Raw genomic sequence first — 70,464 nt, 5'->3', positions numbered from 1 at the left:
AGGTCTTCTGACTTCAAATCCAGTGCTCTGTCTATGCAGCTACTTCTGTGCCTAGCAAGGATGGTGGTGAGGAGAGCTGGCAGCAGCCTGAGTACCCAGGTACCCTGGCCATCCACTGGGCATTGAAGAAAGGGCTTGATCAGTAGATTGAGTGTCCTCTCCTCTATCCCTTACCAACCGGCCCCATCCCATCTTCTAAAGCAGTCATTTCTATTCCAAGTCGTCCAGGTAACTCAGCCAGGGATCAAGTCCACGTGGTTCTTGGGTTGATTTGAGTCCTGTACTTAGAGGAGGGTAGGTAACTGCTCCTTCTCAGGAGCTCAGGGAGAAACTGGACCCTCGGCCCCACAGCCCAAAAAAGGGAATGACCTTCCTAGTGAAGGAGGCAGTGAAGGTGTAGATGGGCTCTTGGGTGGCAGCATTGGTGAAGGTCACCCAGCCCACCTCATAGTCAAGAGACACCCGCACCTGCCGGGGCTGCTCCTTCAGGGTCAGCCGTGTGGGAAAGGAGCCCAGAGCCGAGACGAAGCCCCAGGCCAGTCTCACAGCCCACACGCCCTCCTCTGGCCGCAGTCGAAGCTCTCCCTTCCGCTGCACATCCTCACTCACCACGCCCACGGTGCAACTGCCCCCGTGTGCCAGGTCTATACTGACCACCCACGTGTGTCTCCCCCCTGTGATGCCAGTGTGGGCCAGAACACAGGTGGCCCGGTCAAAACGCTGGGGATTGTCTGGCGAGTTCTGCCATTTGTAGGAGAACTGAGCCCGCTGGCGGTCCTCGGACAAGAGGAGCTTGGGGTGGGAAGTCTGAGGGTCTAGAGAAATGTGAGCTGTGGGGATAACCAAAAGGGACAGATGTCAGCAGACATGCCATCACCTCCGAGGAAGGCCTAGAAACTCCCCCTGGGCCCCACCTGTTAGTGTTATTATTACCAAAAACAGGTCTAGTGCCTACATGGACCAACAGTGTGGCATCACCTGGGAACTTGTTTGATATACACTCTCAGAATCTGCATCCTAACAAGATGCCCAGGTGATTCGTGCACGTGTAAAGCCTGAAAAGCCTGCCTCAGAGGATGTGAAAGCTCTCGTTTAGTTCCATGTGGTCCTTGGGAAAGCTCTTCTGCTCATCGTAAATTGGTTAGTTTCCACAGCTGTGTGTGCCAGCTCGGCTCTCCTGGGGCCAATACACCACATTCTCCCCTCCTCCTGTCTCTATCCCGGAGTGCAGAGACATTTCTCCCTTCAGTCCAAACTTCATGATTCCTCCCTGCTTTCCTCCCAGGGCACTGGTGACTCATTTATAGTCTTCCCTCTTGGCAGGCTCTCTGGCTCACGCCTGGGTTATTCACTCTGCCTCAGTAATTCTGAAACTGTCAGAGTCTGAGGACCACTTTCTAACACCAAAAGCTGCTGCAGAGCTTTGCATTTTGTTACTTTTAGTATTCATAAATTGAGAAGCTTCCATAAATTTAGGCCCATCCATGGGTTAGAGAACCCCCTCCAACAACTCTGTGACTCCCAGGTTCTTAGGCTGGTTGATTGAGAAACGACAGCCTTGAAGGGGTCCCTTCTGTTCATTTCTTTCCCACCCACAGGCCACCCTCCTTCTGTCATCTGTGAAATGACATCTGAGAGGAAGCAGGGGTTCTTCACAGTTCTAAAGATGTGATTATGAACCCAGATCAAAGTCCCCTTTATGCAGAAAGCATTCCCAAATGGACCTTATCCCATTCTGTGTTAATCTTTCTATCTACTCAGCATGTGCAGCTCAGGATGTGAGCTTTGTACCACGAATGTAGTATGTGTATGTGCTTGTCCTTTCTTCATGGTTCTCCTGAGAGCCTTACAAAGAATGTGACACACACCCACACATATATACACACACGTATTCTATACAAGCACATATGTGCATATGTAATATCTATGATGTGCATATGTATGCATGGGTGTATATTATGACTATTGTAGTGCCCAGATAGAATCCTGCAAAATTGTCTCTCCTTTTCAAGGACTTCTCATTCTCTCCCATCCTGACATAGGCTGCTTACCTGGCTCATAGTCCAACTCAAAGTGTAGTTTTTCTGTAAAGAAAATAAACCAGGATGAGATTTTATTAGTTTTACAAAACCATCAGACACTTAATGACGAGGAAACTGAGGCCCAGAAGAGGGAAGCGACAACAAGAAGAATGGAAGCTGGAATCCTCTAGGCCAGTGGTTCCAAGCTTGCATCAGAATCATCTGGAGCACTTTTGCTAAAACACGCCTGTTTCAGATTCAGGTGCTCTGGGGTGAAGCTGAACATCTGTATTTGTAACAAGTTCCTGGGCAATGCTGCTGCTGCTGGGAACCCCACTGCCCCAGCCCTGAGCAAACAGGGACCATGTCTGCCTTGCTCACCTCTGTACCCGCAGAGCCCAGGACATAGTAAATGCTGAAGAAATATCAGCTTAATGAATAGAGAAATGGGTTCATTTATTTATTATTCCACTTGGAAATAATTTTGGGGAGAGTCAAAGGTCAGTCTTTGATTAGAGTAAAATTTCTCTCACTGCCAGGCCACTGGAAGTATTTGCAGGAAATGGACTTATGGGAAAAGTCCTTCTAGGGTGACATCACTGTGGGTGAGTCATTTAAAAATTGGTGTCATCATTCATTCTGTCACAGTTAGTGAGGAGGTGGTTGGCAGAGAGCCATATTCCATATCCCATTCCTGACTCTCGTTCCAAACCCTCTCCCGCCCCTTACCACCACTCCCTGTTCCGGAAAAGGAAATGGAGCACAGTCCCCACAGGACTGTCCAACTCTGAGAGCCAGACTTACAGAAGGAAAGTGAGAAGGAGGGAGGGACGGGCCAGCTACCACAGGGTCAAGATAAATACTGTGGCTGGCTATTAATTAACAATGCTCATCATCAAAAACTTATCACGTATTACAAATGTTGCTGTGGGATTTTTAAATTTATTAAGAATGATATACTGTTAATCATTATCTTTCATATTTCTTTTTTTTTTTTTTTTTTTTTTTTTTTGAGACGGAGTCTGGCTCTGTCGTCCAGGCTGGAGTACAGTGGCCGGATCTCAGCTCACTGCAAGCTCCGCCTCCCGGGTTTACGCCATTCTCCTGCCTCAGCCTCCCGAGTAGCTGGGACTGCAGGCGCCCGCCACCTCGCCCGGCTAGTTTTTGTATTTTTTGGTAGAGACGGGGTTTCACCGTGTTAGCCAGGATGGTCTCGATCTCCTGACCTCGTGATTCGCCCGTCTCGGCCTCCCAAAGTGCTGGGATTACAGGCTTTATCTTTCATATTTCTTAATGACTACTGATCAGATTTGTTGAATTATTTTAAGATCAGTTTAACTTTTTCACCAGAAATATTCACCTTTATTCTCTTTCTTCATCGTCACAGTATCCTAATAAGCAGATTTTATAAAAATCTGCAAATAAGAAAATCAAGGCACAGGAACGAATAAACCTTGCTAAAGTCACACCTTTCAGCAGTGGAGCGTGGAGTCCACTCCTAAACCCGGGCTTCATGGCCACCTGTGCTCTGTGGAGGCCTGGGATTCTCTTACCCAGAAACATCTTCATCTCCCTCTGTAGTGGGAGGGCCTGCTGGGGAAAGTCCCGAATCCTCTGGCCCAGCTCTGGGGACACAGCCACTGGTTTCCGGCACTTTCTGGTTTCACATCTAGGGGCACAGAAATGATTGGGTCTGGGAATTATCATCCTTAATAATGTCTCCAGACTCAGCCGGTCATCTTCTAAAATGGCATGAAGGTGCTAGTTCCCGCAGGCAGACATACTTCCTATGGATGAATCCCACTGCCCATTTTTGGGCATCTATGGGTATACCTGAGAAGGCATTTGGGTATATAGAGGTTTATACATAAATTTACATTCTTAAATGAGAATGTTATATACTTGTGTGGCAATAACTAGGCATGCGGTACATGCGTGTATATTTATATGGAAAAAGAAAAGAGAGAAATTATATTGCTTACCTTATTAGAGTGCTTCTGATATCCTAGGAGAAAGAGAAACCAGGGATTCAGTTTCCAGCTTCTCCTTTCCATTTTTTCTTTTTTAAATTTTTATTTTATTTATTTATTTTTTGTTTGTTTGTTTGAGAAAGGGTCTCACTCTGGTGCCCAGGCTGGAATACAGTGGCGTGATCACAGCTCACTGCAGCCTCAACCTCCTGGGCTCAAGGGATCCTCCCACCTCAGCATCCTGAGTAGCTGGGACTACAAGGGTGTGCACCATGCCTGGCTAATTTTTTTTTTTTTTTTGGGGGGTAGAGATGGGATTTTGTTATGTTGCCCAGGTACCTCCCACTTTTCTTATGACTGGAAAATACAAAATACATTTCTAGCCCTGAACAGGAAAAGGATACCAGATGTGTAGAGTCACAGAGCATTAGGACTCACCCACCTCTGGGGATCAGAGCCCAAAGCCTTTATTTTTTAGATACAGATGATGAGGTGACCTTCCCCTGCTCATTAGAGGCAAAGTAAGTCTCATACCAAGGTCTCCTGTTTCTCAGTCCTGAGGGCATCCTTCTAAGTCATGCTGCCTATCCAATACCTTATGGGGACCCCAATATCTCTCCTCCAGTGTGAGGAAGTGAAATAGACCAGCACAAACTTCCTGACTGGTGGATGGTGACATGTAGGCTATAGAGAATGGTTTGCAATGTACTTAATACTTTTCAAAGTGCTACTTTCACTTCCATCTCACTGTTGGATCCTCACAAAAGCCCTGTGAAATATTTAAGGGAAGTATCCTCCTTTTTTGGCAGATGGTGGGATGGAGAGGTGGAGACCAAAGAGCAAAAAGTGACCAGGGAACACTTGGAAAAGCATGAACCAGAATTGAGACCTTCTGGTCCTCTGACCTACCTCCCATCTGGGATACGGAGATGTGTGAGTCAGGGAGACATGACTTAGGCAAGGCAAAGATACAAGAGTCACAGGACAGCACAGGTGGGGCAGGGTTCAGGTTCAGGCCTCACCGTCAGGAGCTCCCTTGCTGGCCTCTCATTCTTCTCCTCCAGTTCTTCAATAAGAGTACTAAACCGGCAGATCTCTCCAGCAACCAGGAAATCAAATTCATCCTGTTGCTTCAAGATGTCTCCATCCAGGCTCTCCAGTTGTGCTAAGAGGATGCTCTGCTGTTCCTCTAGAAACTTCCTCAGGTGTGCGAACTCAGAAATCACCTGTTGTCTCTTGGTGGACACCTGAGTCTGAGGGGGCAGGAGGAGAGCCCAAGAGAAAGTTTGCTTCCTCCTTCTCCCTCTGCTCCTCTTCCTCCTACCCTGTCCCCAGGTAGATCTGGAACTGTATCATGGTTTCCTCTTCACCTGTCATCCCATTTCAGGGAGCAAGACTCACAGTGCTGTCTCAGCACCATCTGCTGCAGCTTCTAAAAGAGGGTAGGACTTACAGGAGGTGTAGGAGGAGGTGGTGGGGACACCCTACCTCCTGTCTTGTATGAAAAGCACACTATGTGCGCAGCCCTGAGCTACTTTACAGTCACAGTCTCATTTAATACTTACAGTAATTCAATGAGATCATGATGATTTTTACTCTCCATTTTACAGATAAGTAAACTGAAGTTAGAGAGTTGCTTGAGGTCATAGAGTTAGTGTCAGAGTCAGGATTTAAACTCATAATAACTTCAAAGCCCTATAATCTATGTTGCCTCAGTTTCAGGAAGACATTGGACCTTGAGGAAGGGGAGGAACCTGGGGAAGGGGTGATGACTTACCAGGAGGACTTGCATCCTTTTATTTTCTCTTGACTGGATTTCTTGAATCTCCTCTCTCTCTTTTCTTAGACATTTAAGACACTTATGTATTTGTTCCTGGGGAGAAGGAACATAAAATACTCAAGATGGATATTTATTTGTTCAGGGTTGTCTTGTCATCTGAGCCTCTGCCTCCAGGAATGAAGTGGCCCCAGGAGAGGAGTCTCTTCCTTAGCTGACAATCCCCGAGCCTCCACCACCCTGACAGCTTAGTCCCTTTAGGTCTGTTCCTCTTGATTTGTCTCCACGACTTTGGGTCAGGACTTTCCCCTTTCTCCTGTGCCACTAGAGGCTGTGACTTGGTTTTCGCACTTGAGTCTTTCTTCAGGTTAAACATTCTATTGTGTTTTGCTTCGGGTAAGTGGTATCTGGGGTCTGTCCTGAGTTTGATATGCCCTGCACTGAAATCATTCCAGTTTCCAACACATCCCAAAGGAACATGTGTAAATAATAACCCTCCCTTGTTACTGGAATCAATTATCTGTGTATGACTCCAAAGGGGAGAAGAAACTTGGGTAATGTAAAAATAATTGATAAATTGTTTTCAAAATTATTTGCTCCAGAATAGAGTTAGGAACAGGTACACATACATTATAAATATGTGTGTTCAAAGACATATTAGAAATCTCACTATCAGTTGCTAATTAACTAATTAAGACATCCACACACAGACTTGTACTAAAACACAATTCATAAACATAATGCATAAACAACTAAAACTAGCACACACTCATTTAATGACAGATAAAATGGCATGCCACATATATTTACCCAACCTGAATATATGTAAACATGAATTTTTCACAAACAGGAGCTCTCAGTTACACTCACACACTCAAATACATACATACTCAGACTCCCACACAAACACACCAGGCACACATGCAAATGTTAACATGCAAACATGTTAACATGCAAACATCTAAACATGCAAACGTTAACACATATACACACTGTTTGTACAATCATTCCCTCAGATACAAACTTCAGACACACCTGATCCATGGCACAGACATACACACTCATGTTCTGGTCACTCATTCATTCAACAAGTATTTGTTGAACTCCCATTATCTGTTGGCCACAAGTGAATACAGAACACACTCAAAAAAACATAAAACATAAACATAATTTTCCATGCCTGGGTCTATTGCCTGGGTGATCATGTAAGTCAGGAGAAAGAATTTGGCCTCCGGGTGGCCTAAATAATCCACAACTCTGCTGTTTCTGTTAGTGCTGTCCAGTCCACCCTGGGATCCCCCAGTTCCCCCTTCCTACCCTATAGGGAGCCGCCGCATCCTCTAGGAAGCGCATAGTGTGGGCAGCATGCTCTCCAGCCTCCCGGCACATCACGCACAACTGCATCTCATCATCCTCACAGAAGAAGTAGATCTTCTCTCCGTGCTCCTGGCAGGCATCCTCCTCTCCCAAACCCAGTGTGGACACCAGCTGGAGGCGCTCGATGTTCTCCACCACGTTAGCCAGCTGCCAGTTGGGCCGGAAGCTCCCAGGACGGAAGGGTTCTTTGCAGAGTGGGCAAGTAGGGGACTCCTCCAGGTCTGGGCCTGGGATCTCACAGTAGCGAGTAAGGCAGCCCCGGCAGAAGTTGTGGCCGCAGTCGATAGTGACCGGCTCCCTCAGGGTACCCTGGCAGATGGGGCAGTTGACTTCATCTGCCAGGCTGGTCACAGAGGCAGCAGAGGCCATGCTGCTATGGCTTCCTCAAGGCCACCCTCTCCGCTTGGCCACGGGGGAAGGGCTGGGCCACACACTCACACACCCACATGTGCACATGGCTGGACACAGGTACATATTAAATATGCACCAGCACCCATATCGTCACACACTTGCATATCTGGCAGCCAGGATTCTATTCTCCTGCCAACAGCAGAGATGGGAAATAGCAGAGGAGAGGAAGGAAGAGGGGCTCACAGCATTTCAGAGGTGATCTTAGATGACCATAACCAGGGGCTGGCCATTCCTTTCCGTCCATCTAAATACACTCACAGTAGAAGGAAAGTGGTGATATGTCAGCTGTCCACTGTCAAAAGAAATATTCTTTTGGGGGCAGGTGGGAGACTGGGTCACAGAGTGGAGATGCCACTCCAGCCTTCCTGCAATATGGCCAGCTGTCTCCAAAGAGATTGGAGGTATCAGCCAGCCCAGGGCTTGCCCATCAGCAAGCAGGAGAGTGTGAGGCTCAGATAAGGTCCTTGTGCCAGGGTGTACACTGCACCAGCAACTGAAATGGTGATGCCTCAACTGGCCTGCCGCAAGCCTCGAAAGAGGCTGGAATATTCCCTATGCTGGGGAGGAGAAAGAAAACTAGCAATGGCCAGAATTTATTTACAATGACGGTACATCTTACACTGATATAAGCAATTTAAAAGTATGATCTTATTTTTGTGTCTGCTCTGCAACATCAGTGCTATTAGGATCTCCATTTTATAAATGAGAAAGCTGAGGCCCAGCCAGGTTATTCAGCTTGCCCAAGGCACACAAGTAAGAAGGTGAGTGACCATAAATAATTTGCTGTCAGATCTATGTCTTCCAAGCAATGCCATTCAACATAAATGCAATGTGAGCCACATATGCAATTTAAAATTTCCTAGGAGCCATATAAAAATAGTCTAAACAGGTGAAAGTAATTTTAATGATTTTTTTATTTGGTCCTATATTTCCAAAATATTATCATTTCAATATGTGATCCTTATAAAAAGTTATTAATAAGACATTTTACATTTTTTAATTTGTGCAAAGCCTTTGAAATCCAGTGTGTTGGCCAGGCGCGGTGACTCATGCCTGTAATCCCAGCACTTTGGGAGGCCGAGGTGGGTGGATCACAAGGTTAGGAGATCGAGACCATCCTGGCTAACATGGTGAAACCCTGTCTCTATTAAAAATACCAAAAAAAATTAGCCGGGCGTAGTGGCGGGCACCTGTAGTCCCAGCTACTCGGGAAGCTGAGGCAGGAGAATAGTGTGAACCCGGGAGGCAGAGCTTACAGTGAGTCGAGATCGCACCAATGCACTCCAGCCTAGACAACAGAGCGAGACTCCATCTCAAAAAAAAGAAAAAGAAAAAGAAAAAAAAATCCAGTGTGTATTTTATATATACAGCACGCCGCCATTCAGACCGGCCACATTTCAGTGCTCAGTAGACACATGTGACTGGTGGCTCCTGTGTTGGACAAATTGGCTCCTGGGCTGCACTTGTGGCAGGAAAAGCAGAGATCGGGTGGGAAGGGGAGGAGATGAAGTGATTAGAGTAAAAAGGGAGCAACCACAAGGGGCTAGGCTGATCACCCAGTGGGAGAATGGGGGAAGGCCTGGTTTTATCCACAGATGTGAGTATGTGGATGAAGGAACGTGGCAGCTGATCTTGGTCCTGGCGTCGGGTGTGGGAGGAGCATAGGGCTTTACTCCAGGAGACTGGGATCGTCCCTGACATGATACTTTCTAGCCCTGTGACCTCTGGAAAGTCACTTTACATTTGGAAAGTCAGTTTACATTTCTTTCTCTGTAAAAATGAAGGTAATAAAGTTTGCCTAGAGGGTTATTAAAATTGAATGTAGTAATATAAAAATACTAAACCCTAGATAAATGTGGCTGAAACTGTTTATCTTTTTGACTAATCATTTTCTAACGTGTATCAACATAAATCATTTGCATTACGGTTTCTTGCCTTCTCCCTGCTACAGTAAAAAATAAATAAATAAATAAATAAGATCGTCCAGTGTTACCCGAACCCCTGCGGGGACTGTTGTGCCAGGTAGTGGGGGATTTGGGACCGTAGGAGGGGTCACCATGGGCAGATGTGGCGAGGGAGGAAAGCGGAAAAGAGGGGTTCCGATGAGCAATCCTTACACCCGACCCGCAGTGTCGAAACAGCGTCCCGCCCACACACTTCCCATAGAATCTCCCGACGTCCACACCTCTCACTCCAGCCTGGACTTTGATGCTGTGGGCACGCCTCAAAGCTAGAAGTTTATGGCACCCACCTGCTCAATCTGACAGGAATCGTCTGCTCCCCAGTTCTCCCCAGCCACTGTGGTCTAGAGATTCCAGGAAACCCCGGTTCCCTGTGACCTCATGGTGTGCTCTGTTCTCCACCCTAGGGACCAGAAGGAGCCAGGAGTAAAGAATTGGTTTACTTGGCCGCCACTGGGAAATTCTGGGTAATTCAAGACGCCCTGGAATTTGGACCCACTCCGCTGATAGGTGGTGGCCAGGGTTCTAGGGAGCACAGGAGGCGGAGCCGGGTGGCTTCCCTGTGCTGGCATTCCTGTCTCTCTCTCTCTCTCTCTGCATTGCAGCCCTTTCACTCTGCGATTCGTGTAAGTGTGACTCGATTTCAGGGAAAGGGAATTCGCGTGGTCTGAGAAGGAGGCCGGAGTGGACGGGCTGGGGAAGGCACCGTGATGCCCTCAACCCCGTCCCTGAAGGTGGTCCACGAGCTGCCCGCCTGTACCCTCTGTGTGGGGCCGCTGGAGGATGCGGTGACCGCTCCCTGTGGGCACACCTTCTGCCGGCTCTGCCTCCCCACGCTCTCCCAGATGGGGGCCCAGTCCTCGGGCAAGATCCTGCTCTGCCCGCTCTGCCAAGAGGAGGAGCAGGCAGAGACTCCCATGGCCCCTGTGCCCCTGGGCCCGCTGGGAGAGACTTACTGCGAGGAGCACGGGGAGAAGATCTACTTCTTCTGCGAGAACGACGCCGAGTTTCTCTGTGTGTTCTGCAGAGAAGGTCCCACCCACCAGGCGCACACCGTGGGATTCCTGGACGAAGCCATTCAGCCCTACCGGGTAAGAAGTGTCACTTTACCTAGGGCCGTTTGGGGCAGGATGATGTCCTGTTATGATGGGAGGAAATCGGGTGGGGATCTGGATGAAAGACCTGGCTTCCACATCAGGGAACCCTAAGGTTATAGGGACTTTCGAGGCATTCCCAGACTGAAGGCAGATAGGCTCCACCTTGGATGTGTGCTAGTTCCTGGTCTGGGGGAAACTTCAGCTCCAGCTCTCAGAGGACCCCTCAGAGATGGAGTGCAAAGAACTGTAGCCTTGGCTTCACTCACTATGGAAAGAAAGCTGCAGTGCAAGTGGAATCTTCTGCAGATTATGGGCAGGGTGAATTTGTTCTCCCAGGATCCAGACTGGAAATGGGATTTCTAGGGCCCTGACTGCCAGGGCGCAGAGGGGAGGGAGGAGTTGGGGAACCTGCTAGCACTACTCTCCTTCTTGAGAAAGGGAGGGCGGCAGTCGTCCAGAATTGTGAGAATTTTCCATCTGATCTTGGGGCACTTTTCCGTCAGCCTCTCAGATCTCTCTCTTGTCAACCAGTCACCAGGTCTGGAAGTGGTTTCCTTAGAAACATCTCCCAAATCTTTAATTCTGCCTTATCCTGTCAGCCAGGTTCTCCCTATCTCTTGCCCAGACTTTGCAGTCTCAACTGCATTCCCTGTCTCCATTCCCACCCTTTCCAGTCACCTTTCAATCTGCTGGGAGACAGATCCTCCTAAAACACAAAGTCACTCCTCTGCTCAAAATCCTCCCATGTATCCCTAGTGCCCAAAGAAAGTCCAATGTCTTTAGCAAGACATTCAAGACCCTTTGTAGTCGAGATCCTTCCTCCCCATCCAGCCTCATCGCTCAGCCACCCTCCTCAAGGCACCATATGTCTAGCCAGACTGAGCTCCATTTGCTGTTATTTTCCCGAACTGTCTTATTCATTCCTGCTTCCAGTACTTTTTGAACATAGTCTCTTCCTCCTAGAATACTCTTCTCACTTTCTTCCACCTCTCTCTTTTTAAGTATACAATTCAGGGGCACTAAGTCTTCTTCTTTTATAAAAAAAAAAAAAATTATTATGTTTTAAGTTCTGGGATACATGTGCAGAACATGCAGGTTCGTTACACAGGTATACATGGGCCATGGTGGTTTGCCGTACCCATCAACCCATCATCTACATTAGATATTTCTCCTAATGCTATCCTTCCTCTAGCCCCCCATGACCTGACAGGCCCTGATGTGTGATGTTACCCTCCCTGTGTCCATGTGCTCTCATTGTTCAACTCCCACTTACAAGTGAGAACATGTGGTGTTTGGTTTTCTATTCTTGTGTTAGTTTGTTGAGAATGATGGTTTCCAGCTTCATTCATGTCCCTGCAAAGGACATGAACTCATCCTTTTTTATGGCTGCATAGTATTCCATGGTGTATATGTGCCACGTTTTCTTTATCCAGTCTATCATTGACGGGCATTTGGGTTGGTTCCAAGTCTTTGCTATTGTGAACAGTGCTGCAATAAACATACGTATGCATGTGTCTTTATAGCAGCATGATTTATAATCCTTTGGGTATATACCCAGTAATGGGATTGCTGGATCAAATGGCATTTCTGGTCCTAGATCCTTGAGGAGTCGCTACACTGTCTTCCACAATGGTTGAACTAATTTACACTCCCACCAACAGTGTAAAAGCATTTCTATTTCTCCACTTCGTCTCCAGAATTTGTTGTTTCCTGACTTTTTAATGATCGCCATTCTAACTGACATGAGATGGTATTTGATTGTGGTTTTGATTTACATTTCTCTAATGACCAGTGATGATGAGCTTTTTTTGTGTGTTTGTTGGCCGCATAAATGTCTTCTTTTGAGAAGTATCTGTTCATATCCTTCACCCACTTTTTGATGGGGTTGTTTGTTTTTTTCTTGCAAATTTGTTTAAGTTCTTTGTAGATTCTAGATATTAGCCATTTGTCAGATGGATAGATTGCAATTTTTTTTCTCCCATTCTGTAGGCTGCCTGTTCACTCTGATGATAGTTTTTTTGCTGTGCAGAAGCTCTTTAGTTTAGATCCCATTTGTCAATTTTGGCTTTTGTTGCCATTGCTTTTGGTGTTTTAGTCATGAAGTCTTTGCCCATGCCTACGTCCTGAATGGTATTGCCTAGGTTTTCTTCTAGGGTTTTTATGGTTTTAGGTCTTACATTTAAGTCTTTAATCCATCTTGAGTTAATTTTTATATCAGGTGTAAGGAAGGAGTCCAGTTGCAGTTTTCTGCATATAGCTAGCCAGTTTTCGCAACACAATTTATTAAACAGGGAATCCTTTCCCCATTGCTTGTTTTTGTCAGGTTTGTCAAAGATTAGATGGTTGTAGATGTGTGGAGTTATTTCTGAGGCCCCTATTCTGTTCCATTGGTCTATATGTCTATTTTGGTACCAGTACCATGCTGTTTTGGTTATTGTAGCCTTGTAGTATAGTTTGAAGTCAGGTAGCATGATGCCTCCAGCTTGTTCTTTTTGCTTAGGATTGTCTTGGCTATGTGGGCTCTTTTTTGGTTCCATATGAAATATAAAGTAGTTTTTTCTAATTCTGTGAAGAAAGTCAATGGTAGCTTAATGGGGATAGCATTGAATCTATAAATTACTTTGGGCAGTATGGCCATTTTCACAATATTGATTCTTCCTATCCATGAACATGGAATGTTTTTTCCATTTGTTTGTGTCCTCTCTGATTTCCTTGAGCAGTGGTTTGTAGTTCTCCTTGAAGAGGTCCTTCACATCTGTGGGCACTAAGTCCTTTTCTCTCCCTGTCTATTCAACTGGAAATTTATCTTATCTTTCAAGGTGCACTGTAAATGTTTTCTGCTTTCCAAACCTTCCCTTAGGCCTACAGGCAGAGCTGTCCTCTGTGTTCCCATCTTACTGTGTGTACCTCTGGACTACTGCATTTGTCTGTCTGTATTTTAGCCACTCGACACTGACTTCTTCCTGAGATGGTGATCTCTCTTTAGGTACAAGGACTGGGCCTTTTCCACCTTTGAATCCCTCAGCACTTAACAGTGTGCCCAGGATGCGATAGTTAATAATTGTGAGTTGAATTATTAATTCAGTCACCTCTATCCACCCATTCTTCTCTCCATAGGATCGTCTCAGGAGTCGACTGGAAGCTCTGAGCATGGAGAGAGATGAGATTGAGGATGTAAAGTGTCGAGAAGACCAGAAGCTTCAAGTGCTGCTGGTACAGGCCACTTCACTGGCTACCTTTTCCTTTGAAGGTTTTCTTAAGAGACTCTGGGGAAACCTGTTGGCTGGTATCTGTTTCCCGGCAAACTGTTCTCATTCACCTTCCTGTGGCTGCACAAAGGCATTTGGGATCTCAGACCATGGGCACTAGAAGTGGTTCTGATGTCTTGCAATCCAAGATCCATCTTATATATCACATTTTACAGAGCAGAAAACTGAGGTCCAGAAAAGCAATGCTCCCAAGGCCACATAGCAAAGTGCAATTTCATAATGAACCTGGATTTCTTGACCCTTAATTCATTGTTCTTTCCATCTTTGTCTGTCTGCCTGAACACACCACCTTCAGATGGGAAGCTTGGGGTCAGAAGGTGTATATTAGTGTCTGGATTCTAGTCCTGACCACAGGCTGACCTTGAGGACAGTAGGCTGATGGTGTGGCTACATCTGGGTCCCTCATGCCTCTTTTTTCATGCTATAAAGTTATGGAGGAATCATAGTGTGGGGATTTCTAGTACCTTGACCAAGGAGAGAGTGTGGGGACAAAACAACTTCTCCACTATCCCTCAGCTCTCATCAAAGTATGCCCTGTAGTTGGTGATTTCCATGGCTAAAACCAAAATTACACACTCTCCCACTAAGTTGTGTTGACTCGTATCACAACTTCCTTTTGCCTCTAAGAAATGACTACAGTCTTCCCCCCTAACTTTAAGAAGGTATAGTAGGGTTAAGATGGTATTGTAGTTGTGGAAATATTTTTGAAAACTTCAACATAATTCTGAGAGCATAATGTAGTATTATTATTAGAATCTCTAGCTAAGACAGTAGCACAGTCCTCATCACTTGTAAGTTCATCCTGAGACCTATCTACTTCTAGGTGTATTAGTAAATAGAATAAGTTTTGGAACTAGTTACTCTCTATCCCTGTTAATCAAGAACAAATATATAGATGATCATCCTAGAAGCTATCTCTGAGCCCCCTCCTAACCATGTCTACTTTTTATCCCTTGCAGACTCAGATTGAAAACAAGAAGCATCAGGTGGAAGCAGCTTTTGAGAGGCTGCAGCAGGAGCTGGAGCAACAGCGGTGTCTCCTGCTGGCCAGGCTGCGGGAGCTGGAACAGCAGATTTGGAAGGAGAGGGATGAATATATCACAAAGGTCTCTGAGGAAGTCACCCGGCTTGGAGCCCAGGTCAAGGAGCTGGAGGAGAAGTGTCAGCAGCCAGCAAGTGAGCTTCTACAAGTGAGAGACACCTTATTACTTCATGTGATAGGAGAGGGACTCCATGGGGAAGGGGGTGGGCACCATGCTGTGGGCTGGAGAGAGGCAGGAAAGGGAAGTGGAGAGAGGTTAAGGGAGTGCAGACCCAGAGGGGCTGGAGAATTGCCCAAGTCATACACTGTGGTCATGTTAAGGGCTTTAGGGTCAGACAGTCTTGGATTTGAATGTTGGCTCTTCCAATCATGTGACTTGACTGAGTCTCTTAACTTCTCTAAGCATGGGGACAACAATAGCACCTCCCTCATAAAGTTGTTGCAGAATTATAAGAAACAATCCATATAAAATGCTTGGCATGGTTACTGGTACACAGAAAGAACTCAATAACTGGTGTCTGCTGTGGTTATGAATATGTGATCTGCTGTGGTTATGAATATGTGAATATCAGGTCCAGCTAATAACTGAAGACAGGCCCCTGCTCTCCACCACCTCCTAATCATTGCAGACACAACCCACCCCCACAATAAGGCTGAAACAGGGAAACCAGCACAAATGAACTGACTACAGAGACCCAAATTTGTAAGAAAACATGGTATTAAAGAACAATCTAATGAGTAGGTAATTAAACAGGACAACTCTCTGCAGAAGGAGAGTTTTGAGCTCATATTTTAAGGAAAAAAGGATGTACAGAATCCCTGACAGGAAGGACTTATGGAAACTAAAGGTATGTTCTTGTCTTTCTTTTGTAGGACGTCAGAGTCAACCAGAGCAGGTAGGGCCCACTCCCCAGTCCTGTCTCCTTTTACTCAACATCAAGATTGAAGGCGAAGGGGCAGGGTCACTTACTGCCACCCACTTACTTCCCCTCTTCCAGGAAAGAAAAAGCACTCTGGCAGACACACTGTCTCATTCAACTATCCACAAACAGTCCAAACTCACTAAAGATTTGCGTTCTAAAGGTTCATTTTTAAATTGGTTGGTATTGGGGACACATTTTTCCCCTAGAAGTGAAGTTATAAATAATAATCATGTTTTTAGGTTGATCCAGAAACATTTATTTAACCTATGAAATTATTAGTACTTAAGTCAGTATCTAACACCATTTAAAATGTAATTCAAAGGAGGAATACTTTCTGTAGACTGTGAGAAGCATGGAAACCGGGAATACCAGCCTGTTCTTTCATTCATTCATTTTTTACACACATCTCTGGTTTCCTTCAGGATTTTCTAATGCTACTGTAAAAGGACAACCACCAGGAGCCAGAGGCATTGTAAACGCATGGCCTTTTCCTTCCCTGTCTGCTATAAGCATTAGCAGTCTGCACTGAGATGAGGAGAGGTGTAGTGACTAGGGAACACTTGTCACGTGCTTTGTGCCTATTTACATGCAGGGAAGATAAACCCAGGGTCCATGAATCAGGAAGTGTCTCCAAACATGCTTTTCAAAGAGCATTAGAGGTTTAGATCTAGAAGGGCTTGGGGATCTTCCAGGCTGATGAAGAAACTCAGACCCCGGGGGGTGAAGAGGTAACACAGCAAGTGTCTAATGAGGACTGAGCTGGGACCAGAATCAGGAGTTTTTTTCATTGCAATATGTATTTTCGTTTATCCTTTTTTTTCTTCCCTTCTAGCCTCTTTTCCTTTACAAATAGCAGCATACACAAGGGTAGTTTAAGGCTGTTTCCAAATGGTACCCTGTTGCCCTCTAGAGGTCAAAAGGGGTAATGATCTCTGTCCCTCGGCCCCGACAGACCCAAACATTCTCCTAAAGGGGCCTACCTCCAATTCTTGAGAAGTAATTATCATTGGTTCCTCAGGTTTAACTGAAATGCCTACTACTTTAGTAACTACACATTTCCAGCAAAAGTAAAGAAACGATACTCAATCTGATTATTCACCACAGACGCCAAGATCATTCTTTAGTCTGATTTTAGCCTCACTTGGTCTCACCCAAACATTTGTTTTTGGAATGTGGACCTAACTGGTTACCAAACCTGTCTGCAGGTGTGAGATGAAGACTTTTGTGAGTCCTGAGGCCATCTCTCCTGACCTTGTCAAGAAGATCCGCGATTTCCACAGGAAAATACTCACCCTCCCAGAGATGATGAGGATGTTCTCAGGTAAAGGGGAAGGGGCCGCAGTTTTCCCCAGTCCCTTTAGCTGCCCTCCTGCCTTCCACCCATCTCCATCCTTCTCTGCCCTCGAAACCCGGCTCAAGACATCTTCCCTCCCCAGAGCCTTCCCTTAGTGATCTCAGTTAATTCAGGGGCACCATTCCCAGAGCATCTCCTCCACTCCCTAAGGACAGGTGCGGGACTGAGATTCCAGGAGGGTGAGGACCACTTCTCCTCCACTAGACCACAGCAGAAGCCAAGGCTTCTGTCCTCATCTTCACATTGTACTCAAGACACCTTGCCCCTGGGGGTGCCTATAAGAAGTAATAAGTCACAGATCTCTTTTTCTATTTCTGCTTCCCACAGAAAACTTGGCGCATCACCTGGAAATAGATTCAGGTAAACAGCTTGGGACTTGGGGAGTCATTCTTCCATTCACCCATTCAATCCATGGCAGCAAACAGAGCAATAAAATGCATTAATTCTGGAGCCTCATTGCTTGAGTTCTCTGAGACACTGGGCAAGTTATTAAGCCTCTGTCCCGCAATATTTTCTTCATCAGTAAAATGAAAAAAAAAAAGGTACTATACCTGTCCCATAAGTAGCTGTGAGGACTAAATGAATTAATACATGCAGATAGCTTAGTGTATTACCTGACTCATAGTAAGTGCTCAATTAATGTCATCTACTTGTATAGATGTTACTCGTTGAAAAATACTTATCAAGTCTTAGTTTTTTGAGCAGCATTTGTGCTGGACTCTTTATTGATTTGAACAAATGTGCAATTAAAAAAATCACATTTATTTTTAAATTGGTGCTTAATTTCGAAATTGTTTCCATAAGCATCACCTCACTCACTCTGGTATAGATCAGTGCTTTTCAAACTTAACATGCAGAAAGTTCTCCTAGGGATCCTGTTAAAATACAGATTCTGACTTAGTAGGGTGGGATCGGGCCCAATATTCTGCATTTCTAACAAGCTCCCAGGCGATGGGGATGCTGCTGGTCCCTCCCTGTGCACTTTGAGAAGCAAATCCTTACAGCACCACTGGCTGATTAGGTAGAAGGGCGGTTCAGAGCCCAATGGCAGGCTGCCCAAGTCCAGTATTCCTTCTGCCTCCCACGCGCCTGGCCTGCTCTAGGAACATCTGTGGTTGCTGCCCGCTGTTGATGTCTGCGCTCTCCTCCCTCTAGGGGTCATCACTCTGGACCCTCAGACCGCCAGCCGGAGCCTGGTTCTCTCGGAAGACAGGAAGTCAGTGAGGTACACCCGGCAGAAGAAGAACCTGCCAGACAGCCCCCTGCGCTTCGACGGCCTCCCGGCGGTGCTGGGCTTCCCGGGTTTCTCCTCGGGGCGCCACCGCTGGCAGGTTGACCTGCAGCTCGGCGACGGCGGCGGCTGCACGGTGGGGGTGGCCGGGGAGGGGGTGAGGAGGAAGGGGGAGATGGGCCTTAGCGCCGAGGACGGCGTCTGGGCCGTGATCATCTCGCACCAGCAGTGCTGGGCCAGCACCTCCCCGGGCACCGACCTGCCGCTAAGCGAGATCCCGCGCTATGTGGGCGTCGCCCTGGACTACGAGGCCGGACAGGTGACCCTCCTCAACGCCCAGACCCAGGAGCCCATCTTCACCTTCGCTGCCTCTTTCTCCGGCAAAGTCTTTCCTTTCTTTGCCGTCTGGAAAAAGGGTTCCTGCCTTACCCTGAAAGGCTGAAGTGGGGCGCGCGAAGGGCGGCGAAGCGGAGACAGCGGCTCCCTGGGATCCAGCTCCGCCCCTGGCCAGCGCGCGGCCCGCGTGAGGCGAAAGGACAGGGGCTTGAGTCTCTAACAGCGGTTGTTTATACTTTATTTATCTTAGGCCCTCAGCTCCCTGACTTCCTGAGCCTCTCTGTGACGCTCCGGCCTTCTCTGCACCTCCGAGTGCAGAACCACAGGCGGGCTCAGCTGTGCCTAGGGCAACAGCCAACCTAGGAGCCAGCGGGCTTTCGGGGAAAAAGCAGAAAAAGAGATCTAAAATAAAATGTTTAAACTGTTTCAAAATAATCATCGTGGGAAATCCAGGGTGTTGCTGGACTTGCACTAATTTATACAGTTCACTTCGTACTTTGACACACACCTGAAGATGCCTCCACCTTTGCACGGCTTAGGGCCTCTTCATCAGCTCTGGGTGGACCCCAGGGCCCCTTCTTTTCCTTCCCCTTCTGGTCATTTCTCTAGACTTGTAGAGAGTGCCCTAAGAAAGTGTGACTCACAGACCTCTGGATTCCATATGCCCAATTAGTGCTGATGGGACTGAAGGAAAGGCTTAAATCCAATGGAAGCTGCCTGTGTTGGCAATTTAGGGCGGAGATGGCTGGAGGGAGTAGAAGCAGAGAGGAAGGGTGATGATCCCTCTGTGACCAAGACACAATCCTGTCCCTTCTTTTAGTCAGGACACCCCTGATGACAGACTATGGGACAATCACCAGGCCCCACTGTTTAATAAAATGAGGCTTTTGCTCAGGTCTAACCTCTCAAATATTTGTCATTATTGCAGTTATTATGTGGACACAGAAACAGACCACAGGTAAAAATAACTTTACAAAGCAAAGTATGAATCACTATACAAGTGATGGTTTCCCCAACCCCTACCCTTTCTCCTCTCAAGTTGAATACTCACATTCTCATCCTTCCACCCCAACCTCTGAAAAAAACCTGCCTTCAACTCCAATCCAGATTCCCTGTACTGTAAGACAATACTCTATGTACAAGAACACTTTAGTGTCAGCACGGTGGCTCACGCCAGTAATCCCAGCACTTTGGAAGGCTGAGGCGGGTGGATCACTTAAGGTCAGGAGTTCGATACCAGCCTGGACAACATGGTGAAACCCTGTCTCTACTAAAAATATAAAAATTAGCTGGGCATGATGGCAGGCGCCTGTAATCCCAGCTACTCAGGAGGCTGAGGCGGGAGAATCACTTAAACCAGGGAGAAAGAGGTTGCAGTAAGCTAATGTCGAGCCACTGCATTCCAGCCCAAGTGACAGAGTGAGACTCCATCTCAAAAACAAACAAACAAACAAACAAAACAGGCTGGGTGTTGTGGTCATGCCAGTATGCCGAGGCAGGTGGATCACCTGAGATCAGGAGTTCGAGACCAGCCTGGCCAACAGGTGAAACCCCATCTCTACTAAATATACAAAAATTAGCTGGGTGTGGTGGCGGACACCTGTGATCCCAGCTACTTGGAAGGCTGAGGCAGGGGAATCACTTGAACCCGGAGGCAGAAGTTGCAGTGAGCTGAGATTGCACCACTGCACCCCAGCCTGGGTGACAGAGTAAGACTCCGTCTCCAAGAAACAAACAAACAAACAAACAAACAAAACAAAGAACATCTTCATTATTGCGTGAGCCCTGCTCCTAAAGCATGGGTCAGATGTTTCAAAGGCACTCAAAGAGTTTGGACCATATGTGAATTTTATTTAAAAATTGTAACATGGCCGAGCACAGTGGCTCACTCCTGTAATCCCAGCACTTTGGGAGACCAAAGTGGGTGGATCACGAGGTCAGGAAATCAAGACCATCCTGGCTAATACGGCGAAACCCCGTCTCTACTACCAAATACAAAAAAGTTAGCCGGACACTGTGGCAGGCACCTGTAGTCCCAGCTACTCAGGAGGCTGAGGCAGGAGAATGGTGGGAAGTCAGGAGGCGGAGCTTGCAGTGAGCAGAGATCGCACCACTGCACTCCAGCCTGGGAGACAAAGCAAGATTCCGTCTCAAAATAAATAAATAAATAAATAATAAAAATAAAATAAAAATAAAAATTGTAACATGAATCATTGTGATGTAAATAATTAACCCTAACTTGACTGTTGGACAAATAGAGGTTCTTGATATAAAAGAAACCAGACAATGTGGGGTTTCTTCTGCCCCCTCAATGTGGTGAGCAGAGCCATCCTTGTCCGACCTAAGTGGCTTGGTAGTCCAACCTAGTAGTAGTAGTAGTAGTAGTAGTAGTAGTAGTAGTAGTAGTAGTAGTATTGCCCAGTGCTTATTATAAAAGTTGTATATGCTCATGGTTAAGAAAATTCAAACATTTTCAAAGTGTACAGATAAAAACCTCTTTCCCCACCCACTCAACTCTTCCCCTTGCCACTCCCCATAGTTAATCATTGATATCAATTTTTTGTATATCCTGCAAGCTTTGAATACACATATACATTGTTTTCTTTTTTTTTTTTTACATAAATTAGATTATGCCATAAATACTCTTTGCAACCCCTCCAAAAAAAAACTATGTGCGACACATGCTAATTGTAACATTGGTCAAACATTACACAAGGCTATAAAGTTAAAACAAATTTGTTTTAATTATATCTTCATTTGAACCTTACAACAAGCCTGTGAAATACATAAGACCTATTTTGTTTTTCTCATTTGGTGGTTGAGAAAACTGGCACACAGTAAATGAACTTGTCTAACAAGTTTCACAGCTGGTCCTTGTGACCTGCTGAAGTAGAATCTACCCGTCCTGGAGCTCAGCGCAGTCACCTTTCCACCACACTCAGACATCTAAAACAGACACATCCCAAAGGGGCTTTGTTTCATTTGTTACCCACTGAATTCATGTTTTAGACAGACAGGGCATTTTTGGTTCCGTATGAAACAGAAAAAAAAAAAAAGAAGAAGAACCGATGAACCATAAGCACACTGTATTTCCAAGTCTCTGGTACTTCTAATTTTTGAGTGGTCCAGATAATTTAAAAGTGTGGATATGCACATTTGGAGGCTCTGTGCCTATATTAATAAATTGTTCTGCATAAGAAAGGAAAGAGAAATTTAGAAGCCAAAAGAAATTTGGGAGTGGCTAAGACCTCAGGGTGAGGACTGGGAGCTGCCTGAAGGAAAAGCAGAGGAAATGGATTCATTTGGTGGTCCAGCTGGAGCCGCAGGAGGGCTGTGTTCTTGTGTTTGTGATGTAAAACTGTCCTCTATCTCCCCTACAGGATCCTCCACACAACCTATCTTGCCCCTAATGCTTTTTGTAAGTGTTCCTGTTCCAGGTGCTGAGTTCTGTCCACTACTGGGCAGGAGGAAAAGAGACCCCACGAAAGAACTGCTGGGCTGCTGGACTATGTGAGGAGCAGCTACACTGAGGTGCCTCAGAGAACCAGAGGGGTAAGGACCAAGGTGGGACCTATAAGGGAATCTCTCTGGAGCCCAGGGACCGTGATGACAGTGAGCTGGTTGTAATGGGAACTAGAGCCAACACAGATGCATTGTCTCTCTGGTCAGCTTACTTCGCTCTGGATGTGGGGTCCGTTCTCCTGTCTATAAGGAAGCTTCCTGACTCTACTCATGGCCTTTATTTTCTCTTTCATTTTCAGTTCTTTCCTTCTTTCAGACTTCCAGTGTAGAGCATTGACTCAATCATACCTCTCGGTTCTTGGAACATGATCATCATCAGTTCATGCAAGGTCTTATTGTTTTATTTGTATTTTCTCCTCTCTCTCCAATTTTTATTCCCATTCTCCTCACTCCCGTAGGCAGTTACTCGCTAATGTTTTTCTTTTTTAAAAAAAATTTTCGGCCGGGCGCGGTGGCTCAAGCCTGTAATCCCAGCACTTTGGGAGGCCGAGACGGGCGGATCACGAGGTCACGAGATCAAGACCATCCTGGCTAACACTGTGAAACCCCGTCTCTACTAAAAAATACAAAAAAAACTAGCGGGGCGTGGTGCCGGGCGCCTGTAGTCCCAGCTACTCCGGAGGCTGAGGCAGGAGAATGGCGTAAACCCGGGAGGCGGAGCTTGCAGTGAGCCGAGATCTGGCCACTGCACTCCAGCCTGGGCGACAGAGCGAGACTCCGTCTCAAAAAAAAAAAAATTTTTTTTCAACTTTTAAGTTTAGGGATACATGTGCAAGATGTGCAGGTTTGTTACACAGGTAAATGTGTGCCATTGTAGTCAGCTACACAGATCATCCTATCACCCTGGAATTAAGCCCAGCACCCATTAGCTATTCTTCCTGATCCTCTCCCTCCTCCCACCCCTGCCTTCCAACAGGGCCCAGTGTGTGTTGCTCCCCACCACCTCCCGTCATGTGTTCATGTGTTCTCATTATTTAGATCCTACTTATAAGTGAAAACATGCTGTACTTGGTTTTCTGTTCCTACTTTAGTTTGCTAAGGATAATGGCCTTCAGTTCCATTCATGTCCCTGCAAAGGACATGATCTCATTCCTTTTTATGGCTGTATAGTATTCCATGGTATATGTATACCACATTTCTTTATCCAGTCTATCATTGACGGGCATTTAGTTTGACTTCATGTCTTTGCTATTGTGAATACTACCGCAATGAACATACACATGCATGTGTCTTTATAGAGAACGATTTCTATTCCTTTGGGTATATACCCAGTAATGAGATTGCTGGGCTGAATGGTATATCTGCCTCTAGGTCTTTGAGGAATCGCCACACAGTCTTCCACAATGGTTGAACTAATTTACACTCACACCAACAGTGTCAAAGCATTCCTTTTTCTTCACAACCTTGCCAGCATCTGTTGCTTTTTGACTTTTTAATAATAGCCATTTTGACTGGTGCGAGATAGTATCTCATTGTGGTTTTGATTTGATTTTCACCTATAACCATCTGATACTTGACAAACCTGACGAAAACAAGCAATGGAGAAAGAATTCCCCAAGCACTAAATAAAACCTAGTTGGGAGCAGAACAATTCTCTCTTACCTATTCTTTTTCTTATGTGTGATCGGCACAAGTATAGCCCAGCAGTCTGAGACAAAGACAACCAAGGTAGCAGAGCTCATACTCAGAATAACAGACGAAGGAAGGAGTGGGGCCAAGGATGGACTCTTGGTCAAGGCCAACTTTCCCTGCATCTCTAGGGCTAGGTGTCCCTAGAATGCAAAGAGAAGTGCAGCTTCATTGTCTGGGTACCAGAGTAGGGAATTAAAAAAAAGAAAGGTGTATTCAAATTCACAGAGAAACAAAAAACACTAATGAAAATTGCAGGGCAGATTGCCTTTAATTAAGGATTGTGGGGCTATCACCAGTGAATATTATTTGTAAATGTCCTGCTCCCCACTACACTCTTGTGTCTAGAAGACAGGAGCTAATTATTCTTATTATGACAATAAAGCCATTGCCACCAGAATCATCTCCTCACAGAAGCCTCTTTGTGGAGGAGTTCTGAGACTGGGGGAGTGCCCCTAAGAACCATGCAGAATTAACAGTAAATGCAAACAAGTTAAGATGCCCAGCTGTGTGAATGTGAAGGCTTCTTGTAGTCTTGACTCTGCCAATGACTTTGACCTTGAGAAAATTATCTCACTTCCTCAGGGCCTAAACAGCACTGAGGATCCCTTCTAACTCTGAGATTTGTGACTTAAACCCTAACCTCAAGGAGCTATTCATCTAAGGGAGGGAAGGTGCTGCTTATACCCTCTAGGTATCACCTTGTTACTCATATGACTGGGGGTCAATTTTATATACTTTCTTACAGTTCTCATGGGAAAGAAACGACCTCCCACCTCTGTGCCCAGCAGTGAAAGCATGGGCTCTAGAAACAGGAAGTCCCTGGTTCAAATCCCAACATGTTTTAGTTGTGTGACCTTAGGGAGGTTTACTTAACTCTCTGAGCTTCCAGACTCTTGGTCTGAAAAGTGGGAACAAGTGCCTACCTGAGGACTGTTATAAAGACTAAAAGAGATAATGTATGTAAAAGCGCTTGGTGCATTGCCTGGCACAGCATAAGCAGTTAGTGAAGAGGATGTGCTGGAAAGAACCTCAAAGTTGATAAGATCCAGACTTTTGCCTTTAGGCAAATATCTAATGGTGTCCATTTTACAGAGAGAGCAATTAAAACATAGAAAGTTTAAATAATGAGGAAAATGAATTATTTCCTCCAATAAATGAGAGCTAGGAGAAAAGGCAATCTCTCTTTTTTTTTTTAAGATTATTGCAAAACTAGCAATTAAGAGTTCCCAGGTGCTAGGTGTTCCTCCAAGGCCTCCTTCTCTCATACTAGGGCATGTCTCAGGATCACGTGATCTTCCTTGTTATGAAATCCTCTGGGGCAGGTTCACAGAGCCACTGCAGAGTTGCTGCAGGGGTTTTGAGGGTTTGTATATTGTATATTGAATTAAATTTACAGTTGAGCATAACTCATCACAAGCTTCACCACATTGTAAGCTCACCACCATGTTAACACCTTGTTTCTGCCAGTGGTACTATGAGTTAAGTGGTAGGTTAAAATTTGTTTGCAGTTTTGCAAAAAAATATAGGTAAGTACTGGTGACATGCTCAAGGAATTTTTTAATTTTTTAAAGAAAAAAAGAACCTTTTTTTTTTTTTTAACTATACAAAAATTCTGAGTGGCTGTGAGAGTTAAGGCTGCAGTGAGCAAGTGTGATTTTCTCTTACTCCAGACTCCATGCCTCAGGAATTAAGCTGACCGTCCTTGAACGGTCAGTGCATGAAGCCTTGGACCAATAATAGGCATGGAGTTACAACTGAGGTTGGCATAAATTCAGGACCTTGTGAGGACTGCATAGTCAGAGAAAGGGTAGGTTAGGGGAGATCACTCAGTCACAGGGAGACAGGAAGGAAGCTTTCCCTGAGAATCCTTCTGAGAAACAGGATCCCTCGCCTAGGGCATGCACAGAATTTTGGTATGTGGTGTAGAAACTCCCCATCCCTGCCCAAGCCAAACAATAAACATAAAATTGTATTGGACTGGTAGTATTGCACCTGGGTTTGCTGGCAGGAGCACTGCATGGAATGTCCTCAGAAAGCCCTGCTGAAGGTGAGCTCAAAATAAATTATTAAAAACACATAAAGAAATGACCCCCTCTCCATCAGAAGACATAAATTTGGAGGAGTACAACCCCTAAAACCCCAACTATAGAATACTGTAAAAGAGACTAACATTTTTGAATGATTAAATAACTGAGATGTTAAAAAAATAATAATAATAACATGAAAATCTAGTGTAAAGAATCAACAAGAACTTCTACACATAAAAATATGGCGAATGAAACAAAATCTTATTGACTTGGCTAAAGAGCAAAGTAAAGCAGCTGCAGAGAGAGTTTTTGAACTCTGAAGAAATGAACCAAAATGCAGCACAGAGAAGGAAAATAGAAGAAAAGTTAGGAGATTTGGACAAATGGAATGTGAAGCTCCAAAATATGACTTATATGAGTTATGGGAGAAAAAAAGAAAGGAAATTGGGTGGAACAATAATTTAAGTGATTCTGCTATGGTCTGAATGTTTGTGTCCCCCAAAAGTTTATATGTTGAACTAATCCTCAATGTGATGGTATTGTCAGAGGCATTTGAACCAAAGCGACTCCATCTTGAGTAAGGGCTAGGAAAATGAGGCTGGGACTTGCTGGGCTGCATTTCCAGAAAGTTAGGTGTTCCTACCTCTAGATGTTTATGGTTAAGGGAACAGATTGATAATGTTTACTAAACAGACCCAGACTTGGGAGTGTCCTAATATCCCAATATCTTGAAAAGAAAGGCATTCCTAATTTTGCTTTAGAGATAATAATATTGATTATTGCAAAACTAGCAATTAAGAAAATTAATCCTTTATCACAAACCCTTGTAGCAGAGCACATCTCCCCATTCTCTTTTTTATCCTATATATACAAGCACTGTACCTAGGGTGGACGCGTTTCTCATTTTACTTTCGGGAACACCCTACTCTGCCTGTGGAGTAACTATTCTTTCTCCACTTTATTTTCTAAATCAGCTTGCTTATACTTTGCACTATGGACTCACCCTGAATTCTTTCTTGTGCAAGATCCAAGCACCCTCTCTTGGGATCTGGATTGAGACCCCTTTCCTGTAACAGTATTAGGAGATGAGGCCTTTGGGAGGTGACAAGGTCCTGAGAGCAGAGCCTTCATGAATAGCATTGCTGCCCTTATAAAACAGACTGGAGGGAGCTTGTTTGCCCTTTCCACCATGTGAGGACACAGCAAGAAGGTATCATCTATGAGGAACTGGCCCTCATCAGATATGGAATCTGCTGGTGTCTGGATCTTGGACTTCCCAGCCTCCAGAACTGTGAGAAATAAAGTTCTGTTGTTTATAAGCTATCCAGCTTGTATTGTGCTGTAGTAGCCTGAATGAACTAAGACAGTGATACTGACTGAATTTTCCAGAACTGATAAGAGATACCATCTATAGATTCAAGAAACACAAGTCCTGAATAGGATAAATAATGACAAATCTACATGCCTCCCTGACATCCCCTCACACACACAGAACTGAAGAAAACAAAGACTAAGATAAAAATCTGAAAAGTAGTCTGAGGGAGAAAATGGATTACTCCCAAGGAGCAATTAAACTTTCTTAGGCAGACTTTTGGACAGCAACAAAAGAGGTCAGGAAATAGTCTCTTCAAACTTATAAAAAACAGTAATAATAATAACCATTTAACTAAACATCCGTTCTTGGCAAAACTATAGCTCCAGACAGAAGGGAATGAAATGAAATTACAGAGACAAAAAGGTAGCTGACTACAAACACTTGCTGAGAGACGTGCTAACATTTACCACTCAAGAAGAGGGAAGTAAAATCCAGAAGGACAGGAGGGGATGCAAGAAGCAGTAATAAGCAAATAAATTGGTAAATGCGTGAGTAAAAATAAAGAAGCTTTTTTTTTTTACAGTAAAAAACGTAGTGACAATTAGAGGTATATTAAAACAAGGTTAGGCTTTAAGGACCTTTTCTCCCCACCCTCCCCAACATGTATGTATAACAATTCAGTCTCCTAGGTCCAACAGCTTCGTCCCAGCAGCATCCCATTTCCTCCTTTCTTCCTGCTTCCCCCATCACCCACAACCAATAGTTGGCTTGCTGTCACTGCCACTGCCCAAAAGGAGAGTTTAATGGACAGACTGGCTACAAAGATGTGTGTAGGATGAAGGCAAACCAACAAGAAATGGTGAAGCATTCTTGGGCTAACAAGAGCAACTACCACCCCAGCCCTGAAAGGGGAAGTGAGGAAGCAATATTGAACCCAGAGAGAGCTGTAGCTTCCACAGAAGCTGCAGTGTAAGGCAGGAGAGAGTGGCATCAGCCAACCCACGGCCCCGGAGGGAAGGGGAACAACCAGTCTCTCTCTACTGCAGCCCTATTATCTTCTGCAGATGCCATCTGTTGGCTAAACGGAATCAGAAGCCAGAGGGCAAGAGAGCCTCTACATTCCGTAGAGCTCATCTTTATAGGCACAGAGGGGGAGAGAATCTTGTGTGGCAAACAATATCCAACACATCCCACAGCCCTCCCCATGACCTGCCACCTATTATCCCAATTAATTAGCACTCCTTTTCATCTAAACTCTTTGAATGAGTTGTAATTGCTCTCTCTCCACTTCACCTTTCATCCTTTCCATATTGCCAGATCCATCAGTCACTTCTGCTCTTATGCCCATGATCTCTCCGCAGTATTTGGCACAGTTGACCCGACCACTTCCTCCTTTAAACATCTCCTCTGGGGATCATCCCCTACTTTACTGGGCTTCTTCTATCTAACTGGTTGCTGCTTTTTGTCTTTTTTGGCTCCTCCTCTGCCTGGCCTGTAGATGGAGTGTCCAGGGATCAGTACGGGCCCCAGTCTGATCTTCACACTCACCCCATGGCCCTAAGTGGTACCTATACATTTTGCTACACCTACTTATTTTTTACTTCCGCCCTCTTACAGCCAATTATCTGCCTAACTTCTCCACTTAGATGTCCAGTAGATATGTCAAGTTTAATGTGAGCAAAATGGAACTTTACTTTTACCACCTCTACTTTCAAACCTATTCTTCAGTCATTCTAAATTTTCATATTTTTCTCCCTGATCAAACCCCAAATCTAGTAGGTATCCATTTTTTTCTTCTGACCATCTCCAATCTATTCATTCTAACTAGCAAGCTCTGTTGATTCTACCCTCAAAACCTATTCCAAATATGTTCACCTCTCTCCATCTCTCCTCCTATCACTGTAGTCAAAACCAGCATCATCTCACTTGGTTGACCACAAAAGCCTTGCCACTGAACACCTCTCAGTCCTCTCTCCCTCTGCAATAATTTCTCCAAACAAATACATCTTTTTAAGATTTAGATTATACACTTTTATGGAGTATATGTGACATTTTGTTACATGTATATAATACATAGTGATCAAGTTAGGGTATGTACAGATTCCACATGCATTTTTGTTTTATAGTAACTCTAATCTGCAATCGCTGAATTTATGCCTCCTATCTAACTGTGTTTAACCCGTTTCTCTTCATCCACCCGCTCCCTCTGCCCTGCTCACCCTTCTCAGTTTCTGATTCTCTATCTTTTCACTCTGCCTCCATGTGATCAAATTTTTAAATTCCCACATATAAGTGAGAACATGCGATGTTTGTCTTTTTGTGCCTGGCTTGTTTAATTTAAGATAATGACCTTCAGTTCCATCCATGTTGCTGCAAATGACATTCTTTTCATTTTCATTTTCATTTTCAATTTTTCAAAAAAAAGAAAAATTTCATTCTTTTTTTTTTTGAGACAGAGTCTCACTCTGTCACCCAGGCTGGAGTACAATGGTGCGATCTTGGCTCACTGTAACCTCCGCCTCCCGGGTTCAAGTGATTCTCATGCCTCAGCCTCCTGAGTAGCTGGGATTACAGGCACATGCACCACACCCAGCTAATTTTTGTATTTTTAGTAGAAATAGGGTTTCACCATGTTGGCTAGGATGGTCTCCATCTCCTGACCTCGTGATCCACCCGCCTTGCCCTCCCAAAGTGCTGGGATTACAGGCGTGAGCCACTGTACCTGGCCAATTTTATTCTTTTCAATGGCCAAATATTATTCTACTGTGTATATATAGCATATTTTCTTTATCCATTCATCCACTGATGAACACTTAGGTTAATTCCTTATCTTTGCTATTGTGAGTAGTACTGCAATAAACATGTGAGTGTAGGTATTTCTTTGATATTTTGATTTCATTTCCTTTGCATAGATACCCAGTAGTGGGGTTGCTGGATTGAACGGTAGTTCTATTTTCAGTTTTTTGAGAAATCCCTATACTATTTTTCATAGAGGCTTTACTAGTTTACATTACCACCAACAGTGTATATGAGTTCTCTTTTCTCTGTCTCCTTGCCAACATCTGCGATTTTTTGTCTTTTTTAAATAATAGCCATTCTGACTGGAGTAAGCTATTATCTTGTTGTGGCTTTGATTTGTATTTATCTGGTGACTAGTCATGGTGAACATTTCTTCATATACTTCTTGGCTGTTTGTATGTCTTCTTTTGAGAAATGTCTATTCATGTCTTTTGCACACTTTTTAATGGGATTATGTGTTGTTTACCTGTTGAATTGTTTGATTATCTTGTATATTCTAGATATTAGTCCTCTGTCACATGAATAGTTTGCAAATACTTTCTCCAGTTTTGCAGGTTGTCTGTTCACTCTGTTGATAGTTTCTTTTGCTGTGCAGAAGGTTTTAGTTTAATTAAGTACCATGTGTCTATTTTTGTTGCCTGTGCTTTTTAGGTCTTAGTCATAAATTCTTTGCCTACCCCAACGTCCAGGAGAGTTTTCTCTAGGTTTTCTTCTAGGATTTTTGTAGTTTCAGGTCTTACAGTTAAGTCTTTAATCCATTTTAAGTTAATTTTGTACAAAATGTTTCTCATCATTTTGTATCTTGAGAGATAAGGGTTCATATTCATTCTTCTGCATGTGGCTATCCAAATTTCCTAGCACCATTTATTAAAGAGGCCATCGTTTCCCCAATTTAAGTCCTTGTCAACTTTGTCAGAGATCAGTTGGCTGTAAATATGTGGCTTTATTGCTGGGATCTGTATTCTGTTCCATTGGGCTATGTGTTTATTTTTACACCAATATCATGATGTTTGGGTTACTATAGCCTTGTATTTTTTTTTTTTTTTTTTTTTTTGAGACAGGGTCTTGTTCTGTCACCCAGGCTGGAGTGCAGTGGCATGATCGCAGCTCACTGCAGCCTCCACCTCCTAGCCTCAGACTGATCTGATCCTCTGCCCTCAGCCTCCCAAGTAGCTGGGACCACAGGTGTATGCCACCATGCCTGGCTAATTTTTTGATTTGTTGTAGAAATGAAGTCTTACTATGTAGCCCAGGCTGGTCTCAACTCCTGGGCTCCAGTGATCCTCCCACCTCAACCTACCAAAATACTTACAGGCATGAGCCATGGCACCGGCTGTAATATATTTTGAAGTCATTTAACGTAACGCTTTGTTCTTGGTGCTCAGGATTTCTTTGGCTATTTGGCTTTTTTGGGGAACGGGGGTTGGTCCATATGAATTTTAGGATTATTTTTTTCAAATTCTGTGAAGAATGATGTTGGTATTTTGTTAGGGATTGCATTGAATCTGCAGATTGCTTTGAACAATATGGTCATTTTAGTGACGTTGATATTCCTTCCAATCCATGAGCATAGGGTGTTTTTCCATTTGTGTCGTTTTGAATTTCTCTCAACAGTATTTTGTAGTTTTCTTTGTAAAGATCTTTCACCTCCTTGGTTAAATTCAATCCTAAATTGTTTTTGGTAACAAAAATCTCTAAATGAGATTGCCTTCTTGATTTATTTGTTGACTAGATCATTATTGATGTAAAGAAATGCTACTGATTTTTGCATATTAATTTTGTAGCCTGAAACTGTACTGAATTCATTTACAAGATCTAAGAGTTTTTTGGTGAAATCATACCTTGTGTTTCTTTCTTTTGCCTGGTTCTTATAGCTAGGATTTTTAGTACTACGTTGAATAAGAGTGTTGAGAGTAGACATCCTTGCCTTGTTCCGGTGCTGAGAGGAAAAGCTTTCCGCTTTTCCTCATTCAGCATGTTAGCTATGGGTTTGTCATATATGGCTCATATGATTTTTTGAGGTATGTTCCATCTACGCCTAGTGTGTTGTATGTTTTTATCTTAAAAGGATGTTAAATTTTATCAAATGCTTTTTCTGCATCTATTAAGATGATCATATGGTTTCTGCTCTACATTCTATTGATAATATATATCATGCTTATTTATTTATATTGAACCATCTTTGCATCTCTACTATAAATCCCACTTGATTGTGATGTAGTATTTTTCTATGTGCTGTTGGATTTGGTTTGCTAGTATTTTGTTGAGGATTTTTGTTATCTATGTTCATTAGGGATATTGACCTATAATTTTCTTTGTGTTGGTGTTGTGGTGTATCTGTCTGGCTTTGGTATCAGGGTGATGCCGACCTCATATAACTAGTTAGGGAAAATTCCTTCCTCTTTGACTTGTTTGAACAGTTTCAGGAGGATCGGTATTAGTTCTTCTTTGTATGTTTAGTAGAATTCAGCTGTTAATCCCTCCAGTCCTGGGTTTTTCTTCTTTGAGAGACTTTTAATTACTGATTCAATCTTGCTATTAATTATTGGTCTGCTCAGGTTTTCTATTTCTTTCTGATTCAGTCTTGGTAGGTTGTATGCTTCCAGGAATTTATCCACTTCCTCTAGGTTTTCCAATTTTATCTAGTTGTTTATAACAGTCTCTGATGATCTTTAATATTTCTGTGATGTCAGTTGTAATGTCTCCTTTTTCAATTCTGATTTTGTTCATATGGGTCTTCTGTCTTCTTGGTTAGTCTAGCTAGTAGCTTATCAATTCTGTATATCTTTTCAAAGAACCAATTTTTCATCTCATTGATCCTTTGTATTTCTTTAAGTGCCTTATTTTCTGCTCTGATCTTTATTATTTCTTTTCTTCTGCTAATTTGGGGTTTGGTTTGTTCTTGCTTTTCTAGCTCCTTCAGGTCCATTGTTGGATTGTTAATTTGTAAACTTTCTACTTTTTTAAAATAGGCATTTATTGCTGTAAACTTTCCTCTTAGCACTGCCTTTGCTGAATCCCACAGGTTTTTTTTGTGTTTCCATTTTCATTTGTTTTTAGATTTTTTTTAATTTCCATCTTAATTTTTTTTTCTTTTTTTTAAATGGAGTTTTGCTTTTGTTGCCCAGGCTGGAGTGCAATGGTGTAAACTCAGCTCACTGCAACCTCCGCCTCCTGGGTTCAAGCGGTTCTCCTGCCTCAGCCTCCCACGTAGCTGGGATTACAGGCTCTCGCCAGCACGCCCAGCTAATTTTTTTGTGTTTGTTTTGTTTTGACGGAGTCTGGCTCTGTCGCCCAGGCTGGAGTACAGGGGCTTGATCTCGGCTCACTGCAAGCTCCGCCTCTTGGGTTCACGCCATTCTCCTGCCTCAGACTCCCGAGTAGCTGGGACTACGGGCGCCCGCCAACACGCCCGGCTAATTTTTTTTTTTTTTTTTTTTTTTTGTATTTTTAGTAGAGACAGGTTTTCACAGTATTAGCCAGGATGGTCTCTATCTCCTGGCCTTCCATCTTAATTTCTTCATTGACGCAGTGGTCATTCAGGACCATGTGGTTTAACGTCTGTGTATTTGTATAGTTTGCAAAGTTTTTCTTGGTATTGACTTCTCATTTTATTCTATTGCGGTCTGAGAAAATACTTGATATGATTTCAATTTTTAAAAATTTGTTGAGACTTGTTTTGTCATCTAATATATGGTCTATGTTGGAGAAGGTTCCATGTTCTGATGAAAAGAATGTATATTCTGCAATCGTTGAATAGAATGTTCCGTAAACATTAGGTTCATTTGGTCTAAAGTCCAGTTAAAATCCAATGTTTCTCTGTTGATTTTCTGTCTAGATAATCTGTCTAACGCTGAGAATGAGGTGTTAAAGTCCCCCACTATTATTGTATTCCAATCTGTCTCTCTCTTTAGAGCTAGTAATATTTGCTTTATGAATCTTGGTGCTCTGGTGTTTGGTGTATATATATTTAGAACTGTTGTATCTTCTTGCTGGATTGATCTCTTTATCATTATATAATGACATTTTTGGCCCTTTTTTTTTTTTCACAATTCTTGACTTAAAGTCTGTTGTATCTGATATAAGTATAGCTACTCCTTCCTTCTCACTTTTTGTCTCCATTTGTATGGCATATCTTTTTCCAACCCTTTACTTTGTCTGTATTTGTCTTTACTGGTAAGAAACTTTACTGAGTTTCTTGAAGCAGCTTACAGGTGGATTATCTCTTTAAATAAATCCAGCCATTCTACATCTTTCAAGTGAAGAATTTAGTCCATTTACATTGAAGATTATTATTGATATATGAGATTTTGTTCCTGTCATATTGTTGTTTTCTGATTGTTTTATATATTCTTTGTTCCTTTCTTCTTGATGTTATTGTGGTTTGGTGGATTTCTGTAGAGGCACTATTTCAGTCCTTTCTCTTCTTCCCTTGTGCGATTGCTTTACTAGAGAGTTTTATACTTTTGTGTGTTTTTATGATGGTAAATGTCATCCTATCACTTCCAGGTTTAGGACTCCCTTGAGCATTTCTGGTAGGACTGATCTAGTGATAACAAATTCCCTCAGTATTTGCCTGTCTGGGAAATACTTTATTTCTCTTTCCTTTATAGTTTAATTTGACTGGATCTAATATTCTTGGCTGGCAGTTATTTTCTTTCATCATTTTGAATATACCATCCCATTATCTTTTGTCCTGTAGGATTTCTGCAGAGAAATTCACTGTTAATCTGATGAGTTTTCCTTTTAGGTGACTAGGCACTATTCTGTTGCTGTTTTTAGAATTTGCTCTTTGTTTTTGACTTTAGACAGTCTAATTATAATGTGCTATGGAGAAGACCCTTTGCATTGCATCTGCCTGGGAAACATTGAGCCTCCTATACCTGCATGTCCAAATCCCTTGCTAGGCTTCGAAAGTTTTCATCTATTATTTCATTAAACAGATTTTCTAATCCTTTCATTTCTTCTTCATCCTCAGGGATACTAACAATTCATATATTCAGTTGCTTTATGCTGTCCCAAATATCATGAAGTCTTTGCTAATTTTTTTTATCTAGGCAAAGTAAATGGAATTTTTTTTAAATTATTTTTTATTTTTGTCTGACTAGGTTATTTCAAAAGAGCTGCCTTCAAGCTCTGAGATTCTTTCTTTTCCCCAATCTAGTTCTATTGTTGAAGCTTTCAAACGTATTTTGTATTTCCTTTAATAAATTCTTCATATCCAGAATTTTTATTTGGTTCTTTTAAAAAACAATCTATTGCTTCAGTAAATTCCTCATTCATATCCTACATTATTATTTTTGTTTCTATTGTTTTTCAGAATTCTCTTAAATATCACTGAGTTTCTTTAAAATCAGTATTTTGAATTCTTTATCTAGAATTTCATGAATTTCTTTCTGATTGATAACTGTAGCTGGAGAGATATTGTGTTCCTTTGTTGGTGTCATATTTCTTTGTTCTTTTGTTTCCTGTGTCCTTACGTTGATATCTGCACTTCTTAGTGCAACAGTCACTTCTTCCATTTTTGAAATTGCTTTCATAGGGGAGGATATTTTTCCTGAAGATTTTACATGTTATTTGTTGAGTAGGGTGCTTTGGCTTTGATTCTGAGTGCCTATAGTAGTGTGATCTCTGTATGATTTATTTGGCAGTATACAACATCAGTGGTATCTGTGACTTCCTCATTGACTTAAGGTGCACTTACTAGTGAAGGCTGTGGTGAAGTTTGGCTGGGAACTAAGATGCTAGGTGGGCCAGTCTTCAGGCCCTAGTGATGGCAGCAGTGGGTTGAATGAGCCTGTGCTTGGGCCACAGAGTGGCTTAAAGTGACACCAGTGTTAGTGGGTCTTGGACAGCCAATTCTTGGGCCTTCAGGTGACTTGCTTAGATGTTAGCAGTGGCAGCAGTGGGCGAGGCTTGTGGGCAACTTCTCAGGCTCCTGGGCAGCTGGTGTGAAATGGGTAATGGCAGTAGCGGTGGTGGAACAACCCACTAGGACCTAAGCAGTCTGTGCTGGTGGCTGTGACAAGTTGGGCAGGCTAGTACCCTGACCCACTGGTAGCATGTGTGGGTGGGTGTCAGCTGTGGTGGTATTGGTAGGTTGAGTTGGGCTGACCTCAGACCCTGGCAGGAATGATTCAGATGCCAGTGGTAGTAGATTGGGCTGGGCAATTTCCAGGCCCCTGGCTGATGTGCTCGTGTACTGGAGGGATGGGATCAGGTCAGCAGACCTGTCCTCAGGCCCCCCTGCAATGAATTCAGGTGCTAGCTGTGATAGGCAGAGATGGGGAGGTCCTCAGACCACTGGCAGAATGCTCACGTGTGGGCTGGCTGTAGTGGTTGCACTGTAGTCCTGCAACCAGGGAAGGCCACTCTCAGCGGGAGCATCATGAGCAAGTAGCTGTGGGGAGTGTAGTCTGCTCACACCTTTGTCCACAGCAGCCCATAGCGGCAGTGGTGGGATTTGTCCTAGGAATGTGTGGAAGTCCCGGTCTCTACTCTCCCTCCTCAACTTCGACTTGGCTTGGCGACAGCAGCCCCAGCCAGGCCCAAGGGCAGAATGCAGACCCAGGTGGTTGAGCTCTCAGAATAATGACTATGGGTTTGCCACCAGGAGGGCAGGACCCCTCTCAGGTGGAACAGCATGGACAAGTAGCCACAGGGAGTGCTGTCTTCTCATGCCCTGGTCTCACTGCAGCCTGTAGCAGTGACGATGGGATTTTTCCAGGGGATGTGTGGGAGTGCTCAGTCTCCCCTCTCTTTTTTGCCTGGTGGCAGCAGTAGCAGCAGAAACAGCAGTGCCACATCAGTCTGGCCTCAGGGCAAGACATAGACCCCAGGCAGCGAGGTTCTCAGAATGGCACCAAACTGAAGCTGCTGTGGGCTCAGATGCCTGTGGGACTCTGCGTGACTTCCTTCTCTGGAGCAATGTTTCTGTTGATTTCTAGGCAGCTCCCTGTGTTAGGCTCGAAGCCCACAAGGATTGAGAAATTCTCTCATTGCTAAGACTGTAAAAGCCTGTGGTGGGAGTATGGATCCTGGAGGTTTCTCTGTTACCCTTTCTCCACATCCAGGAGCTTCTCCCAGCTCCTCGGCAATCCTGGCTGAGCAAACTGCCTTGCCTTGCTCTCCTTGCTTTCAGTGTTTCCTGTAAGTTCTCTATTGAATCCTAGTGTTCTCTTAGATGATTGATGCTGTGCAAATATCTACTTGTTATTTTGGTTCCTCTCCATGGAAGAGGCACATACTAGTGTCATCTATTCAGCCATCTTGACTACTTCCTCCAAATAGATTTTTTTTTAAGTAATTATATTTTTTGTCTGTTGCACTTATTTTCTAACACTTATTACTTATTTTATTAAGTGTTTATTGTTATTGTTATTTCTAACACTTCTGTACTTATTTTTGTCTATCTCTCCCTTCTAGAATGTAAACTCCTTGAAGAAAGGAACTTTTAAAAAACTGATGCATGCCAAGTACCCAGAACAGTGCCTAGCACATGTGTTCAATATTTGCTTACTAAATTGAATCATTACTCCTCTGTTTATAACACTTCAGTAGCTTCCCATTGCACTTAGAAAAAAAAATCCAAACTCTTTAGCATGGTCCACAAGGCCCCCACATGATTCATCCCTGCTTACTTCTCCATTTTAATATCTATGGCTGGCCAGACGCGGTGGCTCATGCCTGTAATCCCAGCACTTTGGGAGGCCAAGACGGGTGGATCACCTGAGGTCAGGAGTTCGAGAACAGCCTGGTCAACATAGCAAAACCCCGTCTCTTCTAAAAATACAAAAAAATTAGCCAGATGTGGTGGCGTGCGCCTGTAGTCCCAGCTACTCGGGAGGCTGAGGCAAGAGAATCACTTGAACCCAGGTGGTGGAGGTTACCAGTAAGCCAAGATTGCGCCACTGCACTCCAGCCTGGGCAACAGAGCAAGACTCCGTCTCTACTTAAAAAACAAACAAACAAACAAACAAAAAAAACCCTATGGCTCTTTCTGTTCTCCCATACCCATACTCTAAATGCAGTCTTTTTGTACCGTTTGTCCCTGCTGTAGGACTTTGCTGTTCCCTCTAGCTGATGTGATCTTAGACCTTCCCTCTCACTATTCAGATTTCAGCTCTCATGCCGTCTTCTCAGGGAACTCCTCTCTGATCACACATTATAAAATAGAAAATAGGTCACCATCTATCACAGACTTCTTTCAGTTTCCTGCATAGTACTAATTACTTTTTTTTTTCTTTCAATTTTAACGTATTGCCTGTCACCATCTGCCGGAATATAAACTCCATGAGTGCAGAAACATTGTTAAACTTAGCACTGTTGTAACCTAGAAACATCCTGGCACATCACGGGCACTTAATAAATGAATTCAGGAGATATACGAAGCCTGGAGATAACAGATTTGAAAGAACAGAGAAAACAGGGGGAAAAGTCAACAAGAAATAATTCAGGCTGGGTGCAGTGGCTCACACCTGTAATCCCAGCACTTTGGAAGGCCGAGGTGGGAGGATCACTTGAGCCCGGGAGTTCAAGGCCACAGTAAGCTACGAGTGCACCACAACTAGAGCCTAGGTGACAGAGCAAGACCGTATCTCTAAAATAATAAAAATTCAGCCAGTTGTGGTGGCTCACACCTGTAATCCCAGCTAGTCAGGAGGCTGAGGCAGGAGGATCACTTGAGCCCAGGAGTTTCTAGGCGGCAGTGAGCTCTGACCCCAACACTGCACTCCAGCCTGGACAAAAGAGCAAGACTACATCTCTAAAAATAACAATGATAATTCAATAAAATTTCCCAGAAATTTTATTCTGAAAAGCTAAACGTTTCTAGAATGAAACTGAAAAGCTATACGTTTCCAGAATGAAAGAGCCCACTGATTTAACCAGCACAGTGGAGGGAAAAGCTCATACAAAGTAACATCAAGAAATCTAAGAGTAAGGGCATGGAGTCGCATGCATCCAATCCCAATGCACTGGGAGGCTGAGCATCACTTGAGACCAGCCTGGACAATATAGGAAGACCCGTCTCTACAAAAAATAAACAAATGAGCCGGGTGTGGTGGCACGCTCCTGTAGCTACTCGGGAGGTTCAAGTGGGAGGAATACTGGAGCCCAGGACTTTGAGGCCACAGTGAGCTATGACTGCACCACTGCCCTCAAGCCTGGATGACAGAGTGAAACCCTGTCTCTAAAAGACGAAAGGAGGGGGACCACAGAGAGAGGAGAAGGGAGGAAAGGGAGGAGGAGGAGAAGAGTAAGAACACAGACAAGACCCGAAGATTCCGGTAAAAAACAAAAACAAAAGAACAGACCATATACAAAGGATCAGAACTCAGGGCGTCACAAGAATTCTCAACAACAAAGGATGCCAGAGGGCAGTGGAGCAATGCTTTTGAAATTCTGAAGGAAAATTATTTTCAACCATGAATCCTAAACTTAAGGAACCTAATTAAGTATAAAAGTGGGATAAAGATATTTCCAGATATTCAAGATTTTAAAAATTCAACTTCCATGCACCATTTCTCAGAAAGCTCCTAGAAAATGTTCCTCCAAAATGAAGTAAATTAAGAGAGAAAACATAGGATAAAGAAACAGAAGCAATCTAGGACCTCCAGTATGATGGTGAAGGAATATCCAGGAAGCCAGGTACAGGTGAGGAAGCAGCTATTCCAGATTCAAGGCCAGGAGGCTTAAGAGATGCATCAAAACAAAACTGGTAAGAGCACCTGGTGAATGAGGACCTGGAGATTTTGACAACCGTGAAGGAGTTTGGAGTACAATAAGTAATAAAGACATAGGAAATGATGTAAAAAGGGAAAAGGAACTCCAGGAAGACAAAAGATTCTGCAGGAAGGAAAAATGATCGTGGCCACATGCACAGCCCAGGTGTGAATAGCTTTTACACACATGTAATAACAAGCACACCGAATACTTGTTTAACCACATTGAAGGGATGGTGATGGATGGAAGAGAATGTCTGTGTGTGTGATAAATGATAGAGAGAGCAGAGGGCTACATCTTCCTGCTCCACTGTGGGAAATGAGAGGATAAGGCCCCAAACACGAGTTATTTAGAAAAAATCAAGGCAAACACAAAACAGTTTGCTAAAAGGTATGAACTGGGTCTTTGGAGGGAGGAATGGGGCAGGGAAATGTGCCTATTTGTAAGAAGCACTGTAGAAATAGTTTACCATATATGCAAGTATAGTTATAAAAAACTAAAAACTATGAATATAAAAAATAAAAAGAGAAAACTTACGAGTCCACAAATGAGAGAACAGAGAAGAAATATGCTCTTTGCCACTAGCGTAATTTTACAGGTAGTTTTGTATAATCCTCCCTTTTCCATCTTAAGATGGCAATTTAAAAAATCAGAAAGGACTGTAGGGCGCGGTGGCTCACGCCTGTAATTCCAGCACTTTGGGAGGCTGAGGTGGGGGGATCACGAGGTCAGGAGATCGAGACCATCTTGGCTAACAGCGTGAAACCCCGTCTCTACTAAAAATACAAAAAAAATTAGCCGGGCATGATGGCAGGCGCCTGTAGTTTCAGCTACTCGGGAGGCTGAGGCAGAATTCCATGAACCCAGGAGGCGGAGCTTGCAGTGAGCCGAGATCGCGCCACTGTACTCCAGCCTGGGTAAGCGAGACTCTGTCTCAAAAAAAAAAAAAAAATCAGAAAGGACAAGAAAAACAGTTGACTGTGTTAGGAGGCAAGGCTGCACATTCTATTTCCTCTGGGGCAGTGCTTATTTTCCAAGGAAGAATTTTGGGGGTGCTATACTGGATGTCTCCCTTCTCAGGGAGAGTCATCACTTGCTCCAAAATGCTGGACTTCAGCTCAAGGGCACCACTGCAGGAGGAATAACAAGGTGGAGACACACAACAAATGGTCTGTGTCCCGCAGTAGGCTCTTTTTGAGGGACTTCCAGAAATGACAGCACGTGTGCAAACAGAGAACAGAAAGCAAAGTTACATAGTTACAGAAGGCACAGAAGGAAAACCTTCGGCTACTGCTATCAATGGAATTTCTCTGTAGCCAGACTGAGGTCTGGTGGCATTTGAGATACCATATAGATCCTACAGATATACATTTCCAGACTGTTCATTCAACAAGTCTTTATTGAGCACCTACTCTGTGCCCAGCACTGCACTAGGTGCCATCAGAATACAAGAGTAGTATAAGATGTTATCCGCCCTCCAGGAGCTTACAAAACTAGAGGCAGAAATAAGATGTACATGTGACTCAGGCAGCATGTGGCACACACAAAGTGGGCAGCTCTGAGACAATGGTGGTCAAGAGACCACTGAGACCCGGAACAGTCTCTTACAACAGGGTGGAGGACTTAAAACTTGGATGAACAGGGACTGGCAGAGCATTTGGAATAGGTAAGGTCAAGACTGGGAGATCAATTTGGCTGGAGCAAGGGAGCTTGTGTTAAACTGTGGCCATGAGGGGCGCCTGGACAGAGGCTGGGTCCGTGGGCAATGAGGAGACACGTTACTCCCTCTCTTGACATGAAGACCTGGTGGACTTGTGGCCTCCTGCTGCCTTCCTTTCCCTGTCTTCCCATCTCCACTCTCTCCTAGCAAAGTGGAACCTGGAGGCTGAGTAGGGCCAGGGACAGTGGATTAACACCCTGCTGGGGAACGTGGTCAGAACTCCCCAGGCAGGGGAGGTTCTGTTCCACTGGATATTTGTCTTGGTGTTTTTGGATGTGCTAATCAAGAGCAAGATGTTCTGGATTCTTAAAACTCCCCCCACAAGGACCAATCCAGAGATAATTTATTGATCAGTGATCACAGCTGGTACCCCAAAGCCGTGTATGTCTGGATCCTTCTCTAAGACCACAGATAGCTCCACGGAGTCCCACATCCTTGGCTATGGAAATATGCTCAGCCCTGGTTTCAGAGAAGCCTGGACTCCACTCTGGACCCCATGAGATGATATGCGCTGGTACTCCAGGCCTTAAATGGCTTGGGAAGCCTCAGTGGATTTTCATTGTTTATTTTCAGCATTGCCGTGTATGCTTAACTCTGAGATGGGGTGGGGTCGGTCTGTTTAAAACGCCAGGGAAGGCGGGCACCAGAGTGGATTTGTGCAAGAAGGAACCTGTAGGGTTTAAGGACAGCAAAATGATCTTAGGCATAATCAACTGTTTTTTCCAAGGTCTTGCCACGGTGGGCAAGAAAATGCTGTGTCAGGCCCTTACTCCACAGAGAGTGCAGAGCCGGGGCCAAGGTAGTGGTCAAAAAGGAAAGGAGCCCTCATGGGCTCCAGGGTCAGAAGTTCCCTCGGGACACCAGCAGGAGGTGGGAGAAGAGCCCCATTAGGGCAGTAGATGGAGCAACAGCACTGAGTGAGACCTCAGGGGGCCAGAGCGACGGGGAGGTGGCTGCCAGTGGATATGGGGTCCCCTGCTCCAGGTGCTCAGGCCAGGCATCCCTTCCCCCCATTGAGAGTCCTGGAATTCCAAAGAAGTGAAGCATCTGAGGGTGTGGGGCCAGGGGCAGATGTCAGGGTTCAGGGTCTCAGCAGGAGGCGCGTTCCTGGCCACTTGAGCCACAGGAAGGGGACCAGGCGCCGGGTGAAGGTGGCAGTGAAGGTGTAGATGAGTTCCTGTGACTCTGCGTTGGTGAAAGTCACAGTGCCCCCTTCATAATCCAGGGCGATGCCCACTCTCCGGGGCCGCAGTGCTGGGAAAAGCTCGGCCTCGGGGCTGGTGTTGGCCCAGATGCCGGAAGAGGAGAGGCGCAGTGCCCACACGCCATCCTCTGGCCGCAGGGAGAGGTCTCCCTTCCTCTTCATAGAGTCTCTGGCCACCCCTACCATGCAGCTTTCCAGAACTTCCTCCTCTTCCTCCTCCTCTTCTTCCTCTTCATCGCCCAACGATTCCTCATCTTCGTCTGTTTCCCAGTCATCGTATCCATCCCCATAGCCGGCCTCCTCTTCCTCTTCCTCCTCTTCTCCTTCTTCCTCCTCATCCCCATCTTCTTCATCCTCAGACCAGCCCTCCCTCTCCACTTCCACTTCCCAGTAGACCTTGCCCCAGGTGAAGCCCTTGCTGCCCAGCACCCCAGGCTCACAGTCAAACTGCTGGGGGTGCAGGTAGGCACTCTTGTACAAGCTGGTGTAGGTCACGCACTTCCAGTCCTCTGACAGCTGCAGGTACCCACTGGCCGACTGTGGGTCCAGGGTGACACTCACTGTGGGGACAAGGGGAAAAAAAAACAAACAACATCACTGTTTTGTTTTTTTAAGTTAGAGGGAATAAAATTTATTTTGGCAGACAGTGTTAAACAAAATTAAAGTTGCATATATTAGTAACGTAACATCCTTAATTTGGTATAAGTGTGACACATTTTCTGGCTTTGTATTCTGCTAAATCACCATAACTAAACTGCTTTATAAACATGATATACTGAAATTTAACTTTACTGTTTTCGCTTACGCTCTGATTCCAAACAAAACTTCATAAGCTTCCTCTATCTCTGGATCTCTGGGTCCAACTCATCATCAATATCATCCAAGTGTGGATCACCAGCCCCTGATAAATCTGTTTCACTTTCTTCATAATCTAGAAAAAAAGTCCTCTTTTTCAAGTAACTCCTGATATGCCTCTTGGGAATCTGGACTGGCTGCAGTGAAATGAACACTATGAGATGTATAAAATGCTGGTTCATTCACATAGCAGTTGGGATCTTTTTCGGGTGTTGCATTTCTGCATGATGAAGTTGCATGGACTCTAACCCAGTTACTGCACTGGAGCTCTACAAGCTTCAAGAGCATCTGCTTCATGTCTCTGCCACAGTTTGCATCTATAACAACATTTTCAATTTCATAAATAATTTCTTCCATATCAGTCCCTCCTTTTTCCTTCCAAGCATCTTCCAAAACTGACCCTGTCAACTTCAGCAATTTTATTGCACAAATTAAGCTGTCATCCATGGGATTAGAAAAGAGGGCATTCAGCCATTCGGCAACTCCCAAAGACCAACCTGAAGAATATCTGCCCTTGTAACCTGTCCATTTGTTCCTCTGATCTCCAGGTTACGATAAAGCTCTCCCAGAAAGGGTACAAATGCATGAAATTGTTTTGGAGTAACTTCATCCCCTTTTGCAGCTTGATCTTTAATGTCATATTCAGTCCAACATCTTTGAAGTAGAAATTTGCGGAAGGTGCTACTCTGTGTGCTGTCAGATGATGGGCCAGGTAATTACACAGGCAAGCTCCCATGTAAGAGAAATTTGGGGCCAGGCACAGTGGCTCACGCTTGTAATCCCAGCACTTTGGGAGGCCGAGGCGGGTGGATCACAAGGTCAGGAGATCGAGACCATCCTGGCTAACACGGTGAAACCCAATCTCTACTAAAAATACAAAAATTAGCCAAGCATGGTGGCGGGCGCCTGTAGTCCCAGCTACTTGGGAGGCTGAGGCAGGAGAATGGTGTGAACCTGGGAGGCAGAGCTTGCAGCGAGTCGAGATCGCATCACTGCACTCTAGCCTGGGTGACAGAGCAAGATTCCATCTCAAAAGAAAAAAGAAAAAAAAGAAATTTGGGACAGATGTGTCCTCTGAGTTCCACAAGTTCTTGCAAAGCATCATCTATTGTAATACAGGCATTCAGGGTCTCTGCAAACTGTTCAGTTTCAGTTTCAAAACCACCAGGCTGCTCTGTAAGATGGTTCAAGAAACCCTGAACATGTACTGAGAGTGGGATAATCCTCACCGTCATCCTCATAGGATTCTCTATAATTAGAATCACCTGACGGGTAGAATTTGATGGTATTCACAGACAGCTCAGACATTAATAAAGAAGCTACAACCACCTAAGGTTTAACCACTGCTAACTCAGTTCTGCTGTGGGATTTTATCCTGTGAACTAGATGGAGCTCTCAGGGCCTCGTTTGCTCCCAGACAGTTCGACCTCCTCAGTGGTTCTCAGGAAAGCAAGTGTGAAAGTGGGCCAGGAGGAGACCACCAGTCCTCACAATCCAAGGGGTACCACTCCCATCTTGGTCTATGTGGATGGTGCTCTTTGGTGGTTGGTATGCAGTGTACAACCTAACTGCAGGGCTGAGAGGAAGCACAGTAGTGGGGCCTCTGGTGGATATGGCCTCTGGCCTTAGGTTGCCCCTGCTGTTTGCTCTGAATATAGGAGCCATGCAGACAGGAAGATGAGAGAAAGCTCAACCACAGGAAAAGGACTGGTGATAGGACCTGTGAGAATAGGAAAAGGAAAAGCAAACACAGGGTAGAGAAGGGTCAGACTAGCAAGCAGAGGCCTCAGTAGACTAAAGAGTAGGCCGATTAGAAAGTGCAAGGAGGGAGGGGGGCTTCTACTGTGCAGCTGGGAAATTCTTCCTGTTGCAAAAGGGGCTACCTGGGGAAAAAGTGGGCAGTCAGAATCTCTGCAGGCAGAGTTTTCTATATTTGATGTACATCTGGGAACCACCCGCTCGACACTCACCTGTCTTATATTCCAAGTCTCTCAGCAGCTTCCCTGGGGAGAAAAAAGGACAGCAATGACTCAAGTCCCACAAATGCACGGGCCCATTTCTTGCTTGGGCGGTATCAATTTCCTGATAGGGATCCATTTCTAAGGCAGGAGGCCCTCAGAAGAGTGAGACTCGACAAGGTGATGGAAAGGAGCCGGCTGCCCTCTTTCTACGAGGCAGCCCTGCTCTGACTCCCACCCTTTGTGCGCTCCCCAACCCTTACCCTGGAATTCCCTCAGGCCTCGCTGCAGAGACAGGAGTTTGTCTGAGAATTCTCCGGTCTTTTTTTTAACCACTCGAGCGATGGGTTTCCCAACCCAGAACTTCTTCCGTGGATACCTGAGAAGATGACAGACGTAACAACCTGTTACTCAGCTCTTCTTACTTTCCTTCATACTTATCTCTCAATCCTCATGGCAATTATGAAGGGGAGAGGAAAGGTATGATTGTCCCCGGACGAGTGACAGAAAAACAGCGGCCCAAAGACACCAGCTGAGCCAGGGCTTCAGACCATCAGTAGACTCCACATCCAGGGCGCTCTGTCTCCTAAGCCATGTTTCTAAACTCTCTGCTCTGTCCCACCTCAAATAAGGCCAGTGGGCCAAGGAGCTGGGGTTACACAGAGAACTCACAAAGAGGAGAGCAAGTCTCCAGTTCTCAAGGATGTGTCCTGCTCCTCAGAAGAGTATCAGGACGAACCATGGGATGTGAGTACCTCTGGCACCACACCACTCCCCATGATTCCAATGGACCTGGTCAGAAGGGGAGGGAACATAAACAAGGGGGATGAGGTGCGCCGTGGAGAGGAGACTCTTACCTGTTTAGGAAGTCTCTCGTGTCCTAGAAGGGAAAAAAAAAAGCACAAGTATCAATATGAATCAAATAAGACTTCAATGCATTTGCACCCAACACTGTGGCAGAGGTGGGACATATCAGTGAACAAAACAAATGTGGTCCGTTTTTTATGGAGATGACATTCTAGTGGGGTCACTGGATAAAACAACAAGAAAACAAACAAAATCAGCACAATGACAGAAGCCACCATGGCTGGGGGATGACAGGGGCAACCTCTCTGGGAGATACCTGCGCAGAGAACTCAGGGATGAGAAGTACTGGCCAGATGAAGAGAGATAAGGTAACACAGGAAAGGGCTTGGTGAAAGCGGCAGAGGCCAGATCGCGCAGGGCTGGATATGCATGGTAAGGAGTTTGAATTTTTCTCCACATACAGTGGAAAGCCACCAAGGGTATCAAGTAGGAGCATGTTATGTGTGATCCGCTCTACATGTGGCTGAGACTGCTGTGTAACCTCCAGAGTCCACTCTCCCCTTCCTCCTTTTAATAATAGAACCCCTAGAGTTATTGTTGGTCAGATGGTCACCTGGGAAGACTACATTTTCCAGATCCCCTATGACAAGGTCTGGTCACGAGACTAAGTTTCAGCCAATGGCATGTGATAGAAAGCAATGACCATAATTCCGGGCATTGTCCTTTAAAAAAGAAAATTGCTTTCTACTTCCTCTTTCCCCCAACTGAATTTTGGACATGGTGGTGGTGAGCCCAACTTTGACCACACAGCAGAGGACAACATCCCTAGAAGCTGGTAGAAGAACCACATGGAAGTAACCCAGTCCCCTGGATGAGCTTATGTACAGCTACTGTGATAGCTCTAGACCCTGCACCTCTGACCTGTTACTGAGACAGAAATAAACTTCTATTCTGTTTGCGTCACTGTACAGCAGCGAGCCAAAACCCGAAGTGACCACTCACTTGGCTGTCCCACAGAGAAGGGACTAAGGAGGCAACAGGAACATGGGCAGGTTGGTCCGGAGGTTTTTGCTGTGGACCAGGGGAGAGCTAAAGATGGCCTGAACTAAAGTGGTGGCAGTAGGGAGAAAAAGAGAGAAGCAATATATTCCAGGTATTTTAGACAGATTCAACTGGACATACTGGTAAAGGATAATCAACAACAGAGCATGGTTTGTACAGGAGGGAGAACGGTGGTGCTATCTCTGTGACAGACAGGTGGTAGGACAGGGTGAGTGGGAAGAGGGTTATTCTGAGATACTCAGATTCCCTTTTGTGAGTCAAAAGCCTCCATAATACTCTGTATTGATTTTTGCCTTCCTTTCACTCATTCCACAAATATTTATTAAGTGCTTCCTAGGTACCAGGCACTGATCTAGAAGCCTCAGAACAGTTAAAAAAAAAAAAAAAAAAAAAAAAGAGAGAGAGAGAGACAAATCCCCACTTCTGTAGAGCTGACATTCTAGCAGGGGGAAGCAGACAATAATCAATGTAGCAAATACATCACACTACGTGAGTGATACGCACCACGGGAAAAGAGAGCAGAGTGAAGGGGGATGGGAGCAGGGGCCGGTGGGGTGCAGGCTGGCTTCCTGGAGAGGGTGAGATTCAGGAAACAAATGGAATTAACAAATTGTGGCTGCTGATGACTGCTTCAGAAAGTTTGGGAAGAGCTGTGTTTTACTCCAGAGGAGCAAGACAGGAAGTCAGAGGCACATCCCGACCCCGCACTATGAAGCAACTAAATGCCCAGAGACTGGTAGCAAATTCTGGCCAAGTCCTCTAACACGCCCCTCAACACATGTAAGTCCAAGGCAGCTTCAGAGGACAGGCAACAAAACAGACAGCGTGTCCTGACAGCTCTGCTGACAAAGGTGGCATAAAAGAGGAAATGAATGGAGCAGTAGGTAGAGTGGGGGCCAGGGGCACAACTGGGCATATTTCCTGACATGAAAGTTCCTACAGCAGTAGAAAGGGAGAGAATCACACAGGAGAAAGAAGAGTCCTCTAAAGGTTAAAGGTTGTGAGCAGTCCAGAGAGGGTGGGGTCCTAAGAGCCAGGGCAGGGCTGGCCCTGTCGAGGAGAGGCTGAAAGACTGAGAGGCCCCCATCCACAGCCACATATGGGGCCTCTGGAGGGAAGTGCTCAGCCCACGTCTCCTGGAGGACTCTTCTCACCCAAGACATCTGAGGCTGTCATGAAACAGGCAGAGCCGAGCAGTGGGGCCACAGCAATGAGTCATGGCAAGCTCCCGGAGGGGATGTGCCCGGTTACTAACAGAGAGTATCAAGAAAGTTCTTCACGAGGGTGTACAGCAGGAGAAGCAGGGTGCAAGCATGCCACCTGATCCTGCAGGGCCCGCCCGGGTTAACCAGGGCGGGATGCAGTGTCTCTCTGGGCCTCTCCTATCACCCCAATCCCTTTAATGTCTTCTTGATGCTCCCAGCCCATAGGTTTGTCTTTCCTTTTCTATCACTTCTATCAAAAGGTCTCTTCTATTTTACACATTTTGTCCTGCTGCTTCTCCCTCTTACCTGTATTTCTATTCCTTTTTAAATTTTTTTGAGACAGGATCTCACTATGTTGCCCAGGCTGGTCTCAAACTCCTGGGTTCAAGCAATCTGTCTGCCTCAGCCTCCCAAAGTGCTGGAATTCTAGGTGTGAGCCACCACACCAGCCTCACCTGTATTTCTCTATCAGACTTCTGGACCCTATTTTAGGTCTTTTTCTTACTATACTTTGACAGCCAAATAATCTCTGGGAAAATATTAATGCTAATTAGGGAGTTAGCTGTCCAGTTCCCACGCGTTACAATCAACTCAAATAAGCACACAGACAAATTCTACCAATACCATTTTTCTGCATATGGTTGGTTACCCAGTTTTCCCAGCACCATTTATTAAAGAGACTGTCCCTTCCCCTACTGTATGTTCTTGGTGCTTTTGTTGAAAATCAGTTGGCTGTAAATAGGTGAATTTATTTCTGAGTTCTCTATTCTGTTCCATTGGTCTATGTGTCTGCTTTTATAACAATACATGCTGTTTTGGTTACTACAGCTTTGTAGTGTAGTACACACTACACACACACACACACACACACACACATATATATATATATATTTTTAAATGGAGTCTCTATTGCCCAGGCTGGAGTGCAGTGGCACAATCTCGGCTCACTGCAACCTCTGCCTCCCAGATTCAAGCAATTCTCCTGCCTCAGCCTCCCGAGTAGCTGGGATTACAGGTGCGCACCACCACGCCTGGCTAATTTTTGTATTTTTAGTAGGGATGGGGGTTTCACCATGTTGGTCAGGCTGGTCTCTAACTCCTGACCTCGTGATCCGCCTGCCTCGGCCTCACAAAGTGCTGGGATTACAGGTGTGAGCCACCACACCTGGCTGTAGTATATTTTGAAGTAAGATAGTGTGAGGCCTCCAGTTTTGTTCTTTTTGCTTAGGACTGCTTTGGCCATTTGAGGTCTTTTGTGACTCCATATGAATTTTAGTTTTTTTTCTATTTTTGTGAAGAATGTCATTGGTATTTTGATAACAGGGATTGTATTAAATCTGTAGGTTGCTTTGGATAGGATACTCATTTTAACAATATTAATTCTAATCCACAAGCATGGAATACTTTTCCATTTGTTTGTGTCCTCTTCAATTTCTTTCATCAGTGTTTTGCAGTTTTCATTATAGCGGTCTCTCACCTCCTTGGTTAACTTCACTCCCAGGTATTTTATTTTACTTTTGTAGCTATTGTAAAAGGGGTTGCTTTATTGATGTCTTTTTTAGCTAGTTTGTTATTGGTGTATTAAAAATGCAGTAGAGTTTTTATGTTGATTTTGTATCCTGCAACTTTACTGAATTTGTTTATTAGTTCTAAGAGTTTCTTGGTGGGGCCTTTAGGTTTTTCTACATATAAGTATAGCCGTTATGGAAAACAGTATAAGAGTTTCTCAAAAAACTAAAAATAGAACTACCATATGATCCAGCAATCTCATTACTAGGTATTTATCCAAAGAAAAGAAAATCAGTATATCAAAATGATACCTGCACACTCATGTTTATCGTGGCACTGTTCACAATAGCTGAGATGTGGACTCAATCTAAGCATCCATCAGCATATAAATAAAGAAAATGTAGTATATATATACAATGGAGTACTATTCATCCATAATAAATTTGAGTTCATGGAAGTAGAGAGTAGAATAATAAGGATTAGAGGCTGGGAAGGGGGCTGGGGAGAGAAGGGTAGGGAGAAATTGGTTAACGGATACAAAGTTATAGCTACACGGGAAGAATAAATTCTAGTGTTGTGCAGCATTGTAGGGAGAATACCATTAACAATAATTTACTACACATTTTCAAAAAGCTAGAAGAGAGGATTTTGAATGTTCCAACACAAAGAAATGATAAGTGTTTGAGGTGATAGATATACTAATTACTCTGAGTTGATTATTATGTATTACATACATATATCAAAATAACACTCTAGGCCAGGCACAGTGGCTCATGCCTGTAATCCCAGCACTTTGGGAGGCAGAGGTCAGGAGTTCAAGAGCAGCCTGGCCAACATGATGAAACCCTGACTCTACCAAAAATACAAAAATTAGCCAGGTGTGGTGACGCGCACCTGTAATCCGAGTTACTTGGGAGGCTGAGGCAGGAGAATCGCTTGAACCCAGGAGGCACAGGTTGCAGAGGCAGGAGAACTGCTTCAACCCAGGAGGCGGAAGTTGCAGTGAGCTAAGATTACACCATTGCACTCCAGCCTGGGAGACAGAGCGAGACTCTGTCTCAAAAACAAACAAAAAACAAAAACCTCTATATCCCAAAAATATATACATTACATAGCACTAAAAATAAAAGAGAAAACACAAAACAAAAAAAGAAACCAGTACCAACAACATTTCCTATACTAGTTTCAAGCAGACACCATTTTCTCTCTCTTCCCTTAACCTTACCCCACCCCAGTGAGAGCTGCAATCGGAGTGCTCTGAGTCACTGAGGGCCAGGCCTCTGCTCAGAGGGCCACTTCTCTGGGTGCATTAGGAAAAGGCACCCCTCTGGGCAGACGCAATGGATTTCAGCCCCACCACATCCTCAGCTGTGTGCCTCTGTTCCACACGCAATAGGCATCCACACATAGCAGGGGTGTGGGGAGAGGAAAAACAGGGGCAAAAGGAGACGCAGAAAATGACCCGGTCAGAGTATGACGAGAGAAATCTGAGGGGACAGAATGACATCTGGAGGAAAAGAGGGGGCCAGAGAGACATTCTGGACAAAATAAGAACAAGAGCTCAGAGCCCAGGAGTCAGGTCATCTGGGCTCGAGCTGTGACCTGCCACCTGCCACATGGCCTGGGACAAACTCCTTCCACTCTCTGGACCTCAGTGACTTCATCAGTAGGGGCTGGACTGGAAGGTCTAACCTCCCTGCCAGGCCTCATTCTGTGCATCTGAATTCACAACAATGAGGAGCAGGTGGCCGCTTCCTTCTGCAGTCTGTCCTGGTGCACACACTGGGGAGTCTGCCTTGCCGCCTCTCCCTCCTGGCTATTGGTTTGCCCTGCCATCGGCCTGGGACCACCTTCCTAGAAATCCTGGGTGGCTCTGCTGCTGACAGACAGACCCAGCCACCCTGAACAGTGCAAGTGGGGGAATACCATCAGAGAGCCCCTCTCCTCCCAGCCTGTGAGGACAGGAAGGTTGAGCCCTCTACCCCTCCAAAGGCTGCTGGGCCCTCTTCAGGGTAGTGTGATCCCCAGAGGCTCCCGGGGGAGGAGATATGGTGCCATTTCAGCTTCACAGCCAGTTCTTCAGCCCCAAAGCCTCCCTTTCTCACTATCAAAGGCCCCTCCTCTAGGAGGCGCCCCGAGGCCCCCTTGCCTGCTTTCCATCTTGTTCTCTGTGTGGTAATCCCATGGGCCCAGAGAAAACCTGGCCATCTCTGTTTCCCTTCCCCAGTTTCCCTATCTCTTCCAGATCCTCCGGGCCTTTGAGAGGAGCTGCTGGTCAGCCCTCCCTCAGCCACCCCCAACCATAACACCATAAAAAGTTTCCACCAGCTAAGTGTCTGCCAGTGACTTGTTAGAAGGGCTCGTGATGGCAGTGGTGAGGACGGAGGATGGTAAATGATAATAATTAATGATATTAATAACCTTCCCTTCCATTTTATACTATATCATTTAGTTTTTTGAACAGTTTTGTATAGAAAGTTTATTTTTTGAAGTGACACCATGCCAGTTATTTCATTTTATGCTCATGCAATCTACAGAATAATTGGCAGGGGGAAGGATTATCATCCCCATGTTTCAGATGACAAAACCGAGCCCCCAAGTCTCCTAAGGTCCTGCAAGTGAATGGCAGGGCTGGGACTCACCGTCCTGGTCCCTGGCTCCCTGTCCAGGGATGGCCTCTCACCTGCATGAGCTCTGCAGCTGGCTGCTGTGCCTTGCCCTCCAGTTCGGAGATGACCAGGGCCAGCCGGGCGAGCTCCCCGACGCCCCGGCTCTTGAACTTCTCCCTGCCCTCTGTGAGCTCCTGCTCCAGCTTCGCCAGCTGTTCCAGCAGGTGTTCCTCCCGCTCCCTCAGGAACTGATGACCCTGCTCAAACTCAGCCACAATGTACTGCCTCTGGTCCTGGAGCTTCTTCTGCAACGGGCAGGAAGGGGAGAAGGGCTGACACCTCCGCTCAGGGTGGAGGGCCCAGCACTGGAGGTGTGCAAGGCTGGTTCGTTCACCTCGGTACCCCCGTTCAGGAATTCTACAGGATCTGGAGTGGGAGGAGCTATAGAGGGCTCCTGGTCCACACTCCTCTTCTCAAAGAAGACACCAGTAATGAATTAGTTCAGTTCACCCCACCGCTATATGATCAAAACCCTGTCTCTACCTGACTGGTCAGCCACAGTCTGTTCTAGCTAAGCCAGTACAATCTGGGGCCCCTGGAGAAACTCTGTGGGGCTCACTCATGAGCTGGCACACTTTTCCCTCCTGGACAAAATCTCTGTCACCTCTTCCAGTAAGTTTTGCTTGATTAATGTCATCTAAGCCTGACCAGTCCTCTCTTCAGCACCCCACTGTTCAGTCTAAAATACCTATGTGTCCCCCACCCCGCCACATAAGACTGTATCCTGTTTCCTCAGCAAAACTGTGTGACATCTGCGCTTAGGGACCATGTCCTCTCCTGCCTCCAAATCTCCTCCCCAGTTGGGGTGAGGGGAGTCCTCAGTGGCCCTGTTGACTGGTGCTGGGCTGGGGGCAGCCATGCACACTGAGGGCCTGGAGGGGTCCCTTGGACTTAGCCATCTCTAGCTTACTGTCTCCCTCTCCCCAGGCCTAATGACGCACCACTGGCCCTGACCCCACTACTCCTCCACTGCCCACTTCCTCAACATACACAGTTCCCCAGAAAATTAGAACCATTTGATCAGTTCCCCGCCAACCCCATCTCTAATCAAGCACATAATGTGCTGCCTGTTTCCCAACTACAGTTGTCCCTCGGTATCAGTGGGTTATGGATTCCAGGATCCCCTCCCCAAGGATACCAAAATCCAAGGATGCTCAAGTTTCTTACGTAAAATGGAATAATATTTACATATAACTACTATATACTTTAAATTATCTCTAGATTACTTACAATGCCTAATATAATGTAAATGCTATATAAATAGCTGTTACACTGCATTGTTTAGAGAATAATGACAAGAAAAAAAAATCTGTATATGTTCAGTAGAGATGCTTTTTCTTTTTTCTGAGTATTTCTGATCCATGGTTGGGTAAATCCACCGGTGTGGAGCCCACAGATATGGAGGGGGTCCCACTATACTGGCAACCATTATCCTGGGCCTGGGCCTCACTACATACAGCGCCATCAGAACTGGCAGGCCTGCCTTAGCTGTTCTCTAGCCCTTCCCTCCCAGTTCTTACCCTGGAGCCAGCTCCCTCCTTCTAAACCCTCTCCACTCTTAGGCAACCTTGTCTCTCTCTCTCTCTTTGAAAGGAAGAATGAAGTCACACCTTCTTCAGTCCCCTGGCAGAAGAGAACCAGCAGCTGGACATGGGTCCTGCCATCAAGGTGAGAGCCACAGAAAATAGAAGGGACTCTAGCTGACATCCAGACGACCCACCTGTCTCTCAGACAAGAAAGAAACAGGCCCAAGATCACATGGCTCAGAAAGACAGCACCTGGGCTAAAACCCAGGTCTGCCACTGCCAGGCTGACGCCCGTCCTCCCTACAAACAGTGCTAGAGACACCTCCCAGCTGCCGCCTGCTTGCCCAGGCTCACCCTGCCCTACACGGGTGCACCGCCTCAGGGCTTCCTGAAACAGCATCACTTACCAGCGCCGCCAGGATATCAGCTTCTCCCTTTGCCTGGAAGCCCTGAATTTTGTCTCTGTCTCTCCTTAGGGTACTCAGGTGGTTCAGGATTTTTTCCTATGGAAAAACAAGCAGTGGGAACAGGTGGATGCTCTGGGCTGGGGCAGGAGGGGAGAATCAGGCTGAGTCCTCTGAGGACTGCAGGGTGGAGCGTCCAGAGAAGGTGGCAAGCCACCCTCGGGGGTGAGGAGGGCTTACCCTGTGGGGCTGGGCGGCCTTCTCCATGAGGACGGCCGTGTGGGGCCTGTGCTCCCGGGACTCCCGGCACATCACGCACAGCAGCTTCCCGTCGTCCTCGCAGTAGTAGTGCAGCTTCTCTCGGTGTCGCTCACACAACTTCGCGTCCTGCTGCTCCCGGGTCACCTCTCCCGGCTGCCTGCCCTTGTCCACCTTCAGCCGCTCAATGTTCTCCACCAGGCTGGCCAGCTGCCACACGGGTCGGATGTTCTCCTTCTTAAAAGGCTTCTTGCAGAGTGGGCAGACAGGGCGGCTCCCTGAGATGGGGCGGACGTCTGTGGTGCAGCTGCGGCAGAAGACGTGGCCACAGTCAATGGTCACAGGGTCCCGCAGGTAATCGAGACAGATGGAGCAGGTCACCTCCTCTTCCAGGCTCCGTAGTGGGGCTGATGTGGCCATGGTATCCTCAGTTCAGAGAGGTCTCCGTTCACTGGTGAGGACTTCTTCTCCTTGGAGACGAGACATAAAGTCAGGCGCGAACACAGTAAAGGGGCAGAGGTGGCAGCCTTGCACAGGGCTGCCAGCTCCAGCACTCAGTCAATCTACAGACACCACCAGCTCCTACAAGGCTCACACAATGTCAAAGGGAAGGGGACCTTACAGATCTAGTCCAACTCCCTCATTGTACAGATAAGGATATGGAAACCCAGAAAGACTAGCTTGGTAGAGTGAAGAGCAGGACTGCCAATAGCCTATACCTTCCTGTTGGGAGAGCCTCAACACCCTTCCTTCTATCTGTTGGAAAATCGCTGTAATGCACCACTGTAGCAGAAAAATCACTCACTACCTACTGGGAAACTCATAATGACACACATATAAATCTACAACGTCTACTGTGGATACAGTGCTCCTTCACTCAGCTGTGCAAAGCACAAGACACACAACTGGTCATGGGGGTCCTGATACAGTCAAGAGACCCCCTTTTTTTTTTTTTTTTGAGATGGAGTCTTGCTCTCTCACTCAGGCTGGAGTGCAGTGGCAGGATCTTGGCTCACTGCAACCTCCGCCTCCCAGGTTCACGCCATTCTCCTGCCTCAGCCTCCCAAGTAGCTGGAACTACAGGCACCTGCCACCACGCCCGGCTAATTTTTTGTGTTTTTAGTAGAGACGGGGTTTCACCGTGTTAGCCAGGATGGTCTCGATCACCTGATCTCGTGATCCACCCACCTCGGCCTCCCAAAGTGCTGAGGCCAAGAGACCCCTTTTGTTTGCTCCTCAAGGTTTCAGGTTTCAAGAACTAAGAGAGGGCAGCGTGACATGGCTCACCCTGTAAACCTAACACTTTGGGTGGCTGAGGCAGGACGATCACTTGAACCCAGGAGTCTGAAACCAGCCTCAGCAACATAGTGAGATCCTGTCTCTACTAAAAAAATTTAAAAATTTTTAAATATACCTCAGTGTAGTAGCATACATCTGTAGTTTCAGCTACTGAGGAGGCTGTGGCAGGAGGATTACTTGAATCTGGGAGGTGGAGGCTACAGTGAGACATGATTGTGCCACTACACTCCAGATTGAGCAACAGAATAAGAGACTGTCTCAAAACAAACAAAAAACCAGAAAACATTAAAAAAAAAAAAAAAAAAAAAACTAAGGTTCTTTACCAAAACTCGAGAAGCATCAGGAAGCTTCAGGAGTCTGACTGTCAGCATTTCCCTTTATAAGTGTTTCCCTGGGCTATTCTATAGCTTGGGCTTAATTTGCTTCCCCTAGAAGGCTGGACCTTAGACTCAGCCCTCCAGAGGGGCACAGCTTAGCCTCAATGGACTTGTTCTTGGCTGTAACTGCCTCGTCTAGCTGGGAGGAATCCTCAGGTGGCTGTGGCTGCTATGTGCTGTGAGGCCTTGGCTTGTACCGGGAGCGGGGACACACAGAAAGGACTCTGCTTCTGTTTACCTTTGTAGTCCTGGCCCAGTTCCAGTCTGAGGTTATGAGCCTCAGTACATCTAACCCAAGAGCAGCCTCCTGCCCCTGACTCTGTGTGACACTACAGAAGTCACTTAAGTACTGAGCCTCAGTGTATCCATCTGTAAAATGGGAAGAGTGATACTTACCTTCAAGGGTTTCTAAGCAGGTCATGTGAAAGAATTATGGTAAAAGTACTAAGTACAAGCCTGGTACACAGACGGAAATCTAGGAGAGAACCCAGAACCCCTGGTTTCCAAATCTAGTGAGTGTCCAAACCACAAAGAGTTAAATTCAAAAGTGGCAGCAAGAGAGGAAGTGAGCAGAACCAGCCACAGTGACACATGTGCTACAGAGTTCAACAACATCGTCACAGGGCAGTACCTGGAGGACTTGCTCTCCTATAGATCCATGGAAGGCAACTAGGGCAGTGCTGGGAAGACAACCAGCAGGGCACAGAGGTGACTGCGAGGCTGGAATGAAGCAACCTGAATTACAGGCAAATCAATACTATTAATGATTATGTATGGTGAAAGTCCATCGCAACAGAGTTCAGTGGCCTTGGTCAGTAGTGACATTAATGGGACAGAAATAAAACCCCCAGTCTATAAGACCCAAGAGTAAACAAAACAGGGATATAATGTTTACTCATTGAGGGTCTAGTACAATAACACATAAAAAGCGTTTTATAACTTAAAAGGACTACATAAACATAAGAAACTATTATAGTGCTGATAATAATTGCAACTGGAAGCACTAATGGATCTAGGTATGTGTGACTTTAAGAGACATAATGAGGGGAAAATCAAGCACCTTCAAAGCTCAAATGAATGCATCAAGGAAATTTAACTGTCAAGTGAAAGTAATATCAAGTTCCTAGATGTTAGTAATGCTGGTAGAAATACTAGGAATTGGCCAGGCACGGTGGCTCACGCCTGTAATCCCAACACTTTGGGAGGGTGAGGCGGGTGAATTACAACATCAGGAGATCGAGACCATCCTAGCTAACATGGTGGAATCCCACCTCTACTAAAAATACAAAAATTATCCAGGCGTAGTAGCATGCACCTGTAGTCCCAGCTACTCAGGAGGCTGAGGCAGGAGAATCAATCACCTCAACCCAGGAGGCAGAGGTTGCAGTGAGCCTAGATTGTGCCACTGCGCTCCAGCCTGGGTGACAGAGTGAGATTCCATCTCAAAAAAGAAAAAAAAAAAAAAATGCTAGGAATTGCCTGGTCCAAATCCTTGGCTTTACTGTTGAGGAAATCAGCCTAGGTCAGCACTTTTTCAGTTGTAACATACTGCAAGTGTTTGGAAAGAGGAAAAAGGAATGGTACTGGATGTGTCTGTGGGCTTTCAAGCCCTTTATCATGCATGCCTCTTTGCCGAATGGCCTAGAAGTTTAAAAGCTGAGGTGGTTTTTTTGTCGAAGGATAGCCTGTGTTATCTTTGGGTTGGGAACTTATTTTGCAATTTACTTGCAAAACAAGAAGAATCAAAGGACTATCAAGAGCTCAGCTACAGCTCTTCTTCCGTGCAAAATAAGACACCTCATCACCCAGGCTCCATGCTGGGCTTCGATGGTCTCTAAACTGAAACTGTCTAAAAATTATTGTACATGTACTAGATACTTAAAATTGTCTGGGAATTACAGAAGAATAATCTTCTGTAAGACTAATCAGCGAATAAGTAGAACAGGGATAACAGAATTAGAAAATCATTTTGCGACTGCCATTATAATAGCACAAGGATCATCAATAGATGCTAAAACTATTAGGTGAAAGGTTCTGGGGGATGAGATAGTCCCCATAGTGCCAAAGCACCAACGAATGGATTACTTTCTGACATACCTTCATAAGGAAGAGATCCAGTGGTTACCTTAACTAAGTGACCAAATCCAGCGTCATCAGCAGATGGGGCAAAGTGGCATGTGCTTCCCGGCATGGCACTATATGAATCACACAACATTACCTATGAAGTTTTTGTGCCAAAAATGTTTGCCTTGAATGAATCTAGTCAAGTCTTTAGCTCTAACTTCCAGTTTATAAAAAATATAAAGGAAAGGAGTACTCTGAAGTATGTTACAACTGAAAAAGTACCGATGGAGGAGTTAAACCACACCATGAGGAAAGAATCAGATAAATCCAGAATGCTGGACAGTTCACATGGCAACTGGTCTAGTCTTTTAAAAAGTCAATGTCATAAAAAAACTTCAAAGGAACTGCTCTTGATTTTTACAGACTAAAGAGAAATAGTAAAATGTAATACATGAACCTTGATTGGATCCTGCAAAAAAAAAAAAAAAAAAGGTTATAAAAATAGTCTTGGAACTATTGTGGGAAATTTGAAAATAGATTGGCTGTTGGATCATATTAAACAATTATTTCCTTTCTTTTATTTATTTATTTATTTATTTATTTATTTTTGAGACAGGGTTTTACTCTGTCCCCCAGAGTGCAGCGGAACTATCTTGGCTCACTGCAACCTCTCTGCCTCCCTGGCTCAAGCAATCCTCTTATCTTAGCCTCCCGAGCTGCTGCAACAACAGGTGCACGCTACCACACTTGGCTAATTTTTAAAGGTTTTTGTAGAGAAAAGTTCCCACTACATTGCCCAGGCTGGTCTCGAACTCCTAGGCTCAAGCCATCCTCCCACCTCAACCTCCCAAAGTGCTGGGATTATAGGCATGCGTGACTGCACCCTGTCTAAAATTATTTTCTTAATGGCATTTATTGAGGTTATGTATGAGAATGCCTATACTTATTTATTTATTTACATATTTATTTATTTTTGAGATGGAGTTTTTCTCTTGTTGCCCAGGCTGGAGTGCAATGGCGCAATCTGGCTCACTACAACCTTTTCTTCCCAGGTTCAAGCGATTCTCCTGCCTCAACCTCCCTAGTAGCTGGGATTATAGGCGCCCACCATCATGTCCGGCTAATTTTTGTATTTTTAGTAGAGATGGGGTTTCATCAGGTTGGCCAGGCTGGTCTCAAACTCCTGACCTCAGGTGATCCACCTGCCTTGGCCTCCCAAAGTGCTGGGATTACAGGTGTGAGCCACTGCGCCCGGCTGAGAATACTTGTATTTCAAGGCAGTGGATGCTGTAGTATTTAGAGCCTCACGTCTCCCACCCAATTTGAAATGGTTCGGCAAAGCAAAATAAAAAGCTAGAAAAGTTTTCTGTGGAGAGGGAGCTATAGTTTTCTATCACATTCTTAAAGGGGTCTGTAGTAACCATCAAAAATGGTTAAATCACTGATACAGCGATCATGGTGCTTGACACCTTGTAGAAGCTCAATACACATTTACTGAACAAGTGAATGGATTCAGGGGAACTGCAGACAACGTTAATTGTATACAACCATTTGTTTTTGAGAGTCTGCCGTAACTAGATAAACGAAACACAGTACCACTTCTATGACCAATCCCTTCCCTTGCTTATACAGACTCCTTCTGAGGAAACTGAGGCTCAGCAGGGTTAAGCAACTTGCCTAAGAGCACATGGCTAGGAAGCAGTGTCTGGTGCCAAAGCCTCCGCTCAATCCACTACACTCTCTTCCCTACCCAAGCACACTGTAAAATGGGGTCTAATACCAGCTCCTTTGTTAGGAAGCTCAGATGAGGTCATCTACATGGAAGGGCTTTGTAAGCTGAGTAATGCTGACAAAATAAAAGGGGCATATATTCTGCTGATACTGACCAAAGCACCCTAGCCTTAGCTATGACTAACTTTCACATATGAGGTGAGCAATAAAGGGTCCCTGCTGGACAGTAGTTTTCTTTCTTAGTGATGGAGGATCTCAAGATTTCAGAATTAGGAGAAATGAGGTTGAGTATGAGAGATGTGAGCAGACCAGAATAACCGCTCCCCTTCCCCATACACAATTCTGTCAGGTCCGATGCAAAATTCACCCTCTCCAAAAACTCTTCCCCAACTTGCCACATGCTGCTATGGTTCTGCCCTATTTTTCATGCCTTCAGTATATTCTCTGTGATTATCTCAACAGGTTTCCACAATAAGAAATAAAACCATTACCCTTCTCTCCATTCCTGGCTCCTGGACAGACAGAAACCAAAATTAGAGCAAAAAAAAAAAAACCTCAGAGATGACCCACTCCACCCCCACTCCCTTTACCCAGATGAGAATTCTGAACCTGAGGAAGTCTCTTCATGAACTGCCTTGCACCAGAGGTCACACATCCCTGCTAGGGGTGAGGGGGCATTCTTCTGTCTCTTCAATAAAACAGAAGCGGTCAGGCGCAGTGGCTTCCGCCTGTAATCCCAGCACTCTGAGAGGCAGAGGCAGGTGGATCACCTGAGATCGGAAGTTTGAGACCAGCCTGACCAACATGGAGAAACCCCTTCTCTACTATAAAATACCAAATTAGCTGGGTACGGTGGCACATACCTGTAATCCCAGCTACTCGGCAGGCTGAGGCAGGAGAATCACTTGAACCCAGGAGGCGGAGGTTGCAGTGACCTGAGATCGTGCCAACTGCACTGCAGCCTGGGCAACAAGAGCAAAACTCCATCTCAAAAAATAAAAAATAAACCAGAAGCTAGCTGCAATTCTTTTTTTTTTTTTTTTTTTTTTTGAGACGGGGTCTCGCTCTGTCACCCAGGCTGGAGTGCAGTGGCCGGATCTCAGCTCACTGCAAGCTCCGCCTCCCGGGTTTACGCCATTCTCCTGCCTCAGCCTCCCGAGTAGCTGGGACTACAGGCGCCCGCCACCTCACCCGGCTAGTTTTTTGTATTTTTTAGTAGAGACGGGGTTTCACCGGGTTCGCCAGGATGGTCTCGATCTCCTGACCTTGTGATCCGCCCGTCTCGGCCTCCCAAAGTGCTGGGATTACAGGCGTGAGCCACCGCGCCCAGCCGCTAGCTGCAATTCTATAGAACTAGGAAGATGATGGCAGGGCGCGGTGGCTCACGCCTGTAATCCCAGCACTTAGGGAGGCCGAGGTGGGTGGATCACGAGGTCAGGAGATCAAGACCTTCCTGGCTAACATGGTGAAACCCCGTCTCTACTAAAAATACAAAAAAAAATTAGCCGGGGGTCGTGGCGGGAGCCTGTAGTACCAGCTACTTGGGAGGCTGAGGCAGGAGAATGGCCTAACCCGGGAGGCGGAGCTTGCAGTGAGCCGAGATCTCGTCACTGCACTCCAGCCTGGATGACAGCGAGACTCCGTCTCAAAAAAAAAAAAAAAAAAAAGAACCAGGAAGATGCAACAAACAAGCCCTGCAATGTCCTGGTACCCTCCCCACAGGCAGAACTAGAGACACTCCATACCTTTCTCTAAGAGGTTCCCCTTTCCCTGAAATCCATCCCTCCCCGATAAGTCTCTGGATCTCATAAATACCTAATCTGCATATGTCAACAGACTGGCCAAGGTGACGCCACATAATTCAAGATGTGGATGCATGCACGATTACTGGCTCCAAGAATAATCATTATGAGCCGCAAAAACTAGCTGAGAGCCGAGCATGGGGACTTGCGCCTGTAATTCCAGCACTGTGGGAGGCTAAGGCAGGAGGATTGCCTCAGCCCAGGAGTTTGAGACCAGCCTGGGTAACACAGTGAGATGCTGTCTCTAAAAAAAGAAATTAGCTGAATTAACTGGGCATGATGGCACATGACTATAGTTCCAGCTACTTAGGAAATTGAGGCAGGAGGATCTCCTGAGCCTGGGAAGTTGAGACTGCAGACAGCCATGATTGCGCCACTGTACTCCAGCCGGGGTGAAACTCCGGCCTGCCTCTGGCTCCTAGATGCCACCCAGAGAGGTGCCCTGGTAGACACTGAATCCCAGATGTGGACTCTGGGGTCCAAGAAAGTGAATAGAGAGACCTGGGTTTGTACCCTGGCCTCCAGGGTACCAGTTCAGGACTCTCTTGAGTATCCCAAGCCACTTCTCAAGCATATGTCCGGACCTCCAAACAAGAGCAAAGCACCTGTAATCCCACAGCACTTAGCCTAGAGCTCCACTCCTTGTGGGTACTCCATTTAAGGGCTCTTGGGGTCCCAGATTCATGCCCGTATTTTAATCTGAGATAAGCAAACTCTCCATGAGGTAAACTTCCGTGAGACACCTCTAACAAACCCGGAGAAGCCAGAATTCAGGGCAAAAAGCAACTGATCTGGATGTGCATACTAGTAGTGACTGCACCCCTACTGGCCATGTCAAAGGCCTGGATCCCAGGCTGTCCCAGGAGATCCCAGTGACTGGATGACACGTTCCTGTGGTCACACTTGGCTGACTTTCCCCACGGAGCTGAGCATCAGTGGTGCTCTGAAGCACAGTGCAGGCCACAAAAACCACCAGGGCTCTGAACGCTAGAAATCCCCACAGGGCTCAAAGAGGGGCAGGAGGTAGCAGCCAGCTGGGAGGTGGATGAGACAAGGCTTTAAAGTGCCCTGGTCTTGCAGCTGACCCACAGGGGAAAATTGGGAGTTCCTCATATTTGTGCCTGAATATTTGTCTAACGTTGAATCAAGAACTAAGCTCTCTCTTGTCTAAAATATTCCTGTCACTTGGTGCTTTGCACCAAATATAGGAAGGAATCCTTTATCATCTTGTGGGATGGTTCAAACCCTAACTACACATCAGATTTGTAGTCTTCAAACTGGTGAGTCTTCAAAACATACCCAGACCAACTGAATTAGAATCTCCAGAGGTGGCCCAGGTTCTGGTATTAAAAAACAAACTTCCCAGGAGATTCTAAAGTCTATCAGGACTGTGAATCACTAGAACCCCCTTATTTACAGAGGAGGAAAGTGAGTGCCAGAGCCTCGGACCAATTTGTCCAGCAGCACAGCTGGCTGGCAGCAAGGCCAGTGCTAGCACGAGGTGCAGTGAGGTGCACCTCCCAGCTCTGGGCTCCTTCCACTCCACCATACACTGCACTTTGGTGCCTGGAAAATGAACTCTCCCTTGCCCATATGGAGTGCTGTGGAGGGGTACCTCACAGGCAGAGGAAATCAACTGCCAGAGAAAGGGTAGTGGTGAGTTTGAGGAGTTGACAATTGGCCACAGGTGGAGTGCAGTGAGGAGAGCAGAGGGAGGGTGGAGAAACAGGAGGGAACAGATTATGCAAGACTCTGTGACCCAGGTTAAGAATTTTGGACTTTATCCTAACAGCCCTGAGAAGCCTTTGAGGGTTTAAGCAGCAGGATGTTAAAATTTATTCAACAGCTAGCAGATGTTTGTTTATTAGGTGCCTACTATGTGTCAGGCACTGAGGTTACAGCAGAGAACAAAAATGGCAAACTCCCTGTCCTACCAGAACTTACATCCAGTGACCTAACTGAGGAATCCTTTAGAAGCTGAAATCAATCAGATCCAACTGTGGGATCATCAAATCCTCAAGGGTTTCCTGATTTACATAAACCTCTTCTCTCCTTTGCTGCCCCAGTGCTGCAGCCACTCTGGCCTTTTGTTCCGCAAACACACTCGGTCACATGTTAAACTGCCAATCTGCCCGGGTGACCAACCTGGTTAAACCCCTCAATGGCTTTCTGCTGCTCCAGGAATAAAGTCAAAACTCCTGCCCTTCCTTTCTTCTGTGAGGAGGCTGTCTCAGGAGATCCTAGCTGGATCCCAGATAATCATGGCCCAGGCTCATTTCCTGCCACTTCCCACCTCACAGCCAAACCAAACCGCTCTCCATGCCTCAAAGTGCCATGCTCTTTCCTGGCTAAGCCCGTTGACAATGTAATTCCTTCTGCCCTTCTGCCTAGAACACCATCCCTTTCCCACTTAGCAAATGCCTTTTCTAGCTTGAAGTCTCAGCTGAAAGCCACCTCCTCTGGCAATTTTTTCCTGACCTGTCAGATTGGGTCCACATGTAGTCCAGTTAGATAGCCCCAAAACACCCCATGCTGCACCCTGTACTTCTCTGCAATTTTAAGTCCTGACTTATTAGTGTAATTACTCGCTTAACACCAGCTTTTCCCACCAAACAAGGAGAGAGATTGTGTCTGTCTCATCCCCAGAATCTACATAGTACTTGGCACAAAGTAGACAACAAAAATTGAGAAAACAAAGCACAAGCACAGAGTATCTGACACAAAGAAGATGCTTCCTACATGTCTGCTGAAGGAATGCGAACAATCTTAGTCACCTGCCTGTTCGCTCCAGCAAGATGGTAGTAAATTGGTAGAGAGAGAAGCAATTTCTTTGTATTCCCTGTAGCAGCAAGAACAGTGGGCTGCACGTCACCATCAAATCATCGTATTCAAGGTTTCGCTCCAGGAACTTACAGAAACCAGGAGAAGAAAAAGCTGTGTCTGAGAAAATGGTTGTGGTGGAGTAAGTTGTAACAGTGAGAATCACTCCTTCCCTTTTCTTTAGTTTTAGACCTAGGTATATACCCCATAAACGACAGAGTTTATTTTCTCAGGTTTTGAGCCTCTAGTGAATAGAATTTTTCCTTTTTTTTTTTTGCATGTATTTTTTTGGGGGGGGCTGTCAACATGTTTGTGAGGCTCATTCATGTGATCATGAGCTGATTTTATTTAATTGCTGCTCTGTAGCTATATAATTTTTAATGCAGTCTACTGATAGCCATATGAGTTGTTTCCAGTTTGGGACAATGACAAACACTGCTTCTGTGAATATTTCTGCATACATGTCCTAGCACACACAGGTAAGATGTATCCTCAGTTTGACTAATCAGGTCAAACTGTTTCCAAAGTGACTGTAGTGCTGTGTAGTCTGCCCAGCAGGCTACGAGCACTCATGCTGCCCCACAGCCTCACCAACACCTGATATTATCAGCTTTAATTTTTGCCACTCTGGAGGATGGGATATAGAATATGGGTGTGTGTGTGTGTGTGTGTGTGTATTTAACTCCCCAAAAGGAAACAGCATGAGAGAGGCCCAGTAACAGGCCAAGGAACCCTATAGCAGTAGACCAGATATTATGCTCCTCGACCCAACCAGTAAATGTTGTAAATGTTTATCTTTGGGGAGAGAAGGGGAAGGGCCCACCCAGCTTCTGTTCTTCTTTCCCTTGGTAACTTACCATCTATAAGTCAGTGAGATGGAGATATTCTAACCATTAATCCAGGGAAAGGGAGGAATCCAAGCCATCAGCTAGGGAGTTATTGCTTTTCATCAAATTTGAGACACCTGTGACATCACATTTTGGCATCTCTGAAATGTGATCAATGGCATGTCATAATTTAACTGGCAAAATATTTTTTTATGTGGAGCATAAAATAAGGGCACACAAAAGATTTGGTGGTGCTGTGGTTTAAACATGTCCCCCAAAAGTTCACGTGTTGGAAACTTAATTGCCAGTGTAACAGTATTAAGAGGTGGGGTTTTTAAAACCTGACTGGGTCATGAGGGTTGAACTCTCATGAATGGATTAATGCAATTCTTGCTAGAGACTATTGGCCTCCAGAACCGTGAGCTGAATAAACACGTTATTTACAATTTATCCAGTCTATGGTATTCTGTTATAGCAAGAGAAAATGGATTAAGACAAATAACATCTTAGATTTGGTGAGATGTGGCATATTTCCTAAAAAGTGCTGCCAGGATCATCCTTCTAGCACACAGGATCTCATCCTGTTATTCTCCTGTTTCAAATCTCCTAGCTGAGGCTGGGTTTGGTGCCTTATGCCTGTAATCCTAGCACTTTGGGAGGCTGAGGCAGAAGGATCCCTTAACCCAGGCGTTCAAGACCAGCCTGGGCAACATAAGGAGACCCTGTCTCTAAAAAAAATATAAGTAAATAAAAATAAAAATAAATTAAAAACAAAACAAAAAAAATCCTACTAGCTGAGGTCAAAACTGCACAGGTGGCCCAGGAGTGGTGGCTCATGCCTGTAATCCCAGCACTTTGGGAGGCTGAGGCAGGCGGATCATGAGGTCAAGAGATCGAGATCATCCTGGCCAACATGGTGAAACCCAGCCTCTACTAAAAATACAAACATTAGCTGGGCGTGGTAGCATTCACCTGCAGTCTCAGGTACTCGGGAGGCTGAGGCAGGAGAATTGCTTGAACCTGGGAGGCGGAGGTTGCAGTGAGCAGAGATCGTGCCACTGCACTCCAGCCTGGTGACAGAGCGAGACTCTGTCTCAAAACAAAAACAAAACTGCACAGGCATCCTCCCCTGCCCTGCATCCGGCTGGCCCCAACTTACCCATCCAGCCCCAAATCCCTCCTCGTCCTACCTAATTCTCTGGCCATTAGATACACTGAACCACGAAGACAGCCCCTTCTTCACTCCCCACTCTCCGCCCATTCCCTTGTACGTGCTCTTCTCTCCAGTCCAGCTCGTCCTTGAAAGCTTGAATACAATTTGTCCCCTTATCTGTGAGGAGTTTCCTGCGCCCATCCCATCTCTGAGTTGAATGTATCCCTCCTCTGGAGAGCTCCTGCAGCTTTGCATATACTGTATTTCTACGATAGCACTATCACACTGCTTCATACAGTAGCACCCCCCATTCGCTAAAGATCCATTCGTACAGGAGTCCCCTCAATCCTCAGGAGATGCATTCCAAAAACCCCAGTGGATGTCTGAAACCTATGTTTCTCCTACACATACACACTTGTAATAAAGTTTATAAAGCAGGCACAGAAATAGATTAACAATAATAACACAACAAAATAACTATAACTATATACTGTAATAAAAGTTATATGCATGTGGTCTCTCTCTCTCAAAATACCTTGTACTGTACTCACCCTTCTTGTGATGAAGGAACAGTGGGAGGGCAAGAGATTTCATCACGCTACTCAGAACAATGCACATGTAAAACTTACGAATTGTTTACTTCTGGAATTTTCTGTTCACTGTCTTTGGGCTGAGGTTGACCACGTGTAACGGAAACCACGGAAAACTAAGCCATGGATAAGTGGCTGTAATTGATAATTTTATCTCTCTCCCACCAGAATGTGAACCCAAAGGTCATGCCTCACTGACCTTTTTATCTCCAATATCTGGCACAAAGTAGGGGGTCTGCAAATGTTTGTGAAATTAATGACCTCCTCTAATTCCAGAGCCCTGCCATCTCCATTCTTTCCCCTTTCACCACGCACCCTCCCTTTCCCACATTAAAATTCTGCTTCAGCAGCAGGCTTCCAGGGCTCTCCTTAGATTAGACATTCTTGGCCACACACATTACCTAGATCTCTGCTGGCCTCCCTCCACACACACACAATTTTGGGGGGAAAAACAAAATTCCATTTCTATCAAGCTGGCAAAATCTTAATTCATCCTGATGCCAGCCAAATTATGTTTTTGTTTTCTAAAACCAACTTCCCATTCTCCGTGTCTTTTCTATTCTGATCCTGGGGGGTCCAAGTCAGAAGTCCTCCCAAGAAGCCTCAATTCAGACCATGGACTCTCTTCGGGGGTTTGCAGTGTCTTCTGTGGTGGTTACACACAATCTGAGTCCAACCTGTTACTCCCCTGCAGGAAGTGATATCTAAGAAGTCACCCACTGCCTTGGGCCTTCAGTCTCCTTACCTCTTAACAAGGGGAAAATATTTTGCCAAGTTTACCAGGCTATTTGAGGTTCAGGCAAGGTCACATAAGTACAAGCGTCTCATTAGCAAAAAGCTCTATAAAAATACTATGAAGGAGCACAGGAGCCAAAGTGAAAAGAGCTCCCAACAGCCAAAGCCGCAGTAATTTGAGCAACAAAATAAAGTAGTATTGGATTATAAACCAAAGTATAAAATAAATGTCCAAGTCTACACTGAAATTAATCACTGAATAAATTAATAAATGGCGGAGAAGAGAGAAACAAATATTCCATGCAGAATAACTGCAAATAATAATATGTAGGTCCTTGCCCTCAAGAAGGGGGAATATAACTCTCGGCTCCCTAGGTATGGGCTGCACTTAGTGACTTCCTTCTAAAGAGGGCAATACATGCAAACAGTAGAAAAGAGAGTAACTACAGTGGAGAAACCTGAAAAACACTCTCTCAGCCAAATCAACATTAAGTTATAAATCATGTTAGTACAAGCCCTTGACACGATGGGATGAAAACCGCAATCCACCTCTGTGGTCTTCCTCCCAGTTACGCATAAGCCCAGTCTTAGGAGAAAAACGTCAAATTCCAACAGAGGGGCATCCTACAACATATACTATCAGTATTCTTCAGTATTGCCAAGGTCATCAAAACAAGTCTGAGAAACTCCCACAGCCAAGAGGAGCATCAGGAGACATGACAACTAAATGTAATGTGGTAACCAGCATGGGATCATGAAATAGAAAAAGTACTGAAGTAAAAACTAAGGAAATCTGAATACACTATGGACTTTGGTCAATAATAATGTATTGATATTGGTTCATTAATTGCAACAAACGTACCACACTGAGGTAAGATGTTAATAACAGGGGACCCAGCTTGGAGCATGTGGGAACTTTGTACTATCTTCTCAATTTTTCTGTAAATCTAAGTGTTGTAAAAAATAAAGTCCACTTAAACAATAAAATTGCAATTTTTGAAACATAAAAAGCCCATTTTTTTAAGGTAATTTTTCTGAACTTGGGGAAAAACATGTTAGGGATTGTGATTTCAGCCAACAGTTAAAAACAGGAGGGTAAGGCATGCATAAATGAATGTCATTCTCCCCTCTTTTGAAGTACACACAAATCGTGGTGTCAAAATTTGAAATCTACTAGAGATTTGGAAGTGTGTCCCTACCATGTACTCCACAAAGTTAAATTTACACTTTTTTTCTAAGGCCAAATAGGGAGAAAATCAGTAAGAAAAATGCTAATGGGCTGGAAGGAGTGAAAGCACAGCTCCAAGTATTTGTGGCTAAACCGGTTTACTCCGAACCAAAAAAAAAAGAAAAAGAAAAAGAAAGCAAGCATGACACTTTGGTCAGGGAGCTGGATTAGTCGCCCATCTACCAGGCTCCAAGCAACCGGACGGTCATCCAGGCCCTGCTTACTTCTGGTTCCGCAGACTAGAATGGATGGGAGTCTGAGCAAGATACCAGAAAGCGAGAAAGACCCCAAAGGAGTGGGAGAATGGAAGGACAAGCAAACAGGAGGGATCCGGCTGGCAGAGAGGACGCAGCGAACTTGACCCCCTCCTGAGCCCGGCCGGGGGCCTGGCCCCGTTTTGAACCCGGGCCCGGCGGCCGCGCTGGGGTCGCCCCAAACCCGGGGCGCGTGCGAGACTGTTGCTTCGCTGTATCTCTCATTTGACACCCCCTACTCACCGGTCCCGAGCTCCGGGCCCCGAATCCCGGCCCGGGCCCCTCCTCTCTCGCGGCGGTCTGTTCCGGGTCCCAGTCCTCCACGAACAACCAGCGCGACAGCTCGTCCCCGCCCCGTAATCTCCCGGCTATTCGGGGCCCTTCGCCGAGATTTCTCCCGGACCAGCCCCAGGATTGGCTCCTGCCGAACTCCGCCTTCCAATAGGAACCTTAGTTTCTTTTACGTCACTGATCACCGGGCAAATCCCCAGCCAGCCGCGGGCGGTGGGGCACCAAGGGCAGCGAAATGGAAACTGAAATCAGGCGGGACAGAGGCTGCGCCAAGAGCCGCAGCCTGAGTTTGGCGCGTAATAGGGGTGGCCTGTTACACGGTATAAGGG

The 70,464-nt window shown here is 45.3% G+C and overlaps 3 protein-coding genes and 1 pseudogene across 7 annotated transcripts in view; 1 reads left to right on the top strand and 3 right to left on the bottom strand.

Moving 5' to 3' along the window:
• TRIM10 (tripartite motif containing 10) overlaps window positions 1–7,597 on the bottom strand; it is a 9,308-nt gene extending 1,711 nt beyond the window's left edge. The window contains exons 1-8 of one of the 2 annotated variants that reach the window (XM_005553659.5): window positions 7,086–7,597; window positions 5,769–5,864; window positions 5,014–5,244; window positions 4,004–4,026; window positions 3,575–3,690; window positions 2,052–2,084; window positions 655–830; window positions 1–115 (exon numbers count right to left, since the gene is read on the bottom strand). The exon at window positions 1–115 is cut by the window's left edge and continues 116 nt beyond it. In XM_005553659.5, coding sequence (XP_005553716.3) covers window positions 32–115; window positions 655–830; window positions 2,052–2,084; window positions 3,575–3,690; window positions 4,004–4,026; window positions 5,014–5,244; window positions 5,769–5,864; window positions 7,086–7,514 — 1,188 coding nt within the window. In that variant the 5' untranslated portion in view covers window positions 7,515–7,597 and the 3' untranslated portion in view covers window positions 1–31. Of the gene's footprint in view, window positions 831–2,051; window positions 2,085–3,574; window positions 3,691–4,003; window positions 4,027–5,013; window positions 5,245–5,768; window positions 5,865–7,085 lie in introns of both variants that reach the window. The other variant, XM_005553658.5, reaches the window with a different exon arrangement.
• Window positions 7,598–10,095: 2,498 nt separating this feature from the next.
• On the top strand, window positions 10,096–19,282 carry TRIM15 (tripartite motif containing 15). The gene is made up of 7 exons (XM_015448873.4): window positions 10,096–10,608; window positions 13,732–13,827; window positions 14,843–15,073; window positions 15,799–15,821; window positions 17,054–17,169; window positions 17,530–17,562; window positions 18,358–19,282. The coding sequence occupies exons 1-7, from the start codon at window positions 10,228–10,230 to the stop codon at window positions 18,873–18,875; spliced, it is 1,398 nt and encodes a 465-aa protein (XP_015304359.3). The 5' UTR covers window positions 10,096–10,227; the 3' UTR covers window positions 18,876–19,282.
• A 21,886-nt stretch (window positions 19,283–41,168) lies between these two features.
• On the bottom strand, window positions 41,169–70,210 carry TRIM26 (tripartite motif containing 26). 4 transcript variants are annotated; one of them, XM_045390032.2, is made up of 9 exons: window positions 70,088–70,210; window positions 57,272–57,375; window positions 54,947–55,434; window positions 54,710–54,805; window positions 52,791–53,021; window positions 46,382–46,404; window positions 45,788–45,903; window positions 45,537–45,569; window positions 41,169–43,271 (listed from the first exon to the last, which is right to left on the bottom strand). In XM_045390032.2, the coding sequence occupies exons 3-9, from the start codon at window positions 55,382–55,384 to the stop codon at window positions 42,589–42,591; spliced, it is 1,620 nt and encodes a 539-aa protein (XP_045245967.1). In that variant the 5' UTR covers window positions 55,385–55,434; window positions 57,272–57,375; window positions 70,088–70,210; the 3' UTR covers window positions 41,169–42,588. The 4 variants fall into 4 exon arrangements, with proteins under 4 accessions (XP_045245967.1, XP_045245966.1, XP_073894698.1 ...); XM_045390031.2 differs by lacking the exon at window positions 57,272–57,375; XM_074038597.1 differs by lacking the exons at window positions 45,788–45,903; window positions 57,272–57,375.
• On the bottom strand, window positions 43,312–44,374 carry LOC102139366 (polyadenylate-binding protein-interacting protein 1 pseudogene; annotated as a pseudogene).
• Window positions 70,211–70,464: the final 254 nt, after the last annotated feature.

Source organism: Macaca fascicularis, chromosome 4 (assembly GCF_037993035.2).
Source record: "Macaca fascicularis isolate 582-1 chromosome 4, T2T-MFA8v1.1".
Lineage (NCBI taxonomy): Eukaryota > Metazoa > Chordata > Mammalia > Primates > Cercopithecidae > Macaca > Macaca fascicularis.
This window is presented reverse-complemented; position numbering and strand designations above follow the sequence as displayed.

Coding starts and splice junctions, on each gene's coding strand:
- TRIM26 (XM_045390032.2), bottom strand. CDS start 55,384: ATGGCCACATCAGCCCCACTACGGAGCCTGGAAGAGGAGGTGACCTGC. Junction 45,904..46,381: donor ACGAGAGACTTCCTAAACAG/GTAAGAGTCTCC, acceptor TCATCTTCTCAG/GTATCCACGGAAGAAGTTCT. Junction 45,570..45,787: donor AGGCCTGAGGGAATTCCAGG/GTAAGGGTTGGG, acceptor TTTTCTCCCCAG/GGAAGCTGCTGAGAGACTTG.
- TRIM15 (XM_015448873.4), top strand. CDS start 10,228: ATGCCCTCAACCCCGTCCCTGAAGGTGGTCCACGAGCTGCCCGCCTGT. Junction 10,609..13,731: donor AAGCCATTCAGCCCTACCGG/GTAAGAAGTGTC, acceptor TTCTCTCCATAG/GATCGTCTCAGGAGTCGACT. Junction 13,828..14,842: donor AGAAGCTTCAAGTGCTGCTG/GTACAGGCCACT, acceptor TATCCCTTGCAG/ACTCAGATTGAAAACAAGAA.